General features: G+C 30.1%; 4 protein-coding genes and 1 pseudogene across 6 annotated transcripts; 1 reads left to right on the plus strand and 4 right to left on the minus strand.

Moving 5' to 3' along the window:
- Nucleotides 1-7,292: 7,292 nt before the first annotated feature.
- On the minus strand, nt 7,293-9,360 carry LOC111281611 (putative F-box/FBD/LRR-repeat protein At4g03220). Its single transcript, XM_022869307.2, has 4 exons — nt 8,273-9,360; nt 7,875-8,030; nt 7,445-7,699; nt 7,293-7,328 (listed from the first exon to the last, which is right to left on the minus strand). The coding sequence occupies exons 1-4, from the start codon at nt 9,254-9,256 to the stop codon at nt 7,293-7,295; spliced, it is 1,431 nt and encodes a 476-aa protein (XP_022725042.2). The 5' UTR covers nt 9,257-9,360.
- Nucleotides 9,361-9,816: 456 nt separating this feature from the next.
- LOC111283099 (fasciclin-like arabinogalactan protein 21) lies at nt 9,817-11,201 on the minus strand (annotated as a pseudogene).
- Nucleotides 11,202-24,657: 13,456 nt separating this feature from the next.
- On the minus strand, nt 24,658-27,405 carry LOC111283092 (xyloglucan endotransglucosylase protein 6). The gene is made up of 4 exons (XM_022871497.2): nt 27,139-27,405; nt 26,707-26,807; nt 25,983-26,176; nt 24,658-25,287 (listed from the first exon to the last, which is right to left on the minus strand). Exons 1-4 carry the CDS (start codon nt 27,305-27,307, stop codon nt 24,867-24,869), a joined length of 885 nt encoding a protein of 294 aa, XP_022727232.1. The 5' UTR covers nt 27,308-27,405; the 3' UTR covers nt 24,658-24,866.
- Nucleotides 27,406-31,748: 4,343 nt separating this feature from the next.
- On the minus strand, nt 31,749-34,490 carry LOC111282687 (geranylgeranyl transferase type-2 subunit beta-like). 3 transcript variants are annotated; one of them, XR_016342480.1, is made up of 7 exons: nt 34,294-34,490; nt 34,050-34,197; nt 33,808-33,924; nt 33,541-33,607; nt 33,285-33,433; nt 32,433-33,103; nt 31,749-32,309 (listed from the first exon to the last, which is right to left on the minus strand). XR_016342480.1 is itself a non-coding variant. In XM_089761496.1 (6 exons), exons 2-6 carry the CDS (start codon nt 34,069-34,071, stop codon nt 32,850-32,852), a joined length of 609 nt encoding a protein of 202 aa, XP_089617622.1. In that variant the 5' UTR covers nt 34,072-34,197; nt 34,294-34,490; the 3' UTR covers nt 31,749-32,849. The 3 variants fall into 3 exon arrangements, 2 of the variants coding, with proteins under 2 accessions (XP_089617622.1, XP_089617623.1); XM_089761496.1 differs by having other exon boundaries at nt 31,749-33,103; XM_089761497.1 differs by lacking the exons at nt 34,050-34,197; nt 34,294-34,490 and having other exon boundaries at nt 31,749-33,103; nt 33,552-33,607; nt 33,808-33,886.
- Nucleotides 34,491-38,540: 4,050 nt separating this feature from the next.
- Nucleotides 38,541-42,403, plus strand: LOC111281612 (isoprene synthase, chloroplastic-like). Its single transcript, XM_022869309.2, has 7 exons — nt 38,541-38,838; nt 38,952-39,207; nt 40,430-40,802; nt 40,922-41,140; nt 41,217-41,355; nt 41,511-41,759; nt 41,865-42,403. The coding sequence occupies exons 1-7, from the start codon at nt 38,611-38,613 to the stop codon at nt 42,162-42,164; spliced, it is 1,764 nt and encodes a 587-aa protein (XP_022725044.1). The 5' UTR covers nt 38,541-38,610; the 3' UTR covers nt 42,165-42,403.
- The last annotated feature ends 29,686 nt before the right edge of the window (nt 42,404-72,089 follow it).

Below are 72,089 nucleotides of genomic sequence, written 5' to 3' on the forward strand. Positions count from 1 at the left end.
GTTAGCTAAGCTTATGGGGTTAAAGTAGAAACCATTGATTCTTTCATAAAGTCTAAAGGTGAACATCTCAGCATTCATTGGGACTTTCTTCGAAACTTCATTCAGAAGCATTTAAATGATGATCAAGGTGTGGATGTATTTACTTTAGCATTGTATGGCATGGTAATCTTTTCGAAGACTTTGGGTTACATTGAGATAACTGTGGTAGACTTTTTTGAGCAAGTTAAAACCCAAGCAATTAATCTCGCTCCAGTAGTCCTAGCCGAAACCATCAGGTCATTGAATTTCTGTCGACGAAATGGAATGGATGATTCATAGGATGTGCATCTCTATTATACATATGGGTCAAAAGTCATTTCAAGTGTGGGAAGAGTGTATTTTTGAAACCATATCTTCGAAATAAGGCACCAATCGAAGAGTTTTGCAAAAGCCAATGGCTGACATTAAAGACTAAAGAAGAATGGGTCATTTTCTTGCAAAGGCTTACTAAGGATGAAATTGAATAGATGACGCCTTGGATGCCTCATGTGCCCTTATTGTATCGTGAAGGAAATGAGCCATGGATACCGTTATTAGGGCTATGGGGAGTTGTAAGTTACACTCCATTGATGGTACTTAGACAATTTGGTGCAAAGTAATTTGTTCCTGCTATTCATGGCCTGGTCTAAGTAGAATTCGTTTATGGGGAACCAAATCCATCGAGAACCTTGAGCAGTTGATCCAAGCATGGAAGAGAACACAAAGAATGAGGTTAGGGCCTCTCATCGATAAAGTCACTTCTGATTACCAAATTTGAAAAACAAGATGGCCTAAAGACATAGTACTCCCTCCTGATGACAGCTCATATCAATTGATTAATCTTTCAAAAGAAGTGCAAGTATCAGAAGTTGAGCTTCTCAAAAAAGAATTAGAAGCTGAAAAAAAAGAAATAAGAAGAAAAAATTTGAGACTTCGTGAAAAAGTAAGGCAATTGAAATATGAAGTAAAGATACAATGGAACAGATTAGAAAAAGTCATAAAAGAACGAGATCTAGCTAATAGTGATTTGAAATATCTGCACCAAAAAAATAAGAGATTACAAGTTCAATTCAAAATTAAAAAAGTCACCAAGTTTTACCTTAGTCGACAATATGAAATGGATGAGCTTCGAGAGGGAATGAACCAATAGAAGAGCAAAGCTCAAGAAAAGCAAGAGGAGACCACCAAAATTTCTCAAGAATGTTAGAATTGGAAGGGATTATACTCTACAACCTCAACAAGATTGGTGAAATATTAAAACAAAAAGGAAAGGTTGAAAGTCATGCTCACAAAAGAGAGAAAAAAGTATTTCAAAATACTGAACGAAAAAAAATCACTTCACCAGGTGATCCAAAGGTTAGAGATACAACTACAAGACCACAAGAGCCATATTTCAACAATGATAGATGAGTGGCATAGAAGAAAAAAAGATTTGATCTTCACATGTGATTTAGAAAGGGATGCTCACATGAGATGGAAGGCAAAAAGCTTAGGGAGGCAACAGTACATAGAGCACTTGACTAAACAAGTTTGTAAGGCAGTGAAGAAAGCATGAAAAATGGTTGAAAAGGTAGAAGCATTAAAAAGAGAAGTCAATCCCATAGGAGAATATGGACAGCACCTAGTAAACTTTCTAGATAAAACGAAAGACCATTATGAGCAAGTCAAACGTTTCTATGGATATAACCTTATGATGGTAAATCTTATGTAATAAAAGTTGTATGGGATCAATAAAAATTTTTAATGTTAAAATTTATCCAAAAGTAAATATCTCTCACTTGCATTCATGCATCATATACATCATTTTTTCATAAAATAAGTAAAAAATAAAATTTTCAACACATAGCATTCTAATTTTTTCTTTCTTTCTTCTTTTTTAAAATAAAAACTCTGTGGTAATAAAAGTTTAAGAATAGCTTGCCCATCAAAAATTTTGACCTAACCTACTCATCATCTATACAATACCATGACTCAAACGAAAATCATGGATCAAGAACAGGCCAGTTAATTTGAGAGAATTGAGATAGCTCAAGAAGAACTAAGAAAGGATCTTAGTACAATAATGGATATGCTCAAGAAACTTGACAAGGGAAAAGTAGTGAAAAAAAATTCTAGCTTTCAAGAGCAATCATCAGATATGGTAGATCATGTTTACCCTCTAGGATTTGAGCCACGATTGACCTAACGTTTACAAGGAACTAGAGTACCAATTTCTACTCCCGATAGATATCCCAATCCTTATCCAGGAATGCCTTTCACACTTGTTCCAAGATAATTTTAAAATTTTGTTAATTCTATTATGATGAAAAAATCACCTGAGCCAATCTTAGTTCCTGATTTGGATGATCCCAAGGAAAGAAAAAAGTTAGGGATGTAGACACCTAAAAAAGTAGAAGATACCAGTGCCCGAAAGAAGATGAAGTTATTAGAAGAAAGGCATAGGGCTGTAAAAGGAATGAATTTTTATGGCTCCACAGATGCGATTGACCTTTGTTTAGTTTCAAATATGGCCATTCCTCTTAAATTCAAGGTCCCTAAATTTGAAAAATATGATGGCACAAAATGCCCGATGACCCATATCACCATGTATTGTCGAAAGATGGTAGTACATGCTCGTGATGAGAAGTTGTTAATGTATATATTTTAAGATAGTCTTACGGGTTCTACAGCTAGATGGTATGTTCAATTAGATAAGACTCATATTCGTTCTTGGCAAGAGCTTACAAAGGTATTTTTTACATAATATTGGTATGTCACGGATCTGGTTCCAGACCGTCTATCTCTACAAAGTATGAAAAAAAAAGCAACTGCAAACTTTAAGGAGTATACACAAAGGTAGAGAGATATGGCTGCACAAGTTCAACCTCCTCTTACTGAGAAAGAAATAACTATTTTATTTGTAAACACCTTAAAAGCACTGTACTATGAGAGATTGATAGGCAATGCAACCAAGAATTTTACAGATATGGTGATATCAGGTGAGATCATTAAAAATGCTATAAAGAATTATAAGCTCGATGCAGAAAAGACAAGTAGAGCAAGAAAAGGTGGAGCTCTTAAAAAGAAAGAAAATGAAGCTCAAGTAGTGAACTATATGGGGTAACAATTCAAAAGTTTCACACTTTATCCTACACCAGTCTACCAAACTCATTACCCTTCTATAAACCATGTTACATACATCCCTCATTCATATCAACCATACCAGTCATTACCACAACCAGCTTATCCACCCCGTTTTCAGCCATCCTTTCAGACACGCACCTACAATCGTCCTGCTGCACCTATCAGACCAAAATGGTTTGAGAGCCCCGAGAAAGACCCAAAAAAAATCACTTTCAATCCCATTCTCATGACATATACAGATTTGTATCCTCGACTTGTTGAGAAACATCTGCTTGCTCTTGTTATCGTTGAACCCTTAAAACCTCCATTTCTCAAATGGTATAACCCCAATGCACATTATGATTATTACTATAGGAATCTAGGTCATTCCACTGAGAACTGTAGTGCTTTGAAACGTAAAGTGCAAGGGTTAATCAATGAAAGAGTATTAAATTTTGATACCAACTAACAAGGGACTCCAAATGTTAATGGGAACTCTCTACCAAATCATACCAGACCATCAATAAATGTCTTAATTGATGGGTAAAGAAGCCACGTGAAGGAAAAAAAAATGAAGTTAAGACTCTGATGGCTAAGGTGTTTGAAGTATTGGTTAAAGCTAACATGTTGAAGCTAATAGAACCTCAAAATTACTCTAAAGTAATTAACTCAACTGAAAGATGCAATTATCACAGAGGTGTTATAGGGCATTCTATCAAGAATTATCACCAATTTCATCAAGAGGTGCAAATATTGATGGATGAGGGACGAATAGAGTTTTATCAAGAGAGAAAAGAGTTGGTAAAAGTGTTTACCATTAATTCAAAGAATAAGATTGTGAATAGATCGGTAACCATCTATTTTGATGAGAAGCCAACATCGAAGCTAGAAAAGCTCGTCTCTTGACCAATGGTGACAATTAAAACTCCTGGCCTTTTTTTATATCAGAATGATAAAGCAGTATCTTGAAAGTACGATTATGATGTCATAGTTAACCCAAATATTACCAACATAACGGGTGTAAAAGGCATAACTCGAAGTGAGAGGTGTTATACCCCAGAGGTTTTAAAAAAAGCTAGAAAAGAGAAAGCCAAGGTAGAAAAAAAAAATGAAAGTCAGAGTGATCTTCACGCAGCCCCAAAAAAAGAATATCAGAAGTCAGTATCTGAGAGTGAAGTATGTGAATTTCTAAAGTTAATAAAACATAGCAAGTATAGCGTGGTAGAACAGCTTAACAAGTGCCAGCTAAAATTTCTTTATTGTCATTATTGTTCAGTTTAGAGTCACATCGTAATGCTTTACTGAATGTGCTAAATCAAGCATATGTGTCTCATAATGCTTCTATTGAATATGCAGAACATCTTGTTGGCAATCTAACGATTTCAAATTATATCTCTTTCAGTGATGAAGAGATTTCTCCTGAAAGTAGAGGAAGCACCAAGGCTCTTCACATTACTATGAAATGTAAAGGTCATATAATGGCTAAGATTTTGATTGACAATGGCTCATCCATCAATGTTATACCTATGACTACTCTGGCAAAACTCTCTGTTGATGGATTTTATATGAAACCTAGTCATATGATAGTGAGAGCCTTTGATAGAACCAGAAGAGAAGTGCTAGGAGATATAGAAGTGCCATTGCGATTGGCCCATGCACTTTCAATGTGAAATTCCAAGTTATGGATATTTTTCTTTCATATAGTTGCTTATTGGGTATACCATAGATCCATCTGACAGGTGCTATTGGTTGTCAAACAGCTTACCAAGATGAGATAGTGACCTGGAGCTAGACTTGAGAAAAACCTGCAAGAAATCATGAAACCATCGGCCATACATGACAAGAAAGATAAATTTGGCTTAGGGTATAAGCCAACAAGAGGAAACAAAGTGAGAATGATGAATGAAAAAAAAATAAAATGATGAATGAAAAAAAAAACAAAGTAGAGATGCTTTAAGAAATCTCTAGGTGAGAAATTTTTTGTAAAATATTACCAGCGTATTGAAATATATATAGAAAATCTTCAATATAATTAAATTTTTTTTCTTCAAAATTTTAATTTTAAATAAGAATATTAATAAAATAATTAAAAAATTTTCTAACAAAGAAAAATAAAATGTGTGCATAAACATGGTAACATTTTGCATTGCATGTATGATATTTTTTATGAAAAATAAATTTGAGCCTCCGATGATGAGATTCTAAGGTATTCCGAGAAGTGATGTCTAAGAAGTCTCTAGGTGAGAAAAAGTTCTTCTAATGTTACCAACGTACTGAAACATTTTAAGAATTATTTCAATAAAAAGGTTTTAATTTTTTTTTAGAATAAATTTTTTCTAATAAATAAAAAAATCAAAAAAATTATTTTTCGAACACCGAAAATTAGACTATTTTTATCAAAATCAAAGGATAACACGTTGTTAATTGGTACCATTTTTAACGAGCGCTATGAAGGTGCTAATCTTTCCTCACGCGTAACCGACTTCTGAACCTAAACTATTTCGCTGACTGTAAAATTATCTTTTTAATAAATTTTAATTAATTTTAAAACTTTATTAAAATGATATGTTTTAGTAGGTGGTCAATCGCACCTAGCCAAAAAAGATTAGTGGTGACTCCATTATTTTTTATTTCGTTTTCAAATTCGTCGGACGGACACAAAACTATTATGACACTATCCAAATATAAAAATAAATAGAGTCAAGGATCGAGTCAACGGATTAATTGATTTGACCTCATCTCAATCCAAGTTTAATAACCATAGAAAATGAGGCATCCTTCTAATACTTTTACCTTCTGTTTAGATACAATGAAATTATTTTAAAGGAGAAAAAAAATGTATATATACTTCACATTTGGATAGTTAAAATTAATAAAGAAATAAAATAAATTATAACCATCATTGTTTGAATAATATACTTAAAAAATAAATTTATTATAATATATTTTTTTAATTATAACTTTTTTTTTATAAAGTAACATATAATATATAAATATATCTTTATATTATCTAGCTTGTATAAACAAATCTTTCCAAACAAAATTAAGTATGTTTAATATGGTAAAATGTATTAATTAATTATTGATTTACTCTTAATTTTATGTTTAATTCAGTTTTTTAATTTATTCTGACAATAATTTACTTATTTTGTTGTTAAGACTTAAAAAATTATAAAATATTTATAAACAGTGATTTTATATTAAATACTCATAAAAAAAAATTATCTTTATAAAATGTGTTAGTTATATAATTAAATCTAATGTCATAACAAAATATGGATTTAATAGTCTTTTCATAAAAATAATTTTTTTTAATTTTTTTCCTTAGCTTTTTTCTTTAATTGAGGTATTAAAAAAGTGAAGAAATAAAAAATGATTGGATTTTCACCACTTTTTTTTCTTTAAATTAAAAATTTATTCCAACAAAAGAAAGATATTTCTATTTCTATTATTTTCTTTTATTTTTATTTCTTTTCCTTCCCTTCCCCTCAATCCAAATATAGTGTTAAACTTTCTATATTAAATAATTTCCTTCATAATGCAGCTGATCATAAACATCTCATTGTATTTATATTTATCTTAACCAAACCACATTTGATTACACACTCTTAAAAATGACCAAAGTACATTAAGCAATTGCAATTTAACACTCGTTTGGCCAATGATAACATCTCGATATGCTCAAGAAAGTCCCATAATGGAATCAGTTTTAGACTCCCATATAGTCATTTTTTCTTGGATTGATTGCAACATGCTCAAGGCTAACAACTTCAAACTAATAAGATAATACTCTCTGTTTTATTTTTTTTGTCCATCTTTTTTTTTTTTTTTGAAATGTCTCAAAATTATATTCTATTTTTTTAATATTTAAAATTTTTACTTTTTTATATTTTTAAACTATTTTTTTAATTTTTTTATATTAAAAATTATAAAACTTTAATTTTATTTAAAAATTTTAAATTTTAATATTAAATGCATTAAAGTCAAATCATTTTTTAAATTCCGAGAAAATTATGAAATGAAGGGAGTATATTCTTTCTTTAGGAAGAACGAACAGAATAGATTAATTAACAACTTCAAGACAAAAAGGAAAATCAGCACACAACTTGAAAGGGAAAAAAGAATATGTCCGAAACTCATTTAAAAAAAAAAAAAAAAAAAACCTGTTTAAGCTAATTTTCATCTGGTGGCACCGGCAAACCATGAGCCTGTTCAAGTCATATCCCCGTTGTGCTGTGCTTAGTCCATACTTGCATGCACCAATGGTCCATAATGATCAGGTGCTATATATGCGCTTGACTGACAACTTAAGAAATGGAGATACCTTGCTAATTTTCCTTGTGAAAGATTTAAATATGGAACGCCAGTTGGACGAGGCTTCTAAATTTATAGTCATATCCCGCAGGACTCTCCCATGCTCAAGCAAAAACCTTGTGATAGCAAGGACACCTTTTTCGTATCTTTGACAACCCCATGCAGTGATTTTCACTACCTCTAAGTGATCCAGAAGCCCAAAACAATGAATGTGTGAATCCCATCCTTCATCATTATACATAGGGTTGCTCCGTTGTTTCCGCGCCTGAGATTCAATTGATAAAGAGTCAAAAGAAATTAAGATGCCAAAGCAATATTTTATAATATCAAATTAACTTTTGTTAACTAATATGCTTTAGACATTAAAGGATCAAATAAAATGTGAAAAAAGGGTGTAGAGATTTTATGTGCTGCTATGCAGATAAGTTACAAATAAAAACCTCAATTATAAGGGTCTTCAGCATTGGAGAGTTTATGAGTAAGCATGCTATTACTGCAATGCTATCCCTGCTGATCAGAACATATTGGAGCTCCAGTATCCTGAGATTTATAAACGAAAATCGAAGGTCCCCAGCGGAACCTATTGTTGAAAAAATCTGCAAATGGACAATGATTGAAAACAAATAAAAAAATTTATATTCATAGTAATTACTTGCCTCACAAGTCACACATAAGTACAAATTACACAAGAATAAATTAATCACCTGCTTTATTGTAATTTGTTCATATAATCAACTGGAAAATGTAAACCGAAAGCAATATTATGCCTGAAAATGCACGTCCTAAATCAAGTCTATGATGAGCAACAGAATAAAGAAGGAAAAACAAAAAGATTAACCTCAAGAGAATTAAATGAAATCTCCAAGTGATGACTTCGAGAGATAGCAGATACGAGGTTAAAAGTGCCTATTTTCTTTCTGGCAGAAAATGGAAAATAAGAAATGTAGGATCTGCGCAAATTTGGGAAGCTCATTATGGCACAATTCTCCGTAATCTCATTCCCTTTCCAATAGAAAGTTTGAAGTGATGATGCGGAGATCCTGGTCCAACTATTATTGTCAGTATTCTGGAGAGAATGTTTCACAGACAAGACTTTTAGTCTTGTCCCAAATACATTCAAGCCACTTATCATCACATGATGCAGTTCCAGTTCTTCCAGTTCAGGGCAGCTAACGTTTAAACTTATCAATATTCCAGTACAATTATCCAGACTTAACTTCCTGAGGACAGGGAATGAAGTGGCCGAGAATAAATCGGCAACAAACGAGCCGTTCAGAAAGTGAAGGCCAGTTAGAGATAAGGAATGGAGAGAACCAAGGGACTCTGCAACAGCATCATATGAAGTTTGAAACTCGAGTATCATGTCCGAATAGTTATACGAGTTCCACCGATATTTAGCTCTCAGTCTAAGATTCCTCAAGGAATCACACGTAAATGATGGGAACGGCAAAATTGACCGATCTGTCAAACAGATATCGAGTTCAAGTTTTTTAACTCCTTGCTTCTTGACACGATCAATGCAGTCAAGAAAACGCCGGAAACCTAAACTACCCGTCATCCGAAAAAGCTTTATACAAAAAACATTTCGGCGAAGATCCAGTATCTGGGTCTTGACTTGAGGATTGACATCGGAGAAGTCGAGGTAAGGAGACGAATACCAAAGAGATCTCCACCTTTTGGAAACTAAACTGATTCGAGCTACGGATTTGGTGCTTAGAGAGGATAGGATGCGGTGCAAAACTTCGTCAGGGAGATCGCTGATCCTATCCTCCTTTTGACGTCTTCGATGAAGCTTTCTTATTCGTCCGGCGCTCTTTCTCATGGCTGAGTGATGTTTTTGTTTTGTTATTTGTCTAGTAATGCTCGAATCAGCGGAGGTGTTGTGCCCTAGGTGGAAACCAGTCCTAGAGGGAGATATAGATTAGTTGATCTTAAGTTACGCAGTTCGGGGAATATAAATAGTAGGATTGCAACTTTTAAGGTTTCAACCCATAAACCAATCCAAGCCCATTTTAGCCCGTTTCTTATTCACAAGAAAAACTTAGCCCAAGTCCAATGTAACCCGTTTTCTATAGGTAAGGTAGGCCACTTTTTAATGCCGAAGGGGACATTATGATTCCAACTCAAGATGTTTACCCTTAAATGATGAACTTATTAACGTTAGAGTTATGGCAGAAGGTTAAATTTTTAGTTTTAATAATTAAAATTTAAATTTTGTTAATTTTAAATATAAAAAAATTTATTAATCATGAAATATATCTAAAGAATTTAGGGAATGGACTTAAATTATTTTGGTCTGGGGCTCTTGTCTGCCCACCTATATCATTTTCATAATTTCATTTGCCTAACTCCTTTTGAAATTCACACTGCTTTACATAATTATTAATTATTTGTACCTAATTGTTCTCAACTAGAAAATTAGCCCATACGTAATAAGAAATAATAACTTCAACTTGTTTGTTTGAATGTCCGTATCTCCTGGCCAAAAAAAATAAATAAATAAACCTTTTTGCATCTAAAGAATCGTGTAAGACTAGAACTTCTCGAAGAAAAATTAAAGAGTAGTAAAGCACTCAGTCGGATAACAAAAATTACCCAAATGTCAAAGAGAAATATAGAAGCTACCAATGGAATATACATCTGGAGCCTTCAAAAAAAAAAAAAAGAGAGAAATCAGCTCTGCTCCTTGGCACGGACTAACAAGCCTCGATCCTCTTGGCTATTCCACTGCAGTCATCTGGAGGTGTTAGGTAGATCAGCCAATTGGAAGGCTTGAGAAATCCGTGGACCATAAACTTCATGGATACAAAGATATTTGGTGCAACTATCTTAGCTCCATGAATGATCAATTTTTGTGTAATGTTGTTGACGCCCCCAGATATCTCAAGATCATGATCTGGAATTGAATTACTCAGTGATGCATTTGCAGGCAAAGAAGCAAAGTCCATGTAGGTGAACTTTCCATCTAGTACATGAAGCCTCGCTATTTTATCAAGCCAACTGAAACAGTTGCCACAAATGAAAACTCTCGTGGAGGAAAGACTGTAACATAACAAAAGTTCATTTGATCTTCAAGAATCCCAAAAAGTACAGAATTCAGGTTAATTGCAAACGAAACGAAATCCTTCGAGCTTAGCAAATGGATAATGTGTCCATTCAACCTCGTTCTTGGGGTCAATAACCTCTGAAACCAAGCTAAGATTAAAATAACATATCGGTGCTTGAATATGATCCCAACCATGCACCATCAACATATGGAAGATACATCTTCAAGAAAGATATCCGGATGAGAAACCAACACATGATTGATCTCTAACACTCTTTCTTTCGCATCAACCTTTGTTATAGGCACATTCTTTCCATGAATCAACTACCTTGGTGCTTCTTCAAGAGATCATTCATGGAAAGCCGAAGTGGAAAGGCACGGTATTGAAAAATATGCTTCAAGAGCGAAGAAGTGTGAGAAACGTTTGCAATGGAAGTGTCTGGGATTGAAAAGATTGTTGAGTGTGGAGAGGTAATGAAGAGTTTATAGGGGTGATTTGAAGAAGGGCGGCTATGATGTTAAAACATAATCTTCTTAAATCGCCAGAAGCATCCAAAACGAGTGGAACTGTAGTCGATTTGGTCGGCAGTGGTTCATCTTTGGGTAGTGAACGTAGCGCTGTGGAGATTGCTACGAAGGCCAACAAAACCGAGACGGTGAAGTTGACCGGCGCACGCCACCAATTTGAAGAAAACGCCATCTTTCTGCTGTGAAAGTTGGTTGCCTAGAGGGACACAAAGAATTGCTGAAGACAGAAATAAATCGCACTGTCTGACATAACCACACCATAAATTTTTGTTGGGCGGGCTCGAATTTCACTCCGGACAAACCAAAAGGCCCAGATTCAAGCTTCACTGCTTGGGCCTTGAGCAATTTAGGACCTAAGTTGCCTCCAAAATTTTCATATTATCCTTCTTCTTTTTTTAAGAGAAATTCAAGAATAAATAGCTCTTTAGTCTCTCATGTAAGAGATTTGTAGTAGGTTGTGCATTCGAAATAATTTTAATAAATAATTATTGATAAAATTTAAATTTAAAATTTTTTCATCGAAAAAGACGAACTTTGAACTAATTACTTGTTTGTATTATCTTGTTGGTATTATCCTTAGCTTAACAACTAGCTCTTATTAAATTTCAGATACTGTCAGGCTGCATTTGGATGCTAATGTAGGTGAAGGAGCGTGTCGGATGAAAACTTGTGTCAAGAGAAATGAGATCCAAATGTTAGATGTCGTTGTGATTTATCCTAGGATTTTTCTCCAATAAGCAATTGGGTTTTTTTTTTAATTTTTAATTTTTATTTTTGCCCTCCAAGTTAAGTTGTAGAAACATTTTTTCATTATGAAATTTTAATTTTTTATTTAAAAATAAATAAATTATAAATAAATTATATTATTATATGATAAATTAATAAATAAATCATTTTAATTGTTTATTAACATAATTATTATTTAACATAAAAAAATTTATTAATTATTAATAATTTATTAATTTTATAAATATTAAATAATTTAAATTTTTTGTTATATATAATTTTTAATCTAATATATTTAATTATCATTTTTTATTCTAGTTATAATTTATATCATTATCACTATTAATTTTACATCCAAATCATATTTTATTATTATTTTAATTTTAATATTATAATTATCATTCTCACCTTCATCATTATTTTCAATTATACTAAAAATAATTTCACCACTCATCTAAATAAATTCTTTAAATGTTAAATTAACTCGTACCCAACTAGTTTTGCCCACTACATTTCGATATGAGTGCATTTTTTATTTGAAAGTCAGAATTGAGCAAGCGGCGTCGGGTCAAGGTTGATAATAAAAAATCAAAGTCAAATTCAAGTAGAATATAGAGTGTCTAGCATATAGTTTTGCCTTGAGGAATTTATAGTAACAACATATTATTTTTTATTTAATTTTATATTTATAATATATATTATATTAAATTTATTATTTAATATTAATTAGAAAGATTAACTTTATAATATACATATATTTAAAAATGATTAAAGAGTAATTTACATTAAAAACTAAAAGACTGCCTGATAATTACACTAAAATAATATAATAAAATCCTTTTTCCAGGTCAAGACAAATCTGATGCGGGTTTTGCATAGTTTTGTCGGGTTTGGCTCAGGTATTAAAAGTATTGAACCGGTTACTAGAGGTGAGGCAGGCCCGTTCGGGTTACTGAATGATAAAGTTGGGTCAGGTAAGGTGGCGGGCAAAAGCACATGGTGTATTCCGGGGATAGAGCACTGTTTCTCTAAACAATAAAAGCGAAATGTCAAAGATTTCACAATTTTCCTTTATAAAATTGTTTACTTTGAGAATGTTTACTCATCAATTGACCAGGCGACCAGTTTGCTGTTTGACAATGAACTTAACTTCGACATCTGTTGCCAACCTGTGGTGGAAGATCTGAATTTCGGTCAGCGTGGAATATCTACCACCAAAATCCAATTTTTGTTAATAGAGAGGACGAAGAACAATAAATGAAAAGTTAAGATATGATAGTGACATCTTGAAGAATTTGATTAATCAGCACATGATCCAGTAAACCTTCAAAGGAAGACTCGGTGGTCCTGCAAGGCTGCAGCCAAATGGTTTAGGCTTCGCTGTTCCGAAAATCCCGAAGCTTCCCTATTTTTTTAGCAACGCCATAGAAACAACTAGAGACAACTTATAAGCTATTATTATCGCACCTCGTTGTGGCGTGGCATGATACGGTAGGGCAAAATTGCGTGTTCTGTATCACCATGGAATACTTTTGAAAGGCACATAAGAGTTATGAGATTCCTGCCACAAAAAACTTAGATCGGACCATGGAGCATCAAATGTATTTACTATACCATGTCAAAGATTCTCCATTTCTCATGAAACGATGAATGATTTGCATTTTTTTTGTTACTTTTTTAAAGTTTGGGATCAACTAAGGATGATAATGAGATTGATTTTTTTTTTATTTTGAATTTAAATTTTATAATATTTAAATTTGATTAGATTATTTTTATATTTTATATTTAATTTTATATTATTTAAAATTAATAAAATATTATTTTTAAAATATAAAATATTAATTTTTAATGAAATATAAAAATTAAATAAATATATAAATATATATAATTAAATAAATAATTTAAAATTAATTTTTTTAATATATATTTAATTGAATTAAAATGAATTTATTTAATATTTTATTTTATTTTTATTTTTTTATTAGTCAATTTGATTTATTTAAAATTTAATTTTTTTAAAAAATTATTGATCTTATACAATCGAATCGAATTAAAATCGTAAGATACGGATTGGACTGTCAGACCAACTCCAAAAATACAACTCTCGAAATCAAGTCCTTCCTGGATTATGCATAATTTTACAATCAGGCTACAAAACGTGATCCCAGGAAAATTAAAACTGAAAAAAAAAAACAAAAACAAAAAAACAAAAGAAAAAAAAAGGTCACACAGTTCTTATATTAGTTCTCGCAGAGATAGAGAAGTAAGGAAAAGCAAGAATTTCACAATACAAAGATGCAATTTCAATCTGATATTCACATAATATAATAAAGAAAATAATAACAATGCCTCTTCCAGTGAAATGCTTTTGTATGAAGATCACTCCTTTACTCCTACCTAAATCTTTATAAAACAAAGGAGGAAAAAAAATGTGAACACCAAAAAGTGAAAAACAGAGAAACCCCCAGGTCCAAAAATACCCAAAACTTAGTGTTTAACACCATCCCTTTTTCTTGTAACTCGAATGTAGGCAAAAACAGCTGCGAAAATAACGGTGACAAGTCCACCAATGATGACACCACCACCAGCCACAGACATATCTGATGAATGATGCTTTCCCAGCCGTCTGATCTGTGGTGCTTCGGCCTCTCTGATCTGTTGAGATGACTTGGAAGAACTTGCGGTTGGCTCATCTGCTTCTCTAGGCACCACCCAACCTGGCTCATCCTCATTATGAACCTTAATCTCAGATGGTTTCACCTCAGATTTATGAGCCATTGCATGGACCAGCAAAACCTCGACAAAAAACAAGGAAATCAAAACAAGCTTACCCACACCCATCTTTTAGGAAATAAAGAAAAGTTAATGTGAGCTGTTCACTAGTGTTTTGGACAGTTTTTGATAGCCCGAACTGTTTTCTGCAAACAAAGCAAGGGATTTAGCTATGTTATGTTTTGAAGGTTGCTGAGACTATATATAAAGAGGGAATGGATGGTTCAGAAATTGTTGAGGTTTTGATTTAGAAATAGTAACAAAGAAAGTTCCATTTCCAGATTTTTGGGTGTGGGTCCAGCTGCTGTAATAAAGTTGGGATTTAATGGATGGGAGGTGGGGTTTAGTTTTTGGGAGGAGAGAATAAAATGTTTGGTCTGGCTGTTTGGTTGGGTTACTACTTCATTTCACTTCAATCTAGGCAAGCGAAAGCGTGTGATAAAGACACTTGTCAGCAATGTGTTAAGATTTTAGATTTCTACAAGGAACTCCAACTGGATTCTCTAAACTTGTTTGCTGTGAAGATGAGAGATATTCGCCTTTTTCTTTTTTCTTTTTTTCTCACTACAACTGGATTTCCTCTGGACCTCAAGAGTCAAGACCACCCGTAATAAATTCATCTCCAGCATTGTATTCCCACCGAAGTATTTGACTTGATTATGTGTATTCTTTTTTTAATGGGGTTCTTATGGTATTCGTTTATCTTTAGATTTGTCATTGTTATCATCGAACTGTTAGGTTTGAGGTTGTTGTCTCTGCGTCCCAGCAGGGATTCATCAGAGAGCGATGGCCATGCAGGACCGGTGAGTGTCATTTCGTGGCCCAGATTAAGCATATTTCGCCAACCTTCTCTCTTGGCCTTTAATTTTTTATCAAGCGGGCGTAGGTTTGTTTAAGTTTATAATGCATAAATTTTAAAACGATCTTGACTCTGTTCCCAAAAAAATTAATAATATATTTTTTGATCTTCAATTTTATTTTTTATTAAAAAGTCAAACTAAAAACTCATGAAAAGGTATCCATCAATTGTTAAATCAAATTATTTAAAAAAAAAAATTTTTTTTCCTTTTGTTTTAATATCCACCGACTGTAAAAAGGGGATCCATTACTGCGTACGCATGGTTGGTAATGTAGTTGGGAAAGTAACAAATATTAAACCCATAAAATTAATTCAGTATAAAAAGTAAATTAAAAACTACATTGAACACAAATATAGTTCTTAAAGAAGGACCTTTAAAGTATTCGTTGGTATTTATTAGAAGACATACGGTTAAACGGTTAAATAGAAGAGGAAATGTCTTGGTGTAATTCAAATCTTCAAAAATTTTCAATAATACGCTCATAACTCATTAAAAAAAAGCAGGACAGTGTACAAACAAGGAGAGAGTAGGATAGATGGGATGGCTATGAATATGGCTGTTGTCGTCATTGTTATTGTATAGTACAATACAACTAAAAAATGCACAAAAGAAAATTGCTAGTCAATGCTACCACAAAACGACCAAATCCAAATCTACGACTGAATCAAAATATTCAAAGATATATAAAAAAAAAAAAAAAAAACAAATCCATTGACCAAAGTAATTACATTTACTCCAAAACAGCTCCTCCTCCCTTTGTCTTTTAAATGCTGCTACTACTACTATTACTATACTGCCACCAATTTGACTGGGCAAGACGCGGCATTTTATTTATTTATTTATTTTTACATTTCGAATTTAAGTTTACATTGAAACATGTAAGCTAAAAAATAAGTATAAATCCATTTTCTCACGTTGGGGTTTTTTATTAAAATATTTCTATTTTTTAAAATATTTATTTTTTCTTATATCTTAATATGTATTAGTTTAAAATATTTATATCTCATTAATAACGAAATCAATAAAATTTAAAAAATAAATATGTTGAAAATAATTATTTATGATCCTCTAATTTAAACTTTAAAATGTAGTTATAAATGTAATTGACACATATTTTTATTTTATAAAAAATTTAATTTTATTATAAAATATAACAAATATTGGTATTCATAGTAGTAAAAGATATATTCATGTTCATGTTATCGAGCAAATTTTGACTCAGTTGTTCATAATAAATATCATGTATAATTTATATTATATTTTATTTACATTTATTTAAATGCTTATATATGTTATCCTTAAATTGATCATGAAAAAAATTTTAAATACATATTTCAAATTAAATTTGTTTAACATTTTTGTGTATTTCTCAAATCAAATATTTACTTTAAATATTATTTATTTAAACCTAAATGCAAGTGAAGCCCAATTTCTATTTTAAAGAAAAATTATTTTTCTTGGATTCTATATAATTGTGATATTATTGATTTTGAAAATTGAGTATATTTCTATGTGTTTAACCTTAAAATGCAAATCCAAATTTATATTTAAAGAAATATAATTTTTTTTAGACTTAATACAATTTTAGCATTATTGATTTCTAAAAGAAGATTTTCAATAGCTTTACTTGACTAGAGCCTTTGTTCTTGAAAATAAAATTGTTCATGAGCTCTAACATTTTCTTCAGGAAATCAATTTTAGAAAAATTGAAAGTGAAGAAATATTTTTATCATTAAACTAAAAAGCAAGTCCAAATAATTTTAAAAAATATATATTTCTTTTGGAAATATATAATATTCTTGATTAATGTTTAATTTAAAATGAAAAAAATTTTTAAGCAGCCAGATATATGCCTTAATTTTTACCTCAAACATTTGTTTTGAATCAAGCCCCAAGTGACTAGTTTTAAACTTGAAAAATAATTTGTTCAAATTAAATTTTAATCTGGATATTATTATTCTTAAATTAATTTAAATTATCCTTTTTGCTTTTTTTAAGAGTTTCATTTTTTTTCCAAACCGGGTCTCATTGGTTAAGAACATCCAAAAAAATCTAGCCAGTAGTATAATTTTTGCTTTGGATTAACTATTTTTTTATTATAAATTCATAAATTAATACTAGTATATAACATCCCAAAAAAGATTCAACTGAATTTTAATAACTTTGCCAAAAAAAGGTTTGGAGTTTTTAGCAAATGATCGATTTGCAATGTAAAAGACGATTACTTCATCATTGTGTCTAGAATATATATGATAATTTAAACCTAAAAAATTAGTAAAACTTTTAGAGATATCAACGATAAATGAGATAAAATCTAAATTTGTCACTGTAATTAAATGATGTGTCAAATTTATCATTATTATTATTATAATGAGTGATCCATTTATACCAAAATAAGTGATATATCATTTTTTTTACCCTTAAATTATTGTTATTATTATTATTATTATCATCATCATCATCATCATCATCATTATCATCATCTTCATCATCATCTTTGAATGATTGTAATTGTTTTCCTATTTTTTCTAATTTAAGAAAATTTTTTGAATCAAATTTAAAAAAAAAAAATTTACTCATTCAAAGATGAGAAAAAAATTAATCTATCATCCACAATATAATGATAAATTTAAATTTTATAAATTGAATTTTTAGAATTTTCTTTTCTTTCTTTCTTTAGCTGATGTAGTTCCAGGTTATATTTATATTAAAAAATAGTGTGATTTTGAATTTCAATTCTATTGTAGTGCATATAATGCTAAATCTTGATTTTGAGTTTACATCTAAAAAGGCTTTAGATTAATTTATTTGTTTGTTCTGCACTCCAGTATGGTGCTCCACATACTTAAGGATGGCAATGGTGCTGGGAACAAGGACCATCCTCAACCATATCTCACGAGCAACAGAACATGAATTTTTGTTACCAGTTAGATCCAAGAGGCCCATTAGAAGTCAGAAGGTTGAGGGTCCGAATCTGTTGGCCCCTTCTCCATAGTGTCTTTATGCTGGTGGGTGATTGCATAAGGATATCGTTTTGGGGGTACATAAACTGAATTTCTGACTGCAATTGTGCTGAAGCATTCACTGGTTTGTGGCGTCTCATACCATGTTGCAAGCGTCCATTTGTTGTTCTTCTGCAAATTGTCATGTCCTTGCTAGGATTCCCGAAAACTAGCTTTTTCCTGATAATAATATATATTGAGGAGCAAACCATGGCCCTCATCTTTGCTGGGTTCGTTTTTGATTTGATAATTTTGTCTGCATTTCTAAATAATTGGCCTTGGGTTTATCTAAAAACCATCCCAAAAAATATAATTACTGCATTATAGCCTTCATAAGCAAAGATGTTTTGTGATCTTGCAATAGTAGAAGCCTCTAGGAACATACTCAACCCCCCCCCCCCCCCCCCTCCAAGAAGACAGAAGCAGCATCTGTCAAGTGTATAAAATGTGGATAAATAACCAAAAAAAGAGAATAAAATCACTAGTTGTTTTACTCTAAATCCCCAATGAACAAACCAAAACGTGAAGAAGCCATGGGCTTCCGGGGCTTGTTTCGGAGTTCATATAAAATGGTCCAGAAAATCTTAGCAGTTCTCAAATATGCACCATCTTAGTTCAGGACTTGACTTGAAGGAAAATACTCAACTTTCAGCCACGTACTTCTTGAGATTAAGAATAATGCCCTATAAACTTTTATCATGTTGAAATTAGAAAAGGGTAAGGAAAAGGCCAAAAATGAAGTAAAAAACAGGATAAAGCTCCAATTATTTATTGCTGATAATGATGCTGCGAGCAAGCCTTAGCCAAAAATTTGCAATCAACATAGAAACGAAGACAAAGAATCAATGGCTGCTGCCGGTTAGTTCTAAGAGCACAATCAAAGGGAACCCCTTCTGTCTTGCTGCTGATGGTACATTATCAACAAACATGTTGACTACTGCATTATTTTAAGGCAAATAATTTGAACAATTTGTGTGGCATATACGGGGTGAGGCTATGATATTTGGGAGTGCCTAAATTCATCTTGACCACATTGCACTAATTATTTTCATATTCAATAAAATTTATGAAACTCACCTCTATCAATTTATCAAAATAACTTCCTATTAATAGGATTGTTTTCTTAAATTTAGAGATCAAAGCAAATGAAGATTTACACCCAAATAACAGATAAGTCTAAATTATTTACATTAATTTTACCAATCTAACTTTTCACTTATTAACATTTTTCTTTAAATTCAAAATATATATATATATATTATCAACAAAGATTATTTTTTATGTATAGAATTACTGATATGATCAAATAATAATTATATTATATTATATTTGATTTATATGTAAAGAAAGAAATAGGGATTGCAAGAAAGATTAATATTCTCTTGTCATAGGATTATTCAATCCTCCTCAAGTGGAGAGGATTATTTTTAATTCATGAGTTTAAATTTACATGTCCAATTATATTTTTAAAAATTATATCAATAATTTAACTTATATAAATTTAAAAAAAAAAATAATTTTGATAAATAAATAAATTATCTTATCCTAATCTTTATATACATCAAACATAAAATAAAATGATATTATTTAATCTAATTTTATTTATAATATTATTTTATCTTATCTTATCGTATCTTTTATATCAAATATGAGCTTATGTTTTATGTATTTTATTTATTAAGAATAAATTACTTACACAACAATCACAATAATAATATTAATAATAATAATTCATGGAATCATGGTTACTGGTTAGAAACCAATAAAACGATACTTTTTCACCTGATGCTCAATTAATTAGTTTTGCAGTCGGTTTCATATGATATTTGATAATCGGATCGGATGCTTTTTACACTTGATATTAGCCCTTTTTTTTCAGATAAAAGGCAACAGTATTGGGACGTTGAAATCTTATCAAAAGTCGAAACAATAGATAATTAATGGGTCAAAAACCCAAACAAAATAAGGCCAATGTTTTTCTGGAGTTTGGGTTCTGAACTCTAGAACGAACTCGAATGGACTATAGCCCTTGATACCTAAAAACGCCCAACACCTGAGTCAAAACTGCCTGGCCACTATGATGTTATGGAGAAGAAGTTTCACTTATCAAATCAAATCCCCGACCAGGGGTAACCCCCTCTCCAAAACAATTTTTTTAGTATAATTTTTTCTAGCATAATTTTTTTAGTATAAAATTGAAGCTTTTGTTTTTTTTTTTTTTCTTAATATCCATAAAGTTGCGTTCAGCAACCATGCTTTGTTCTTGGCATTGAGAAGTTTTTTCTTTTTTTTTTTTGGAAAGTTCTTGGCATTGAGAAGTTAAATGGAACCATCGTGCTCTCTTTACAACAGAATATGCTGGTGACTGGTGAGACTAGAATAGATGTAAGAAAAGATTTTAACCTTTTTTTTATATAATGGAAAATTGTTAATGGGCAGTTGATTACTGCTTCATTTAGATGGACATCGAAGGAATTTTCACCATACCCAAACTGTCTTTTTTCCGTTGAATCCATTCGTGAAATGAGAATGGAACACGATTAGGTACCGTTCTATGTCACATAAATATAGGCGATGATGGGAGTTTGGAGATAATTTTTTGCACGATGAGATCAGCGTAATTTGATTCACCACAAATATTCCAATCTATCTCATTCTTTCGTTTTTCAATGTCTGATGTAGCTTTGCAGTTGAGTTCCTTTAGCACGCATCCTAGTAGCTGCTGCTGGTTTACCTGATCATCCAGGATAACCGAGTTTTTATTGGTTGGTTTGACCCCTAATGACTGTAATTTGATTGTTAATAGGAAAACTGTTTTTTTTTAGCGAATTCTACTTCTTAACTCTACAAGCAGATGTGTCGCAAACTAGGTTTCAGGTTTTGATTGGCATTTCCGATTTTAGTTAGCAATAGTCGTATACTCAGAAACGCTCAATAGTATTAAACTTGGTATTAAAATTGGCTAGATGGTAATGGATTAATTTGATGATAGGCTTGTAGATAAACCATCTGCCTTGATACAGGGCAGTTTGGAAATTGGAATTCCTTTTCAGGGGAGTTTCTCCTAAATCCTGATGAGTTCATTGGCTATGCCAGAAGCCTGGAAAGTCATTATCTGTACTGACTGTTCTACGTACATCTAATAAATGTAACCTGAATAATTGGTTTCTTTTAAATTTGTGAGGTCAATTGTTAATTTCAATATATATGCAATTACATTTTAAAGTCCCCAAATGCATTTTAATTATTTATATTTGCCCAAGGTGTTTATGCAGTTCAATATTCAATTTCGCTTGGATTAATGGCAATATGATACTCTCATCCACACCAACACCACACCCTTTGTTATGGAATATTGCTACTGTTACCTGATACCCATCTCTTGCAACGACTTTTTTTTGACATAGAAAGATTGCCTAGATCTCCTTAAGTTGATCCCAAAGTAGGTTTATCCCCCACCTTAGCCTGTCCCTTCAAGCTAATCTCTTCTGCCCATCGCTCCATACCAAATTAAACTTCTATTACCATTAATTTATGGCTTTTCTGGATGTTGATGCTTCACTTGTTTTTGGACTTTATTTCTAGAGCTCTTCCTGTCACTAGGAACTAGTGGCCCTACCCATCTACTCTATCGGGTATTACGCCTTGAACCATGACCACCTTCTAGTTGCAGCAGACCTCATGCCATCTCAGGTATCGCTAAATTGGCAACTCAAATGATGTTTTTGTTATTGTATATGGTGGTTATTTCTTTAACACGGATTTGACCATTAAGAACTCCTCCCAGACAATTGATTTTGGAATGAAAACTATAGATTCTTTAAATAAAAATAGACCCATTTTTTTTCAAATACAATTTTGAAATTCTGTAGATGTGATAAAATTTTCGTTGTCATATCTTCAATTTCTTGATTTAATAATTAAAAATATCTTAAGAAAACATCAAAGTTGGAGTTTGACTCGAACCTCACCCTCTCCCCCTGGTTGTAAGACGCTTGCCCCTCTTAAAAAACCAAAAAAAAAGGAAATTTCGTTGTCATTGATGTGTATCAGTGGGATTGAGTGCAACCCTCATGACATTGATAGTACAATGATTCTTGCTGCGTTCAATATTTTTTCCCCTTGCTTTGGTTGGTGTATAACATTTAGTGCCTAGTATCAGCTGTAAGCTAACTTTTTTGTACCATACAAAGAGATAATTTCTGTGGGCATCTAGTTCCAATGGTTAAAAATTATGAATGGTTTGTCTTACAAACCCCAACAAGCTTTCCATGAGCTTGTTGTTTGCAGTCAAGACTCAAGAGGGTCCCCTAATGAATCATTTGATTCTTCAAATCGACCCACATCAACTTTTTCTCCCGTCCATCATTTAAGAATAGCCCAGATGCATCCCTTTTGAGTAGATAGCCATCACCTAACTCCTTCCCATCCTGCCCATACCCTCCTACCTTTTATTTTTTCTTCTACGGAATCAGTGCTTTGAATTATTGAGATTAAAAAGCATAATATAAAGGTGATTAATGGTCCAAGCAGACAGGGATAAAGTCACTGACCCTAAAATTAAACCTCTGTTGTCCATTAAAATTAAGACCCACCATAGCAAATTTTGTTTTGAACAGGTCGATTATGCCAACTTATCGACAACAATTATCATTTTTAGCATGGTTTCCACATTTTGCACATGTGGGGAAGGAAAACCACAGCAATTTTTGCGAGACACGTCTTGTTTGTTACACATTATCGAAGTAGGACTTCTCAATTCTATATTTCATAACAGGAAAAAGATAGGTACCAGAGGATATATCTTACTTGCAAGTTTAGCAATAATTCATGTATTTGTATTATTTTTTTATTATGTTAAATATGTATAAAATATAAAAAATTATCATATTAAATTAATATTAAAACGTCAAATACAAATATATTTTTATTTTTTTATTAAATTTATATATAATTTTTACTAAAATTTTAAATCATAATACTTTCACTTTCATATTATTTTGTGCTGTATTTAAACTTAAAAAAGAAAGTCACCCAACCCATTTATAAATAACAAGTTGGCCTGCAAATATTAGGCAATCTGAATTACCCTTGAGAATAACAATTGTGGGCAGTGTGACTGGAGATGTTTATGCTCATGTCTTGGATATACTTTGCACCCAGTTTAGTTCTTTCTATGTCCATTTGAAGTTCCCAATGACGACAGTTTTCTAGATTAATTTTATCAAAGATTTATGAAATAAGTTTACATTACCTTCTAGAACAATATATATTCGTCAAGATAGAGTTTTAACTTTTGAGGATTGGTAAAATGAATCTGTTCATCTTTACATATTATTGGACAAATGAACATCATGGAGATGATTAATAATTGTAATCTTTTGACCTACTTCATGTTATAAAGAATCATAAAAATTAGATTTTTTTTTAATGAGCTGGCACACGAAGTAAAATTATTGGGGTTTACACATTTATGCTGATGGTAGAATGGTGGGTGAAGAGTCAATAAGGTGGGTGAAGAGTCAATAAGGAACAACAGATGATTTATGACTCTGTGAAATGATTCCAAATACATCTGTTACCATCGGTAAACTACTTCATGTCTTTTCTTTTCTTTTCTCCTATCAATCGGTCCTCCAACAGATTCAACACCAGCTTTAGCACTTTTTGGTCTGTAATTTTTGAGTGATAGTCAAAGACTACTAAAAACTCATTTGTTTGGGACGTTTGGAGTTACCTTATCACCCACAATGCCACATACAACCTTTTCCAAATCTTCTTGCACCATAAAGCTAGGTTCGATAGCCTAGTATGACATTAAAGTTCCATCCTAATCCATGATCCTGAAAGTTACAATTATCATTGGTATAAAGCACAACTTGAAAACTTTCAATATTTGGATACGTTTACAATTAAGTTAAATTATGGTGTATTCATTCGGATACATAGATACATTTGAAATGAAATCTCCCAAACCATTTAAAACTTTGCAAGTAACAAAGTATCAAGTTGATTGAGAATCCTGAAAGGGGCAGGCAGGGGAGCAGGGCGCTCGGATAAACCTCAAATTTAACTATGCTTTGGGGTCCATACTGCCTGACTTTTATCTGGGATCCATCTACCCCATCGATCGTGATTGATTCTTGGTCCCCGCATGACAGCCTGTGAGTAAACTGTACCTGTTCTCAGAACATAGCCACAGGACAGGACCAGTGAAATAATATATAAACTCAGAATCATGCTCCATAAGAGCAGCAACAGGTCTGGACAAAGTTTATGCAACAGAAACTAAAAAATATTTATACCATTAATCTATGAGAGATTATCATACAATGTGGGAACTAAACGAACCAAAATATGAAACATGGAGTACATGTTTTTAGGACTATTGACTCATCCCCTACCCATACAACAAACTTTTACAATACTTTTACAATGCACCCAGACGAAACCACCCCCCCCCCCCCCGCCCCTTCAATAACCATGAACTTGTTCAAACTAGTGGCGATGGTGCTCACACTCTACAGGCATGACAGGGAACCTAGCAGTATCAATACAATAGTCATAGACCAAGTGTCTGGCCCTGACCCAAACGAGTTGGTGGCTCTGGTGCAAACTTAACTCGGACATTGTAGGCTCATCCCACCAGAACTTCTTCTGACCACTGCTGCTACATTTCTTGGCATTCTCATCGGCAGCCACCGACGCTGGGCACTCGCATGCATCTATTTCGAAGCCCTTATAAGAAGCAATGAATGGTGCATGGCTCCAATCAGTCTTGACTAGGCCACCCTGTGTGGCCCAGTCATCAGCATTCCAAATTGAGCTATATACACCCATGGCTTGGTCTTTAGGAAAAGGAATTCCTTTGTGTTCCATGTTGGTGTGCACTCTTATTGGGGTCTCATCCACCAGAAATCTGGATGCAGATACACAAAGATATTACGTCAAGATAATTTGAAGCACTACGAATATATAATACATAGCAAACGATAGAGCAATGCCAAAATCCTAAAGGCACAGAAATCTACACCTTTAATATTTTAATTACACCACCCTGTTCATATTTTAAATATAAAATAATCATCAATGCCTTTTTTCCAAAAAGAATGTTATAAACCTTTAATACTAAATACAGACCTTTAGCAAATCCTATACGTTATATTTTTTTAACATAACCTCCAAAGTTAATCTATAACAATCATCAATATCAAAGATAGAAAAATTCCAAGACGAATCTGACTATTTCGCTGCTACCCACCCCCACAAACAGAGAAAACAGTGGGGATTCACTTAGGTCCCTAAACAGTTAATCCATGGTCCAAGGCTATGACAAGAAACCAAGAATTGGAACAGAGTGCACATCTGTTTGTATCAGTGTCAATCAAGAATGGTCCCTTTTTTCTTGGGTTTGGTTTTTGTTTGTGCAGTTGTCACCCATTTGGCACAAGTGACACATGGCATATTTTAGCTCACTCGCCAGTCAGAAAAAAGAAATTTTACCCTTTCATTGCAGCTTTTCAGGACAATCAAAACGTATAAAAGTATAAAATACTGGTATATACGTATATCGTGTGTATATTATGCTACAAGTTACTGAGAAACAATACTCACACAACTTGACGCTGGTTCCAGAGGATGGAGTAAGAGTGGAAGTCTTTGGTGGGGTCAAACCAAAGGTTCATTCTTTGCTCTCTGTTGCCTACACCATTCACGTACACATTGGTCTGAATAAGGTACGGTTCACCAGTGGTATTGCCCAGGAACTCGAAATCAAACTCATTGTGATTTGGACCGTCCGATGACATCTGTATCAAACAAACATCAAAATTAATGTCAATAACACATCAATACGAGCACCTAGAATTGTGTAAAGCAAATTAATCATGCGTTCATAATTGTCCGACTGTGACATGTGAGTCACCATTACTAACACATGCGTTTAAAGATATTGTTTACTGCAGATCATTGGTTTCATGGACAATGGTGGGGACAAGGCCAACTAAATGTAAAATAAATTGACTTTAAAGTGATTCACGAGAGTGCAAAGAGTGGGTAGCTGCTAGTAGTACTAGCCGAGACAAGAGAAAAGAAAAGGCCAGTTTTTTTTATTGTCTGCAACGGGAAAAAATTGTTCATTACAAAGTTAAAATTAGGGGAATTATTATTGAGTGGGGACCCATGCCATGATTCGGGAAGTACCCAGCTGAGCTGTTATCCACCTTATGTGTGCGTCTACAGCTGTTTAAAAGTCTGAATGCAGAACAGGGTCGTACAAAGATAAGACAAAACACATTTTTCTTTGGCTGGTAAGACGTATAAAATTTTATATACTCACATAGTAAGCAGTGACAGTCCCAGCAGAGTCACCCTCCACGAGCTTAATCTGCATGGTTACTTTTCCAAATAAATACTTGCTTTTTGATGCAAACCCAGCACCTGATATCAACACAACCCACTATTTCATTAATCTATATATAAGTTGATACCTTTCCAAGAAACAAAATTTTCAAGCATCGTGCAGAACAGATGCTGATTTCTTAGAAGGACAACATAACAATAGCTGAATGGACAGCATAACGCAGGAAACAATGGAGTCTGCAAACGATAGATTATAATGAAAAAAGGTGAATGTTGATTTTGGGAAAAGAGGGTAAATGGTATTTTTTCAGAAAATGAACAATCTTTGAGCTTGGTGAAGCTTGTAACGGCAGATAAGATAATTAATGTGAAAACTAGATATTTTCACAGATAAAACGGTGATATTTACCAGAATAGTTATCAAGTTTGAGCTTAAGGAGCTCTCCTTCATAGATAAAATGATCCATAGCCCAACCAGGCTGGAAAAGCTCGTCAAACTTAGCTGAGCTTGCCAAACCAAGCATCATAAGACCCACAAAGAAACCCAAAGCCACAGAGATTTTAAACAAGACAGCCATCGAAGTGAAAGCACTGGGTGCAAATAGAGAGAATGGGCAGATAGAGAAAGAGAGAGAGAGCTGAGTGAAGCTTCTACTCTGAAAATACTCTGTAGAGACTCACTACACAAAAGCAAGAGTGGGTCATTTTTATAGCCAAAAATTCCATTGGCTTGTTTCACAAGGACCAGATGGTGGGGCAACAACGTAGTGTCCCCACTGAGATGACTAATTCCACTAGCCAGATCAAAACCCACGTCACGTGACTTTATTTTAGCCACGTGATATGCATTCAAAATAACAGCAAGAAAAATGACATGTACCCCAAAAAAGTTTTTAAAAAAATGTAGCCGCTACTGTACCATTGCCATTGCTAATGCCATCCCTTAGCTGGACCAAAGCTGGGCACTGTGTGGGGGATTTGGTACGACATGTCTCTGTTCGAAAAGGGCTCGTTTGCAGATTTTACGCAATGGAATAAAGCCACGTGGCTAACTACAGCTGTTTTTCTTAGCTGTCCAGTTGTCACTGGCAGTATGAGTTAAAAGCTTCCCTCTTCTGCTCGCAAACCATTTGATTTTGGAGGGTCCATCTTTTAAGATACCTACTCCTATGCTCACCGGAATTGAATTCACTCGCTCGCTTTTTATTGACACGTGCTGCTGATGAGAGGGAGAATGTGCGGAGTTGTGGCAGGCAATGGTGAATGAATCTGTATCACTGTATCTTTGTTTAACATTGCTGATGCCAGTGCCAGCTGCACATGAAAGAGCAACGTACCATTTTTTTTATTTTAAATTTAGATGGAAAAACTTGTATAATAACTATTTTATATTAAATATGTATAAAATATAAAAATTAATATATAATAATTTATATCAAAATATTAAATAAAAAATATATTTTTGTCAAAAAATCATTTTTATTTTTATCAAATTAATATATAATTTTTAAATCATATTAATTTTTATATCATTTTGTATAATATTTCTATATTCTGTTTAAAACTGTTGGCTCTCTTTGCAATTAAAGGGTAGGAATTTATTTTTAAGGAACTGATGTGTTTTTTTTAAGCCTTGAGATGCATGCCATTTTTTTCTTTTCATGTAAAGAATTTGTTCACTAATACCATCGGACATTAGTTTAGTCATTAATTAAATAAAACAATATACTATAAAGCAATGATAGATTTGGTTATGTATAGAAAAATTGGAATGGGCATGTCATAAAGTGGTGGTCCAAGATTTCCAAATTTGTAGTAGAAAAGTGATATTCATAAATGACTATATTTCAATTTGACTTTGTCTTTATCATTTGACAAGTGTTGTTAACCCTTTTGAGGGGACAAGTGCTTAACTTTAAGAATCATAATTGTAACATTGTGTGTATGTCATTATGGTCTTTTTTTTTTTTTTTTTGAGTTAGGTGTAATTTCTACAATACAAGCACTTGAATAAAATTTAACTGGAAAAGTTAATTTCGTTGACAAAAAAAGAAGTTTTTTTCTTGTTAATTATGGTTTGATCTTTTTAAAAAATATTTTAAAAATAAAATTTTGATTGGACCAAAATTAATTTGTGAGAATATATTTTTAAAATTGTTTAGAAAAAATAAATTTTGATAAAATTTAAAAATATCTTTAATTATATTATAAAAAATAAAAAATAGCATGAGATGTATTATATACCATGGAGTCAATTTCTATCAACTTAATATCGGGGCTTGCATCCTAAAACATTAATTATATATTATTTTCTTAATTGGTAAAGAGAAAAATGCTTAATAGTGGTAGTACTATTATATTTTTGATAGGTGAGAGAAAATCAGGCAGGCTGCTTAGCTGATGCCCATAGTAATTTTTATACTTTTTCTTATGGGCCCTGGAATGATGCCTGTGGAGAGAAGGAAGGAGATAAGATCATTACAAATTAAGATGATTTTAACTTTATTGGATTAAAAGAGAAAAAACGAAAGGCAAGGAATGGTCTTTTCCCTTTTTTTTTATTGGTCTTTTCTCCCCAAAGTGAGTAAACTGCCAATGTCTTCTTGACGAACTCTGTGCTGTATAAACAGTAACCAAATGGAGATGACAAGGATGGTTTCTTGTTTCAACGCTTTGGCTTGCCATGATGGTACGCCAAACAAATTTGTCTCCACTTTTACCAAGCAACCAGCTCCGAAAAGAACCGTTGCCCACTCTGCTATATGAGAAAGAAAGAGAGAGAGGGAGAGAGGGAGAGAGGGAAAGAGCTTCTGAGGATGCAATTATGAAGTCCAAGTGGGAATAGATATTTTGCTGAAGTGGCGTCTTACACTATTTTACCGTTGGAAGAAGCTTGGCAAATAGCTGGCGGTGCTGGTGAAGAAGAGAAAACATTTTTAAAGGGGAGCATTTATGGCTCCAATCGGGCAATCGGTGTCAAATTATGATTTGATGCTAACCCCGAATGATGGCTGCTTGCTTGCTTACAGATAAGGGTCTTTCCGAATCTTAAATGTTAGGAGATGAGGCTGAAAATGATATGATGGCCTGAGCCAACGTGCTACTATTACAGTGTTAGTAACATCTTTTTCATGTATATGCAGTACAAGGGGTAGCAGAGATATTTATAGCTGTAGTTATGGTAGCTTTTAACTTTTTTGAACTTGGATAATTTTAATTCAAATATAATGTCATTTTTAATGGTAATAATTTTTTAATTTTTTTTACTTTTTTATTATTATGTATAACAGTAAATTTTTTTATTAGGAGATTACTCACCTTTCTCTTTATCCTTTTTGCAATCTTAGAATAAATAGCCTAATGAATTCATTATTGACAAGCACCTACAGCGATGTTGAAATTTAGTACCAAAATAACTCCATGAAACCACAAAGACTGACGCTTTTTCTTATGAATATGTGAATAAAGTAATCTTAATTAAATCGAGTTTAATATTAAAGATTAAATTTTATAATTTGTTTTTTATTTTATATTTATTATATGTATAATATGAAAATTGTTATTTTTAATTTATATTAATAAGTTAAATATAAAATATTTTTTTTTTAATTTTTATCAAATTTATATAAATTTTATATTAAAAATATTAATTATATTATCTTTTTTATATATTTTTAATATTATTTTATATTATCACATATTTAGAATCACTGAATCTAATAAAGATGCACATAAAATTTTATAATGCTATATATATTATGCTGTAGTCGAGTTATGATTATGACAATGAAAATTTAAAACCAGCTAATCGAAATTATCCCAAAATGGTGTATAAAGGTTGAACGTCATGCTCAATGGCAAAAATTGGGAGTGTTGGAGTAAAGTTAAAGGTAATTATTGTGAGACGTAGTGAGGGCAGATACATCGAAATGTCGGATGATTAATGAAAAAAAAAAAGGAAAAAAGGGAAAAAAAATTATTAACCGTGCATCCATACGCAATAACAGGGGATAGAGTGACGCATGTTGACGTGAATATGTCTTGATGACCTTTTAATCTCATTCTCAAATCTTGTGTGCATTATGACCAAATTTTTGTATTAAAAAAATTAAAAAAGTAGCATTCAATACGTACAAAACTAAGGCTCAATCGAAAATCCCAAAAACATTTGGAGCTTTCGGAGACATGTAAGGAGATGATTGGCTTGATAGTCGGCTTGATGCTGAACGGAGGGAGGGACGGAGGAGTAAGTAGGCATTAAGGGAGACGAAGATTCGATTTGAATCGAGATTTGGTTTTTTTTAATTATTATATAATATTATAAATATTTAAATTTAAATTTAAATTTGAATCAATTCTTTATTTATATAAATTAAATTAAATTAAATTTTATCGATTTGATTAAATTTATTTATTTTTATTTTTTATATATTATTTTAATATAAAATTATTATTTTTACTTTATAAAAATTAAAAATATATATAAAAATTAAAAAAAATTACATAATTCAATTTGATCTAATTTATTTTATTTTTTATTTCTCGATTTAAAAGTTAATCTAAACATAATATATACATTTAATATTTAAATTTGATTAATCAAATAAAAAAATTATTTGAATTGAACTGAAAATTATAATTTTTGAATCTGTTTTTGAATTAGATGCCTACTTATCCAACAGACAAAAACAATTTTCTATTATTGCTGTTTTGAATGTTTTGCTAAACACTGCAGAAATAATTGAATAGCCTTGGGTGTATATGCCTATGCCGTTTTCTGGGCTTCTATTTTGATGCTTTGGATGTTTCACCTTTTTTATCACATAAATAAATGATATACAAATCCATATTGGTACTTGGTAGTCAGATGTCTCTGTATGAGAATTTTGGGCCTAGCGAGTGGTGAACCAAAATTTTCATAGTTTATAAGCCGCTTGCAACTTTATATGCCCAAATCCAGTAAAGTATGAAAGTAATTCACTACAACATGCAGATAATTTTATTCCCAGTGACAGAAGCTTATGAAGACGAAGTTTTCAAAGATCAATCTATCCTTGATACACATGAAACTGTAAATTAAGGCCTTCTTACGGAGACTGGAAAACATTACAATCATAGGTATTATCTCAATTCCTAGAAACCAGCTTGATGGCCTCCACTGCTGAAAAGATGCTTCCTCATGAAGAAGTCTCAAACAAAGAAATTACAGATTCCATAATACTTGGGTGTTGAAAACCTTGTTGAATTGCTCTAGGCGAATCCACACAAGATAACTCATTCCTAAGCTGCTTGTGATTAAGAGATCAAGTATTGTAGATTCAAATTTGACAGTGCAGGGCAATCGGAACATTTTATGTAATCAGAGATGAAAATGTGTGGGCAATCTCATGTACTCTGATAGTATAATGTTTATGGTTTTGCCTTCCATTAAAAGTGAAACGACAAAAACATGGAATTGCTAACAATGAAGCAAAGGGACACCCAATTATCTGCAGAAGAATATTCTATTTATGACATTGAAAGGTAAGGCATAAGCTGGATCAATGGCTTGCAACCCTGAATACTCGAGAAGTGACTGTCCTACAATAATAACAAGCATGAACAGAGTTATGCACGCGGAATTCATAAAAAGAATTAAAACCAGAATGGCAACAGATAAAAAATAAATAAATAAAAAATAAAAAAACTCAGGAAGATGAAAACCATAGTTCAAAGGATCATCCTAGCCCAAGGAGTGGGGATAGGGGGTTTCAAACCGTTGAACATGGTTATGTAGGACAGGTGCAAGCCTAGATGACCTCTCCACCCACCATAACATAGAAAAAAAATTCCAACAAAAACTGATAGCAAAACATGCTGGCTTTTTGATGGAATGAGTTTCAAGTCTAAAATAGATTCCTGTATGATCCATAAATTAAGGGAAGAATTGCAAAATCCTTTAGGTTAAAAACAGTAAAAAGAAGCTGTTAGATGCCAGCAACTCCAAAATATGTATGGAAGACGTCAACAGCATCATCTGGTCTATCGGAAATTCCACCATTTTCCACGTCCTGACAGTCTAAGATGAACTTAACAAGCTTTTCCTTGTCAATCCAGTGAACTCTGTCAATCATGATCAAGCTAGAAAGAACCCACCATGAGTAGCAAATCAAAAAAGGATTCAACATCACGGTTAGAGAAGGCTAGAAGAATATTACAACAGCACACAAGGTTCTGTTTCAAATTTAAAGAAATACCCATGTCAGGGTGTTTCTCGGGGCAACCATTAAGACCTCCAGATATGACTTGCCGTTCACGTAACCACCACCCGAGAAGGTCCTTATCAACATGATGCAGAGATCCCATTATAGCAAGAGCACCCACACAACAGAAAACTGCAGTCAGCATGAGCAGAGTAAAATGATACTCACTTTTCAACATAGATTGTTATTCTTATTAGTAGTGCTTTAATTTAAGCCCATGAATAAATGAACCTAAAACCAAGAAATTAGCAATCATCAATATAAATATGTAAGTAAGAATCTAAACATTCATATGGGCCATGGTTTAACATACTTTGCCCTGCATGAAACTCGCCACCAGGTGTGCATCCAAAGCCACCACCCAGGTTTTTGCAACTCAGAATGCAATTAACAGTTTTCTCAACATTGATTTTATCAAGACAATACAATATTGAAAGGCAACAGATGGTAATATACGAGAACCTAAACCAAGAAAATCAACTTGTTAAAAGAGGATTTACATTTAAAAATACTAAATCAGAAAATGAAATAGACACAGATATAACATAAAATCCAGGAAGAACATATACAGTGTATCCACCTCACCCCACATGTCCCCTGAAAAGGATTCATCTTCATTTTCCAGCCCAGTAATATCTAACATAGAAATTTAAGTAAAACAAGAAGTACCGGAAGGCACTTTACATTTAAACAGCCAACCGTAACAAGTCAACTAAATTAGGAACAACCGTAACACGTGATGCAAATTGATTTAAAACAACTCCAGAAAAGGGATAATGATAACAAAATAATAAAAACTTTCCAGTGAAGAGGAAATAATTTATATGGAAGGATACAAGTTGCAACCTTATCAATGTCAAGAACATCTAGCTTGTTGAAAAGGTCCAGGCACTTGCAAAGCACTGAGTGTATACAGTATATGTGGGTTAAGCCCAGTATTACCGGCAAAACCTCTGGTAAGAGCAAGTATCAGCAAACTTTAATATCGTGACCGAATTAACTTAAATCGACTCATTTGTTTTACTTACACTAATAATACTAACAATTAAACAAAAAAAGACTAAGCTTTAAGATATACCAGATTCATGTTGGCATTTCATGATCCATGAAATGACTTCATCTGCATTAACAGTATCAAGCTTCCCTAGATCCAAGGCTGTTAATCCCTAATATGCCCCATTCATTCTTGGATGGTCCATCCCCACCGATTCAAAACTATCCTTTCTCTAGCCATAAGCAATACCAAAATAATCAACTTGAGGTAAAAATGAAGTTTGAAAAATGTAAAACAAAAACTGAAAATCAATCAGTTTGAAACTTACCTTTTCAGCAGACAAAATGTACTGAATATGTTTGTCAATAGCCAGCTCTCCCATGATCTGCCATCCATTTTCCACATCAATTTCCAAATATTTAAGGGTTTACAAAACAGAGATTAAAAAAATTAACAATCAAAACCCAATGAAGACGCAATTAAAAGTTAACAAGCTTGTAAACAAAAGACCCAAAGAGTAAAAAGGTCATGTAAACACCTCCTTTTGTCAAGGTCCTTTTATCCACGATGAATAATTAATCAACCCTACTCTTTTTTCAGTAAATTTGCATGATTTTGTACTTTTACTAAGGCTATAAATGAACCGAATATGAACGAACAAATATATGTTTATGATTTGTTCGATTATTTTTAGAAGTGTATGAGCGCAATTTTTGTTCAGTAAAAAAAATGCTCTATTTGTTTGAGTTTGATTCATTTAAGTAGTAAGACGTTCGCATTTAATTCATGTTCAGTTCAATTAAATTAAATGAGCTTGTTCATAAATATTAAATGAACATATTCACAAATAAACAAACCATAACTAAATAAATTTAAATAAATAAACACTAAACAAACATAAATGAACCCAAGCGAATATAAATGAACTTTAAAATATAATTACGATAAAAGATAAAAATGTAATTTTGTTAGTATTATTATAAATGACCAACAAGCGAACAATAAACGAACAACAAATGAGCAAAAAATGAATAAGTTTTAAACAAACTTTAAACGAGCTTGTTTACAAACATTATGTATGTAAATGAACCGAACATAAACAGACAAATGTTTATTTATGGTTTGTTCATTTATTTTTAGAGATATTTGAGCTTGATTCGTGTTCGATAAAAAAATTGCTCTGTTCATTTGAGTTCAATTCATTTAAATGATAAAATATTTACGTTCGATTTGTGTTCGGTTCAATTAAGTTAAATGAGCTCGTTTGTAAACATTAAACGAATATGTTCACAAATATATATAAATAAACATGTTCATAAATAACAAATAAATCATATGTAAATAATTTAAACAAACAAACCTTAAAATAGAATTAGGATAAATGATAAAAATATAATTTTATTAATATTATTATAAAAGAACAACAAACAAACAAAAAACAATTAAGTTTTAAACAAATTTTACACTAATTTGTTCACGAACATATACGAACCAAATTTCGTGTTCGATTCATTTAATAAACAAACATAAAATGTTATTCAATATCATTTATTAAACTTAATAAACGAATATAAACAAACAAAAATCAAATATATTCTCAAATAATTCATCAAAAGCTCTAGTCATTTACACCTCTAATAAACATAAATGAATCAAACAAATCTCTTTTTGTGTTCAGCTCATTCAATAATCGAACATAAAAATGATGTTTATATCATTTATTAAATTTAACAAATAAACAAAAATCGAAAATGTTCCTAACAGTTCATCAAAAACTCTGTTTGTTTACCACACTGATTTTTACTTTGTTCATTTTGAAACTTGGGCTTAGGCCTCTGGTACTCGATGGACCATTTGAGCTCATGTAAATATTGAATAATATAAAAATGGAAAAAAGTGCACCAAAACCAAATTGGAGGCTGGCATTTGAGCTCATGTAAATAGCTTTCCAAAGTTTCTATCACGTCCGAACTCGATCCGATTTTATGCTTTAGTATATTCGAACTTAATCATATTCGATTTTTTTATACTCGAATCCGACCCGATCCCGACATTATGTAAATTGTACTCGACCCGAAATTAATAAAATATTATTTTTAAAAATATAAAATATTATTTTTTAAATATAAATATTTAAAAATATCATTATATAAATATATAAATAAATAATTAATTAATTAATTAAATAAAAAATAATTTTTTATATAATATCGAGTCGGATTTTAAATATACCCGAACCCGATCCAATCCCGATTATTCCATAACTATACCCGACTCGAAAACCGAAATTAAAAAAAAAAACTCAACCTCATAAGATCAGATCGAGTCGAATTGAAACCCGTCGGGAACGGGGTTGATTGCCGTCCCTAGACTGGACGTAGAGTGTACAGAACTAATGTAACGGAGACAATTAAGCATTACTGCAAGCATATTAGCAGAATTTAATGAATGCTTAAGTAAACGATGGTTTATATTGCAGTATAATAATTGAATTATATTTGTAAGTTAGAACAACCCATGTTTCAATCGCCAAATCTCGTGTCCTATATCATGTTGAGTGATTAACAAGATGCAAAGCGAAAATTTTTTTATAGATTTTTGCTATGTACATAAATCGTAAACCAATTGTGAATTAGTTTTTCTTTATTTTTTTTGGTTGTTAATTACAACATGGTAAATTCTGGATTGGTCTAATTTTTACCTCAGTTTGTGTTTGATGTCTATGGATTGGGACTGTCACGGCATTCACAATCACAAGTTCATAGCAGCAAGGCAGAGATGCTCGTCAACAAAAGAGAAAAGGCCAGCATGATGTTTACTTCCTTTAATGCTTGGTTATTTCGTATGTTTTTTTGTTATCCTGATGTCGACATTGTGAGAGAATCTTCAATAGAAATTAGCTGGCAACCAGACACTTAGCCTTCGGGATCTTCCCTTATCGCCACGCTCAGATTCGTGAGACCTGTTTGGTACTGGTGTGATGGTGTCTCCCCATATTATACGATCACACCTGTTTTTGGGGTAGAGCATTCACAGTTTTTTCCTGGTTGTAATTGCATAGTACACAGGAAAGAGATTTGACTTGACGGATTTTAGAATTATACGCTTTACAAAATTCATTTTTTAAAATTTTGAAATAAAAATTAAAAAATAAATAATAGAATAAATAATGTTTAGAAGGGGATAAAGAAAGTAAATAAAGAATTTAGTTTAAAATTGATTTTTTTTATTTTTTGGTTTTAATTTTTTTTGGAGTTTCATTTTTATATTAAATAAAACAGATTTTCTTTTAAATTTTGGTTTTAATATTATTAAGAGAAAATCAAAAGGACAGATAAAGTAGATAAAATAATATTAAAATTTTAAAAATTTTAAAAAATTTAAAAAATTTAAAAAATAAACATAAAAATAAAAAAACAAATTAATTTTTTTCATACTTTAATTTCACATAATTAAAGATATATTTATTTTTTACATATGCTAAGAATTTAAGTTTTAAACATTGATCTTTGATGTATACTAAAAAGAATTTAAAAGAAAAAGCTCACACGTAATTTGTATAAATTTAGAGTGAGAATAATAGGAAGGTATTTCGGTGTGGATATTTTACAATAGGACACCATGATAAAATTAAAAAAAAAAAATGTAATTATTGATTATTTTATTATTACGCAAGTGATATTATTAAATTTTGTTATAATTGTATATGTAAATTAAATTTTAACTAAACATTATTTCATACATAATTTTCGAGCTATACCTCTTATTTTAGAAATTTAAAAGGATTAATATAATAAAATAGTTCTTAAATTATAACAAAAGGTGAAATTTAAATTTCAAAAAATTTTATTATGATATTTAAATTATAAATTTCTTAATTAATGTAATATTTATTTTTAATGTGATAATTTTAAATAATAATATGTATCTCGCAAATAATTATATAAATAATATATTAATTAATAAATTTATAATTTAAATATCAAATTAAAAATTTTTAAAATTAAAATATCATATTAAAATTTTTTTTTTTATAATTCAGATATGATTCATAATATGAACCCAAATCTAAATGAAATACTGACAACTGCTTTGCAATAGTCGGTGGAAGCTTCAAATAATCTGATGTTTGTTTGTTCGTCTTGTATATAAAGAGCATACCTTCCTACATATATGAAAGGCGCATAACCAACATTATGGATACTTTGTCCGATAGCAACATAAAAGCTGTGTTTCATAAATAAACCACGTAAGCATAAAATCAGAGATAAGTAATGAGATACACAAAAAATAAAAATGCAAAATACTACTACAACTCTTTCGTAATAATATATAGAAATCTTCATGATATATGGACATGGGTCGAAAATGAAAGATTTTTAACTGAACTAAATTAGAAAAAAAAAAAATTCAAAGAAGAAACCGTCTCAATTTATGGTGGCTCCCCCCCAAACTCAATTCTAGAATTTTACGTGTGAAAGTTGCTGTGACGTTAGCCTGCAAATATCAATGTTCTACGTCACGTTCTTCAGGTTTTCTGTCTATAAATACGGTCCAACCGATAATCTTATTTTTGTGAAAAACCAAGAGAACCTCAAGAAACTAATACATATAATTGACGTTTAGTATTTTGTAATTTGCATTAATGGCAGCTGAACTCTTGCACTTTCCCTATTCTTGCTTTTTGACCCGTACGCTTCCAAGAGATTTCACACCAAGAGCACTTCATGGAACTGCCATGAAATTGAAGATCCGTTGCTCCGTCAGCACTCAAAGTTCCCAGTTAACTCCTGAAGAAAACAGGAGATTGGCCAATTACCAACCCGACATGTGGAATTACGACTTTTTGCAGTCCTTGACCAGTGATGAGGAGGTAGCTATATATATTTCTTAAAATTTGTTTTAACCATTTATCAGTGAATGAACATTCTAGCTCGAGTAACATTAGTTTTGCTCAAGCTTTATCTCTTTGTAATGTCTTTGCAGGTTGAGGTTTGTGAAGATAGAGCAAAGCAACTGGAGGACAAGGTGAAAAGCATGATGTGCAAAGAAGCAGAGTCATTGGAGATTCTTGAACTGATTGATGATGTTCAACGACTTGGATTGGGGTATCGGTTCAAGGGTGAAATAAGGAGAGCCCTCGATAGAATTGCGTCATTGAAAGATGAAACTAATAAGAGCTTACATGCCACTGCTCTCTGCTTCAGGCTCCTTAGACAGCATGGTTATCAGGTCTCTCAAGGTACGTATCATATGATCTATATATATGGCCAAGCACTTCACTGATCTCCGTTCCATCTCCTAAACCGTTCTGATGTACTTTTTCTTTTCTTCTGGAATTGTGGATAATTTCTGAATTGCAAGCTGACAGAATTAACTTTTTATAGGTTTAAGAGATTGATTTTCAATTCTCAGAAACAGGTACTAGACAGGCAATCGGACATTAATATATGAGTCTGCAAGAGCACCCTATCCAACCTCCTAGCAAAGAGGAAGGAAAAACGAAAGGAGCATCTTCATAGATCGGAAAAATTAAAAAAGAAAAAAAGTGAGGACAGACAGTCTTAAAACTGTGTACTGAAACAAAATCAAAGGGCAATAAACAAAGGTGTGGACAGTGAAATCAAGAGTTGTGACTGATTGACTTCTAACTCAAATTTTCTAAAGTTAAAATTTACTGAAAACGATAGGAAGCATAGATTCTTAATTAACCTAAATATTGAAAATAAATAAAAAGTGATCTATAACCACAGTTAGAGCCCAATTAAAAAATAAAAAATCAATTTCAACCTTAATATTTTGATTTAGGTCTCATTTACATGAACGATGAAATTAAAAATAATAATAAAAACTATTATAATTATAATTGATTGTGATTGAAAAAAAATATATCAATGAAAATTTTATATTGAATAGATCTCACTAAAATTAATATTTTGACTCAAATAATAATGTAAAAAGCTTGATCACACCACACCAAAATTGTGATAGAATCCAAACTTAACCTTAATTTATACGATTTCTCATTATTTGGGGTTAAATTTTGATTAGAATATTAATTATTTTTATTTTTTTGGTTTATAATTCATGAAGTGAAAATCAAAATTTTCTAAATCAAGTTGAATTGTTTTTATTGCTTCTGATTTTTTTAGAATAAAATTATTTATTTATCTTTCAAAATTTATGTAAATAAATTAAAAAAGACTAAAAATGTTTAAATTTTTAAAATCAAACAATATTCATTTTATATTTTACGCGAAAATATAAAATAAACAAACACAATTATAATTTATCAGTTATGTGATATTTATGGTCACTCTTGACTTCGTTTCCTTCCAGAAAATTGCCAAGTTGAAACGTTGGTCTTGTAAAGCGTGCTTTTATGTAATCTTCCATATTCCAAGTTTAATTTACACATAACGAATAGATATTTTGATTGAATGATGCACTTTGTCTAAACACAGACGTATTTAGTGGTTTCAAAGACCAAAATGGCTCTTTCAAGGCAAACCTTAGCGAAGATGTGAAGGGAATGCTAAGCCTGTATGAAGCTTCATACTTTTCCATTGAAGGAGAAAATATCTTGGACGAAGCCAAGGAGTTCACAACAATGTATCTCAAGGATCCCAAAGTAAACATACACAAAAGCCTAGCTGAACAAGTAGGTCATGCTTTGGAGCTTCCTTTGAACCGCAGAATGCAAAGGCTGGAAGCACGTTGGACCATCGAATCGTACAGTAGAAGACAAGATGTAAACCAGGTGGTTCTTGAACTGGCTAAATTGGATTTTAACAGGCTACAATTCGAGCACCAGAGCGAACTGCGAGAATTGTCAAGGTCAGATTCTTCAAAAGCAAAAATATATAAGTGTATACTTTAATTTGGAGCTTCAAAACAAATAACCACGGGCTTATTGGATAGATAGAAATTAATTTGGCTTCTCTTGTGTGATTTAGATGGTGGAGAGCTATGGGACTCTCAAAGAAGCTGAGCTTCGCTAGAGACAGACTAATGGAATGCTTCTTCTGGACTCTGGGGATGGTGTCTGAACCTCAATTTAGTTACTGCAGAAAATCTCTGACAAAAGTTTTTAAACTGATAACCATCCTGGATGATGTTTATGATATTTACGGAACTGTGGATGAATTGGAGCAGTTTACAGATGCCGTTGAAAGGTTAGTATCGTTAAAGAATTCTCTCATCCACCTATAATTTAGTTAATAGTTACTGATTCTTAATGTTATTTTGCAGATGGGATGTCAATATTGTGCAAGACCTTCCAGATTACATGAAGTTATGCTTCTTAGCTCTTTACAATACCGTCAATGAGATGACTTACGACATTTTGAGGGAGGGAGGGGAAGTTGCTCTACCATACTTGACAAAATCGGTATACTATATATTCTATAGACTCAATTTTATTTAAATTTCACACACACACACACACACACACACACACACACACACATATATATATATATATGTGTGTGTGTTTTATTCAAATGTCTTTTGCTATAAGCATTGACGTCTTACTTTTTCTTACAGTGGGTTGATTTATTGAAGGCGTTCTTACAAGAGGCAAAATGGTGTTACAACAAGCAAATACCAGGAGTTGAGGAATATTTTGAAAATGGATGGAGGTCAGTCTCGGGGACTGTATTGTTGGCTCATGCCTACATTTTACTGGGTCACAACAGAACAAGGGAGGAGCTTGAGGGCATCGAAAAGTACCATAATCTCTTGCGTTGGTCATCCTTTATCTTTCGACTGTGCAATGACTTAGTTAGTTCAAAGGTGCATACATCTAATATACATTTTGGTTTTGACTGTTTCAAATACAACCTTTTCCTCTGATTTTGTTGGCCCTTTTGATTCCTTTTATTTTTCGTTCTGATGCAGGCTGAAATAGAGAGAGGTGACATTTCAGGTATCCTATGTTACATGCATGAAACTGGTATGTCAGAGGAATCGGCTGGAAAATACATCAGCAATTTGATAGACGAAGCTTGGAAAAAGTTGAACAAAGATGGAATTGGATGCTCTCCTTTTGACGAGGTTTTCGTAGCAACGGCATTTAACCTTGCTCGCCAGGCCCATTGCCACTATCAGCACGCAGATGGGCATGGAGCCCCAGATGAAAGATCTAGGAACCGAGTTAAGTCTTTGATAATCGAGCCCATCCCACTTGTTGGTGCATAAGCAAGTTACAAGCAATATTTTGAATAGCTTAAATTAAGAAGGGAAGAACAAAAAAAAAAGGGTAGGAAATATTGTAACTTGTAAAATTGTAAAATACTATTATAGATATATGGATACGCTAGGCAAGGATATGTATGTCAAATTAAACCATATGATACAGATCATGAATAGTTTTAAAATTAACAATTAATTAATTAATGCGATATTTGTAGAATAAAAATGAACTCATTTTTGTTTAACTTGTCGTAGAGGGTAGCCGTAGTGTTGCAAACAAGAAAAACAAAATGTGTTGGGATTGGGCTACTTTCAATCTCTAAAGCATCCTAAAAATGTAATAGCCCGAAAACCTAGTCACAGGTTACTTGATTATTTCCACTGCCTTTCGTTTCCAGTTACTTTCAACACACATCTCGGCTGCTTTTTCTGGAGCACTTTTACTACTGTATGCGATAGGCAATAGTAGAATCCCGTCTGCAAAGGAGCTACTTTAATAATTAATGAAGTAATATATTAATAATCAATTATTTTGAATATTTAAGTTTTTAAGTTCATACATAGTTTTATTTATCCTATTTTTTTCATACGAATGTTTTTTAAAGAAACTTATTGAATTATTATAACACTGACGCTTAAACATTAAAAGCTCTTCCCCAAGATGAAAAACGCATGAGTTGTTACTGGAGAATAAAATTTCTTGCCGGGAAGATAGAGAATATTTTGACTAGTTTGCAATGTTTTACTTTTTTTTTTTTTTTTTTTATGGCGATAACAAAATAGAACAGAGAGATTGTGGGTACGAAAATGACATTTGTGGCGTAGGAGTGGATCAGGATAAACCCATTTCATGTGGTGAAGACAAGTTCAGGGTACTTTGTCCTTTTTCATTCGGCCCAATTCTCGAGGCTACGAATCAAATGAGATCCAGGTCCTATTTCCTTTGTTTTTTTATTCTTATTTTTTTTTGGATATGAATGGCTGATTTTATCAACAAGATTGATTAGCATCAAATATTTTATTTATAAAGTTTAAATTTGATTTTTATTGTCAATAATTTTTTTTTAATGGACAACTTGTGGATTTAATATAAAACACCTGCGATATGCTCTGACTTTAAAATGAAATGAGTTCTTTTCATAAGCAGATCGGTGATTTTACAAAAAGACTGAAGCTTGTCTGTAGACAAAGAAAGAACCAATAATTGTTTACAGATTGTCAATTAATTTTTGTTCCAAAAGACGATTTTCACTTGCGAGTATTTAAATTTTTAGTGTTAAATTTTTTTAATTTATCACACAATATCTTAGACTTTATTCATAAATTACTCCTAAGATTTTTTCATCTTATTTAAGAGGAAAGTAATTAAATTCACTTGATTAAATGCTCAATTTAAAATTTAATTTTAATTTTTTTCAATTAAGTATATTATTTTTAATTTAATTTAATTTAAAATTAAATATTTTTTAATTGATTCAAAATAGGACTAGGTTAGCGTAATGTGACACACATGCATTCAATTAGAGTAAAGTTTTTTTTTTTTTTTCTACTATAAAAGCTAAAAGAAAATTGCTTCATTTGTTTCTCTCTCTACCAAAAACAAAAAGAGAGAGAGAGAGCATCTCTTTCTAAAAGTGAAACCACCGAAAATCAAGCTACCTAGATTCTATCGTCACCGTCATGTCAGTTGCCATCAAGTCACTGTCGATCGCCGTTGGTTGATCAGCTTTTGATCCTAAAATTTCATCAAATACTTTTATCGACCTTCTTGTCTTAGATCCATGCTTGCTTTTGCCCGAAGTAGTTTCGAACCGTCCAGATCTGGATCCAAAGTCGCAACTTAAAACTTTAAAATACTGTCGGATTTACACCAAATTTCACCCACTCCTTCCTTTCAACCTTCTCTTTCATATTCTCATGTTAGATTTTCTTTAAAATTGAGCGTACTTCTTAGATCTAGCCTTGAACCTGTTGCTTCAAGGGCAGAATTGCATAATATCATTCAAAAGGTGAGTTTGAGAACACGATTTAAAACTTGCAACATTTGATACAAAAGCATAAATTTTCGAGCAAGAAGCTTGCCAAGAGAAAGAATGGAAGATTATAGTAGAAGGTCATAAATAGTTTACTATATGCAATTATAAGAAATTATAATTAACTTGTAACCCCTGAAATTCTAAAGTTTTCAAATATAATAAAAAATTTTAAATACCTATTGATTTTATAAAATCTTTTGTTTGAAAAACAAAAAATGAATTCCATTTGAAAATTGTAAAGCCATATTAAGAATCTTAATTGACCCATAATATCTTATCCGTCAAAATCAAGTTAAACATATCAGAAACTATGATAACAAAATGCTTAGATTCCTATTTGATATTAAGTCATTAGAAAAAGGAATTTAAATCTCTTAACAATCTCCATGATAAAAAGCATACTAAACCATGATTTTTGTTGCGATCTAAATTTAGTAATATTTTTAATACATCATTATATAACTATACTAAATCATAAACTCTTATTTAACTCTTTATTAAAAGTTTATTTAATAATAAATCATAAAATATTAAATCATAAAATATTTAACTCTTTATTAAATCATAAAATCTTATTTTAAAAATTATGTTTGATGAAATTCAAAATTATAATATTTCATTTTTATTCATTTCTTTTTTATTTTTAATATAGTCAAATAAACGGTATTAATAAGTTTTTCTTTCCTATTTTACATTAAAAATGTCTAGTAGTGGATCATAAAGACAATTTTTTTAAAAATAAAATAAAATATTAATAATTTTAATGGATGAAAATGAAACATTAATAAAAAAATGATAAATCAATAAATTTAACTCTAAATAATTATTTTGACATATATAATCACATGCAACACATTTACATAATAAATTAATATCATTTATATATAAAGTGTGAATTTCAAAAGTTCTAATAGTGATCGATTTAAACATCTTTATAAAATTTTAAATTAATAAATTTATTCTTAAATGTATAACTTTTATTAATTTATTTAAGTTTAGTTTAAATAAACTAAAACTAAAATAGAGTTTATGTGAAATTAAACTATTTAAGATTTTAAAATTTTAATTTTAAAAGTGTTAAAAATGAATGGCTAAAATATCCTTAATAAATGCTTTTATAAATTTTAATTTAAATTAATTTGTTTATTATCAATTTTTTTCTTTTACAATTAATCTAAAAAAGTAAGAAAAATGACTAAAATACTATTAAAAAATTTTAATTCCAAAAATATTGAAAGTGATCGATTAAGATATTATTAGTAATATTTTATAAATTAAATTTTAATTTAAATGACTTTTTTATTGTTATACTCTTTTTTATAAGTAGAATGATGATTTTTCACATTAAATGAAAATACAAATTTTATTAATCTATTTAAATTCAATTTAAATTAATTAAAATTAAAAATTGAATTTTTGTGAAATTAGACTATTTAGAATTTTTAAATTTTAATTCCAAAAGTGTTAAAAATGATTTGCTAACTTATCCTTGGTAAATGTTTTTATAAATTTTAATTTAAATGAAATTTTTATTATTACTCTTTTTTTATAATTAAACTAAAAAAAGATTAAAAGTGATTGACTAAAATATGTTTAATAAAATTTTAATTTAAAAAATATTAAAAATGATTTATTAAAATGTCATTAGTAATTTTTTTTATAAATTTTAATTTAAATAATTTTTTATTATTAGACTCTTTTTATAAGTAAAATAATTTTTCAAATCAAATGAAAATATAAATAGAATGGGATCAAAACTTGGTGTGCATAGAAATAAAACAATTATATAGAGATTGTTTCTTTAGTTGTTATAAAAACAATTATATGTGTAGCTTATATTAATAAATAAATTCGGTAAAGACAATCATAATTAAGTCATCGAAACATTTTTTTTTCTATATTTTGCCTTCAATTTTTTGTTTTAATATATTAGCTATATATGTATGTTAATGATTTTATTATTTATATGTTTTATTAGTTGATTCATTTGATTGTTGATAACATAATTAAAATTTTTTAATCCCTTGAAATAATTCTTTAATATATCATTTTTATAAGTTTAGTTTAACCTTTATAATTAATTTTTCTTTTGTATTTTTTTATAGGATTTTATAATTGTTATTCCTATGAATAAAAACTAATATAAAATCAAATGCAAACAATTATACCCTTTTCCACTAACAATATGCATTATATGATTTATTGAGCACTTTAATTAGACTTTTTACCTATAGGAGGTAGTAGAGCTATCAGTAGCTCAAGATTGAGTCTCGTTAAATTATCATAAAAATTATTCATCTTAATTAAAATAATAATTAATTTAATTTTCTCATAACTTTTTTCTTAATATGTATATATATGATTAATTTATATCTCAAGATTATTTAATCTTTCTCAATTTTATCAAATTGCTCACTTTTTTTTTATCATTCAGGTGGTTGAATGACTTAACATGAATTATTTTAAATAAAAAATAATCAAGTATAGTAAAATTAATTGTTTTTATTTAATTCTTTAAAGATATGATAAAATTCATTGGAACTATTTTTTGAATGTATTTATGCCAAAATTACATTCATTTATAAAAATTTATGTTGTTAATGCTGAAAATGAAATCATTATAAATTATATAGATATTACAGAACAAGTTTGTTATTCTTAGAATTAGAATTTTCTTAAGAAAACATGGCAAGTACCAAGGTTAGCATTTTATTTTATTTTTTAAAATTATGTATTTTTAGTGTTTTTTAATAAAATTTATGTTAATATTTTTTTAAATAAAAGAAAAATTAAGCTTTCAATTGATATAACATACAATTCCATTCAATTGATGGAAGCATTAATGGAAGATTATTCTAAGTAGAAAAATGAGACGAAAGATTAATTAGTTATACATAACTCTATCTTCTCCATAAATAAAGAAGGTTAATACTATATGATATTTCAATGAAAAATATACAAATATATTGATCTCAAATTTCTTTAGGATTAATATGAAACTCTTTTATTTAGAGAAAAAATTGTATACTCCTTCATTTTCTCTTTTTATATAAGTTGAAGAATGTTCTCTATTATATCAAAATTTTTAAAATTACGATATTAGGTAATATTTGTTTAAAAGAATTTAAATTTATCAAATTAATTATCACTATTACATTTAATATAAAATATATTATTATAAATTATAATTTAACTAAATTTAATAATGATTTAAGAGCATTCATTAGCAAATTTAATTGATAAATCTTTATTTAATTGTGCATTTAGTATTTTAATTATTTGAATTTTGACTTTTCATAAGTTCGAGTTAGGTTTTAGACTTAGGATTAACAACTAATTAGATTACGTCAATTTTTTTATCTACTTCTATTCATATTGTACTCAATTATTCATTTGTGCACCTAAACAAAATTTGACTTAATAATTGGTGCATACTTCTCTTTGTTTAAAAAACTAGATTCAATTTTCCTAAATTAAAATAAAAAAAGTACATCAATTACTATAATTGTAATTTCAGTTAAAAATACTCTTAAAAGTAATTAATTAATTCAACCACAAAAACAATAAAAATAAGGCATTGAAGACGAAGGAGAAAAAAACTTAAATAAGGAACTTTTAAATTATTACAAAAGATGAATAAGAAATATTGAATTTTGATTGGATTACCATTTCAATTCAAATTTTGGTTATGTTTAATCATTTCAGGTTTTAAGTAACTATTAAATTATTGACTTTTTAAAATCAATTGAATTATAGTCAACTTAATTCATTTTTATCATTATGTGTATTATATTATTTTTAATTAAATTAAAATTTAAAATAAGTAAAAAATTTATTTATACTCAATTTGAGTATTGAATTATTTCAAGTTTGAGTTGATTAATTTATATTATTTTAACTATACTTTTATGATACAGTAGTAAATTTCAAAATAAAATGAGAATAAAATACCTTGAAAATTTAAGTATAAAAGTGATGGAAAAACTAATGATAATTTTAGAAGAAAATCCTTATGCCCAAGTCTTGCATAGAATAAAGGATATATCTTTTTTTGAGCAATTTGAAATTTGTATTATAAAAATGTTAATTTAGATTAACAACTTTATAATCGTTCATTTGTTGATCAAGTTGTTGTTATATGGGTTGAAGAAAATAATTCAAATATTTTATTTGAAAAAGATATCATAGTTTATACTTATTCAAAAAAATAACATAGAGTTAAACATTATTTAAGCTATTATGACCTTTAAAGTATATTTTAATCTTTCTAAATAGCAAAGTTGATTGGCATAAATATATATATATATATATAAATCATTTTGAATGATGGTAATAAGAATGAAGTAGCAATTAAAAATATCCTATCTTTTTGTTTAGTAGAAATTTTTACGAAGAATGCGAAGCAATTATTGTAAATTTAATATTTTTTTTAAATTGTTATCCGTTTAATTTTTAAAAAATTTATTTATTAAATTTATTCTCATTGCTTTTATCATACGTATAATAATTTTTTTATTTAAGATTATATACTTAAAGATAGAAACATAAAACAAAGCTTATTCCATTTATTGGTGATAGAAACATAAAGCAAACTTCAAGAGGTAGAAGATGAAAGATGTGGATGCAAGTAATAAGAAATAATATGAAGGTTATGAAAGTAGATGAAAATTTTATTTTTTATAAAAATAAGTGGCGTAAGAAAATTTAAAAGTTTGACCTAACATGATTCTTTTTTTGTCCTTTCATACAGCCGATTTTAGAGTTATGAGATATAAGACTTAGTTTGTTGTTATTGTTGTATTGGTGATAGAATATTTCAAAATTTTTAATCTTTTTATATATAACTATACTTCGCTAACATCTATGAAAATACATACACTAATAGTTCAATCAAATCAACAATAAAGTTTATCTTAATATGTACTATTTACCATAAATTAAAAATTTTGAAGAATATCTTAGATGTATTTACTTAATATATATTATATATTTATTTAATTTAATTTTAATACTTGTATTAATATAAAAAGTTATGATTTTAACTCATTATTGCATGTTAAACTACAGATAATAAATTAAGAGTATTTACTCATACTTTTCAAGTTATTTACACTTGAACTTTTTCTTCTTTTGTTCTCTACCTTACAAATTATATCATCTAGCATATATCATGGTTACTTTCTTTTTAGATATACATAAATCAATAATAATATAGTAGTAGGTAATTAATAATTTAATAATTAATATTTGAAAACTTAAATATAATTAGTATAACTTAAAAGAAAACTATAGATAACTTAATATTAAATGACTGATAATTTAGTAGTCAATAATTGATAACTTTTTAATAAATCAATAATAATATAATAATAAATGCATAATACTTTGGTGGTAAATCAATCATAATAAAGTTGTAAATGCATAACAATATAGTACTAAATCAAATGTAATTAACAAAAAATAAGTGATAACTTAGTAGTTAATTATTGATAACTTTATAATAAATCAATGATAACTTAATAGTAAATTAGTGATAATTTAATAATAAATTAGCTTTAATTTAATGATAATTTAGTAGTAAAGTAATGATAAGTTAGTAGTAAATAATTGATAGTTTAGTATTTAATCATTAAACACTTGTAAGTAAGTATAACTTAGTAGTAAGTTATCGATAACATAATCATTAATTTAATATAAATTAGTAATAATTTTATAATAAATAATAAAAAATTAAGTAGTAAATAAATAATAACATAATAGTAAATATATAAAAATATAATTGTAAATCATTGATAATTTAGTAGAAATTACTAATAACATAATAGTAAATTACTAATAATATAGTTGTAAATCAATGATATTTAGTAGTAAATTAGTTAATCATTGATAACTTTTTAGTAAATCATCGGTAAATTAATAATAAATCAGTTATAACTTTACAATAAATTATCAATAACATAGTGATAAATCTCTAATAATTTAATAAAAATTAGTAATAACTTAACAGTAAATGATTCATAACTTAATGACAAATCATTCATAAATTAGTAGTAAATAATTGATAATTTACTAATAAAACATTGATAGCATAGTAGTAAATTATTGATAACTTAATTATCAATCATTTATAACTTTTTTTATACTTGAAGTTACCAGTGATTGAATTCTTATACTTGAAGTTACCAGTGATTGAATTCTGGTTATTAATAGAAACGAAGTCAAAACTTTCATGTTGGGGCTAAGATAAACCTACCGTTAACTTATTAAATAAAAATTAGTGAAGAAATTTTAAATTTGAATAAAAATAATATTTAATATCAAAAGAAAATTATCTGATATATTATTAGTGAACTTTTTAAATTTCATGTTTTATAGTTGTAGCTACGTAACAAAATATTAGCAAATAAATGATAGGTTAATAAAAACAAATTATTACTAAATAGTTAATCACTGATAACTTAATAATAAATAAATGATAACTTAATAGTAAATTAATATTAAATTAAAAATAAATCAGTTTCAGTTTAGTAATAATTAATTGATAAATTTAGTTATAAATCATAAATATTTTAGTAATAAATCAATGATAATTTAGTAGTTAATTATTGAAAACTTAAAAGTAAATCAATAAAACTTAGCTGTAGTTAATTACCAATGACTTAATAGTTAATCAATGATAATATAATAGTAAAACATGGATAATTTAATATATATATATATAAGGAAAAACTTGATAATGAATTATGGTTAATTTAGTAATAAATCTGTGATAATTTTGTAATAAATAATTGAAAACTAAATAGTAAATCAATGATAACATAGTACTAAATACATAATAATATAATAGTAAATCATTGATAATTTAGATATAAATTATTGATAATTTAATAATAAATCATTAATAACTTAGTTGTAAATCAATAATAATTTTTACTAAATTAATTAATCATTAATAACTTTGTAGTAAATTATCGATAAATTAATAGTAAATTAGTTATAACAAATAATTAGTAATTTAATAGTAAATTAATGATAATTTGGTAGTAAATTATTGAAAATTTAGCAGTATATTATTAATAGTTTAGTAGTAAGCTGTTGATAAAATAATACAAAATCAATAATAACTTAATTGTCAATCATTGATAATTTTTTTCATATTTGATGTTGTGAGGAATTGAACATTAATTACTAACAGAAACAAAATTAGAAATTTCATCTTGGGAAGGTAGAATAAACCTACCATGAACATATTTAACAAAAAAAATTAATAAAAAAGTTCTAAATTTGAATGAAACAATAATGTTATTATATAAAAAATAATTTTATATTAGAATTGAACCCGCATTTTTTTACAAAAATTTATTGTTAAATATGAGACATAAATTTTTTCAATAATTACTAAAAATATATCTTACATTACCTGAAGGTTATTAAAATTACATCATTATCAAAATTTTATAAAAAATTATCAAAATTATATCAATGATTACAAAAATTATATCACAAATTATCAAATTAATATCAAAAGTTACCCAAATTATATTTAAGATTACTAAAATTTCATCAAAAGTTATCAAAATTATATACAAAATTATCAAAATTTACTTATATTATATATATAAAAAAAAAGTAAAAGTGTTTACCAACTGTAGCCTATCAGTTTTATCATTTTGAAATCTTGATTTTATCTTTTATTTTTAAAAATGAGTTTTTTCCCTTAAAAATCACTTAAATAATCATATATAATTAGTGGAAATTAATTATATATTAAGTCTTACAAATTCCTTTTACCTATAATATTATCTAAAATTTAATAGTCATATATATTACTAATAATTTATTGTTATTTTAATTGTTCTATAGTTACAATTATGTTGCATAAATCTTCTCAAAGTGTTGGATTACACCATAATTGATCATCTTCTCATATTTCTTAAACATCACTATTCTAATCCTTAAAATTAAAACTTAATTAATACCAATGAATTGAAAGCTTTAAACTCTAACCATTGGATTATCTTTAAATCAATTTAGGGTTGCTAATGTGATAATCTTAATAATTTCTTATAGGAATTTACTAACAAGTGCTCCAATAACTCTCTTTAAAGTTAGTTAAGTTATTATTAATAATAATATTTTTGTATTAAATGCAATAATTAACAATTAATTTAATGAAGTCCAAAGCATTAGGAAAATATATTAATCAATTATAAACGCAATAATTAACAATTAATTTAATGAAATCCACAGCCTTAGGAAAATATATTAATCAATTATGGTAACCTTAAATAGTATCTTAGAACTCTCTTTAACAAAATCATTTCTTATAATGGTAGAACATAACTTGAAATTTTATAACTTTATTAAAAACAAATTCAATTCCAAAATTGTGAGTGATCCAAGTAGATATAATATTTCATGTATTTATATCGTGTAAAGTACCAACAATTCATACGATTTTTACATGAAATTGTTTGTCCTGCAATTTGCATCAATACAAAAAATACGAAAATATATTTTTATTTTTGTTAAATTTATATGTAATTTTTATTAAAATTTTAATCTGTGTCATCATCTTATTTTTTTATCACTTTTATGTTATTTTATCATATCATATTTTAAATTATCATATCTAAATCAAATAATAAGTAGGTTTTATGTGTAAACAAAATTTTAAATCTTTTAAAGAATCATTTCTTCAAAGCATAGTAACAATCAAAGTTTAGGGTTAATATTGATATATTTGGAATTTTAAACGAAGAGCAATATGGATATAATTATATTTTGAATAATTTTAGTATACTAATAATTATCACCTTTATTGCAGGCAATTTAGAGTTAAAGATGGAATTTAGAGTAAACCTTTTTCTTTTGTCACCAGATTTTTTTTTAGATATTTTGCTTTGTTCACCCAATAAAGAAAGTAACGTTTTGATCATTTTTTACTTAGATGCGTGACATGTACGGCTATACAATATGTGCTGATATGAGATGTCAAGTAATAGTTTCGGTATCTTTAACAACAGAAGGACCAAAACAATAATATTGATAAACGTTGGTCAAACGTGATTTTTCAAAATTAAATAATTAAAATGAAAACTCTGAAAAAAATGTGGTCAAATAAGTAATTTTCTTTTACCTGTTAGTCTCGCTATATCACATTTGTCTTCTTCGAAATGGTCCTACAGAGTGACTGCAACGTGTCCTATATCAATAAGAAAGAAACGTGTCCCGTATCAATGAGAAAGAAACGTGATCTATATCGATGAGAAAGAAACTGAAAAAAAAAAAACAAACCAAGATACCTTCAGCCTCGGTAAGGGCATCATGACTCACACGTCTTGGCATTTATTGACAAAAACACGTTGAAAAGGTACAATTAGGGACAGAGAAAATTGCTATTATAAAAAATATGATAAAAAATAGGCTAAATCGTTGTCAATTTAGATGTAAATTATTAATAATTTAATTATAAATTAATAATAATTTTTAAATTAGTTAATTATTAATAATTTTATAATAAATTATTAATAAATTATTAATAAATCAGTTATAATAAATCAAAAATAATTTAAAATTAAATTAATTATAATTTAATAATAAATTATTGATAATTTAATTATATATTATTGATAATTTAATAATAATTTATTCATAAAATAATATTAAATTAATAATAATTTAATTATCAATCATTAATAAATTTTTTTATATTTAAAATTATCAAAAATTGAATATTGGTTAATAGTAGAAACGAAATTAAAAATTTCATATTGGCAAGATAGAATAAACCTACCATGAATATATTTAATAAAAAAATTTAATGAAAAAAATTTTAAATTTGAATGAAACAATAATAATATTATTATAAAAAATTATCATATATTAAAATTGAACTTGAACTTTTTTACAAAAATCTATTATTAAAAATGTGGACATTAATTTGTTTAGAAATACAAAATACGTAATATAAATATAAAATACAAAAAATAATAAAAAATATAAAAAAATAATAAAAAAAACAAAACAGAACAAAAAAATCGAGGATGGCAGTGGTGCCGTCCCCGGGACCACTAGACCCTACATCCCTCCCTTTTGATCACTATACCCTACCCTTCACCCCTATAATTACTCATATCGTTGACAAACTATCAAATAAGACAGAAATAAATAAAAGAGGCATGGGGCTCGTGCTTACACCTCATGCCGAGCCCCATGCCCTTTTCCCTAAATACGCACGGTCGGAGTTCTATAAATAGAGCTCTTAGTCAAACCAAAAAATAGAAGAAAAAATGAGGAGAGACGCTGCAAAAACGAAAGGAAAAAAACACAAAAAATATATACACAGTCTTCCTTGTAGGGAGGAACCCAGCGCCGAGCTTCTTGCACGAAGAAGAAAAAAAAAGGGGTTAGTAAGAAAAAAAAGGGTCAAAATACAAAAAAAAATCTCACCGAAACTTCATCAGCAGATCTAAGGAAGTGGAGATTTTTTTTGGTGAAAAGGACCTCAGATCTGAACTCAGAAAGCCGAGAAAAACATTTTGGTGTTTTCTGAGAAATTTTCAACCACCGCCAACGGCTGCTATTGACCGACGAAAGGCGATAACGACGGTGGAGGAACGGTCGACAGGCCATCTGTATTTGGCTGAAGAAAAAAAAAAGAGAGAAGAAAAGCTTTTTTTTTTGTCTAAAAAATGAAGGAAATGAGTAAAATTTTTTTTTAAAAATTTTATATAAGTTGTCAATAGCCAAAACGATGTCGTTTCAATAAACATCCAAGACGACGTCGTTTTAAGCACCGAGGATTCGCGCGTGGACCCGTGACCCGACCTGGGATCCGCGCATCCGATTCACGACCCTCTTCTTTCATCAGCCTCTGATCGGTCTGACTGAACCGAAACCAAACTGCCCAGACTGAACTGAACCAGTACTGAACCGCTGAGCCACTCAGATCGTGCCCAAATCGAGCTGAACCGTCGGACCGAACCGTCGAACCGAACCGCACATTGATCGGATCGTTGATTGATCCGATTTAGGTAAAATTTTTTTTTAAAATTTATCTTATTTTTTATATATTATTTTATTAATATTTATGCATATTAAAATATTTATATTTGTTAGATTAAATGATGAAATATGTAGTTAAATTTGTTTATAATTTTGTTAATTTTTAAAATAAACTTTCAAAATAATATAAAAATAAATTTAATAATAATACTAAAGTAATAAAAAATGAGAGAAAAGGAAATTTTTATCCGACGATAAGATTCAAAGGTATTCCGAGTAGTGATGCCTAAGAATCTCTAGGTGAGAAGATTTTTTTTTAAATATTACCAATGTATTAGAGTATTTATAAAAAAATTTTCAATAAAAATAAAAATTTTCCTTTTTTTTGGTTATAAAATAATATTAAATAAAAATTGATTAATATATTAAAAATATAAGTAATAAAAATGAAAAGAAAAGAAATTTTATCCGATATGGGATTTTAAAAGTATTTCGAGTAGAGATGCTTTAAGAAATCCCTAAATGAGAAGATTTTTGTAAAATATTACCAGTATATTGAAATATTTATAGAAAATCTTCAATATAATGAAAATTTCATTTTTCTTCAAAATTTTAAATAAAAATATTAATAAAATAATTAATGAAATTTCTAACAAAGGAGAATAAAATGTATGCATTAACATGGTAACATTTTGCATTACATTCATGACATTTTTTACAAAAAATAAATTCGAGCCTCCGAGGATGAGATTTTTTAGGTATTCCGAGAAGCGATGCTTAAGAAATCTCTGGTGAGAAAAAGTTTTTCTAATGTTACCAACGTACTGGAACATTTTAAGAATTATTTCAATAAAAATGTTTTAATTTATTTTTCTCGAGAATAATTTTCTTTTCTAATAAATAAAAAATCAAGGAAATTATTTTTCAAACATCGAAAATTGGACTATTTTTATCAAAATCAAAGGATAACACGTTGTTAATTGGTATCATTTTTTAACGGGCGTTGTGGGGGTGCTAATCCTTCCACACGTATAACCGACTCTCGAACCCAGACTGTTTCGTAGATCGTAAAATTATCTTTTTAATAAATTTTAATTAATTTTAAAACTTTATTAAATGGATATGATTTAGTAGGTGGCCAATCGCACCTAGCCAAAAAAGATTGGTGGCGACTCCGTTATTTTTTTTATTTCGTTTCCAAATTCGTCGGGCAGACACAAAACTGTTATGACAGTTTGGCGACTCCACTGGGGAAGCCTTTTGTTTTCGAGAGTCAGGCCAAAATTAACTACTTGTTATCTTCAAATTTTGATTTAAATAGTCTTAATCAATTTTTTAAATTTTTATTCTTCATTTTTAGTAAAAAGGTCAAAAAAAATAAAACAAATCAAAAATAAAAAATTCACATGCATTTATTTTACTATGCCTCTTATGTTTTATTTTTTTTTGTATATGTTACTCTCAATAAATTAGGATATATTTGCACATAATGGCATACAATGCATCTCATGCATGAGCTCTATACTCTCGTGAGGTGATAACCTCCACAATGACAAGCGAAATACTTCCACTTAAATTAAACCCTTTTCGTTCATAGCTTGTAATAGGTGAGGATTGGGGTACCTTACTAGTCTAACATGGATGATAGTGAGGAACAATTTGAGAACCTTTAGACCTTGTCAATCCAAACCCAGCATATAATAAGCCTAGAAAATCAACCTTATGTAGAGCTTTGTCCATCTTCTTATAGGAAATACCTAAGAATAAAAGTTGTGTATAATACGAAACAAACAAAACAAACAAAAAAAATCTCAAAACACTAAAAACAAAAATTTTTTTTTCTTAAACCACATCCTCACACTAACTCAATTTTGTTTCATTTTTTTTTCTTTTTGCAGTAATCATAGCATACAGTTTTGCATCAAGATATTTACTTTACGACATATTTCTCTCAAGAAATTTTCATGGATCTCATAGAACTATAGATTTGATCATCTTCAGTTAGTGTACTATGTGAATCGTATAATAAAGTACATGTTTGATCGAAAGAAGTTCAACAAAAGAATGGAGATTATTTACCTACTGGTTATGTGTCTGAATTACCTGAAAAAGTGTACTTAGATCTCACACAGAATGATTTAAAAAGAGTTAGCTGCTGTCTGGGGTCAGTTAAATGAAGAAAAAAAAGAAATCTTTTACAAAAAGTATGGGCAGATTGTATCTCTCATTTCAGTAGTGATCGATGAACAGCTGGTTAAAGCAGCTATATAGTTTTGGGATCCATCCTATTGATGCTTCACTTTTAATCAGAAAGATTTGGTGCCAACTATCGAGGAGTATTTGATTTTGCTTAGGATAGAACTACAATGTCTAGATAAAGTATTTACCCGAAAGCCAAAATCAGGTTATTGTAAAAAGTTAGCCAAGCTTATGAGGGTTAAAGTAGAAACCATTGATTCCATCACAAAGTCTAAAGGTGAACATCTCGGCATTCGTTGAGACTTTCTTCGAAACTTCATTCAGGAGCATTTAGATGATGATCAAGGTATGGATGTGTTTGCTCTAGCATTGTATGGCATGGTAATCTTTTCGAAGACTTTGGGTTACATTGAGATAACTATGGTAGACTTTTTCGAGCAAATTAAAACCCAAGCAATTAATCCCACTCTAGCAGTCCTAGCCGAAATCATCAGGTCATCGAATTTTTGTCGACAAAATAGAAAATGACGATTCATAGGATGTGCATCTCTATTATACATATGGGTTAGAAGTCATTTCAAATGTGGGAAGAGTGCATTTTTGAAACCATATCTTCGAAATAAGGCACCAATCAAAGAGTTTTGTAAAAGCTAATGGTCGACATTAAAGACTAAGAAAGAATGGGTCCTTTTCTTACGAAGGTTTACTGAGGATGAAATCAAATGGATGGCACCTTGGATGCCTCGTGTGCCCTTGTTGTATCGTGAATGAAATGAGCCATGGATACCGTTATTAGGGCTATGGGGCGTTGTAAGTTACGCTTCATTGAGAGTACTTAGGTAATTTGATGCAAAGTAGTTTATTTCTGCTACTCATGGCCTGGTCCAAGTAGAATTCATTTATGAGGAACCGAATCCATCAAGAACCTCGAAACAGTTAATTCAAGCATGAAAGAGAACACGAAGAATGAAGTTGGGGCCTCTCATCGACAAAGTCACTTCTAATTACCAGATTTAGAGAGCAAGACTGCCAAGAGACATAGTACTCCCTCCTGATGATAGCTCATATCAATTGATTAATCTTTCGAAAGAGGTGCAATTATCAGAAGTTGAGCTTGTCAAGAAAGAATTAGAAGCTAAAAAAAATAATAAAAAGAGAAAATTTGAGACTTCACGAGAAAGTAGGATAATTGAAATATGAAGCAGAGATATAAAGGAGCAGATTAGAAAAAGTCATAAAATAACGGGATATGGCCAATAGTGATTTAAAAGATCTACACTAGAAAAATAAGAGGTTAAGAGTTCAATTCAAAACTGAAAAAGTCACAAAGTCTTACTTTAGTCGATAATGTGAAATGGATGAGCTCCGAAAGGGGATAAACCAATGGAAGAGCAAAGCTCAAAAAGAGCAAGAGGAGACCACTAGAATTTTTCAAGAATGTCAGAATTGGAAGGGATTATACTCTACAATCTCAGCAAGATTGGTGGAATGCCAAAACGAAAAGGAAAGGTTGATAGTTACGTTCACAAAAGAGAGAAAAAAGTACTTTGAAGTACTGAATGAAAAAGAATCCCTTAACCGGGTGATCCAAGGGTTAGAGATACAACTACAAAATCATAAGAGCCATATTTTAGTAATAATAGATGAGTGGCATAGAAGGGAAAAAATTGGATCTTCACATGTGATTCAGAAAGGGATGCTCACATGAGATGGAAGGCAGAAAGCTTAGGAAGGCAATAGTACATAGAGCACTTGACTAATCAAGTTTGCAAGGCAGTGAAAAAAACATGAGAGATAGTTAAAAAGGTAGAAGCATTAAGAAGAGAAGTCAATCCTATAGGAGAATATAGACAGCGCCTAATGAACTTTCTAGATGAAGTGAAAGACCATTATGAGCAAGTCAAGCGCTTCTATGGATATAACTCTAGAATGGTAAATCTTATGTAATAAAAGTTGTATGGGATCAATAAAAAATTCTAATGTTGAAATTCGTCCAAAAAAAAAATCTCTCACTTGCATTCATGCATCATGTATATCATTTTTCATAAAATAAGTAAAAAATAAAATTTTTAACACATAGCATTCTAATTTTTTTTTCTTTTTTCAAAACAAAAACTTTATGGTAATAAAGGTTTAAGAATAGCTCGCCCATAAAAAATTTTGATCCAACCCACTCATCATCCATACAATACCGTGACTTAAACAAGAATTGTAGATCAAAAACAGGTCAGTCGATTTAAGAGAATTGAAAAAGCTAAAAAAGAACTAAGAGGGGATCTCAGTACAATAATGGATATGCTCAAGAAACTTGACAAGAGAAAAGCAGTGAAAGAAAATCCTAGCTTTCAAGAGCAATCACCAAATATGATAGATCCTGTCTACCCTCCAAAGTTTGAGCCATGACTGACCCAACATTCATAAGGAACTAGAGTATCAATTCTTACTCCCGGTGGATATCCCAATCCTTATCCAGGAATGACATCCACACTAGCTCCAGGATAATTTCAAAATTTTGTTAATCCTGTTATGATGGAAAAACCACCTAAGCCAATCTTAGTTCCTAATTTGGATGATCACAAGGAAAGAGAAAAGTTAGAGATGTAGACACCTGAAAAAGTGAAAGATACTAGTACCCGAGAGAAGATAAAGTTATTAGAAGAAAGGCTTAGGGTTGTAGAGGGAATGAATTTTTATGGCTCCACAGATGCGGCTGACCTTTGTTTAGTTTCAGATGTGGTCATTTCGCCTAAATTCAAGGTTCCTGAATTTAAAAAATATGATGGCACAAAATGCCCGATGACCCATATCACCATATATTATCGAAAGATGGCAACACATGCTCATGATGAGAAGTTGTTAATACACATATTTCAAGATAATCTTACGAGTTTTACAGCTAGATGGTATGTTCAATTAGATAAGACTCGTATTCATTCTTAGCAAGAGCTTACGAAGGTATTCTTTACACAATATCGATATGTCACAGATCTGGTTCCAGACCATCTATATCTACAAAGTATGAAAAAGAAAGCAACTGAAACTTCAAATAATATGCATAAAGATAGAGAGATGTGGCTGCACAAGTTCAACCTCATCTTATTGAGAAAAAAATAATTGTTTTATTTATAAACACCCTAAAAAGCACCGTACTATGAGAGATTGATAGGTAATGCAGTCAAGAACTTTACAGATATGGTGATATCAGGTGAGATCATTGAAAACATCATAAAAAATGGTAAGCTCAATGCAGGAGAGACAAGTAGAGCAAAAAAATATAGAGCTCCTAAAAAAAAAGAGAATGAAGCTCAAGCAGTGAACTATATGGGGTAACAATTCAAAAGGTTTCACACCTTATCCTACACCGGTCTACCAAACCCATTACCCTTCTGTAAACCATGTTACATTTATCCCTCATTCATATCAACCATACTAGTCATTACCACAACCAGCTTATCCATCTCATTTTCAGTCATCCTTTCAGACACTCACCTACAATCATCCTGTTGCTCCTATCAGACCAGAATGGAGATCCAGTCTTAATAGTAGTTTGAGAACCCCAAAAAATACCCAAGAAAAAATCACTTTTGATTCCATTCCCATGACATACACAAATTTGTATCCTTGACTTGTTGAGAAATATCTGTTTGCTCTTGTTATCGTTGAACCCTTAAAACCTCTGTTTCTCAAATGGTATGACCCCAATGCACATTATGATTATCATTATGGGAATCTAGGTCATTCCACTGAAAATTATACTGCTTTGAAGCGTAAAGTGCAAGGGTTAATCAATGAAAGAGTATTAAATTTTGATACCAACCAACAAGGGACTCCAAATGATGGGAACCCTCTACCAAATCATACCAGACCATCAATAAATGCCTTAATTGATGGGTAAAGAAGCCATGTGAGAGAAAAAATAAATGAAGTTAAGACTCCGATGGTTAAGGTGTTCGAAGTATTGGTCAAAGCTGACATATTGAAGCCAATAGAACCTCAAAATTGCTCTGAAGTAATTAACTCAACTGAAAGCTACAATTATCATAGAGGTGTTCAAGGATATTTTATAAAAAATTATCACCAATTTCATTAAGAGGTGTAAAAATTGATGGATGAAGGTCGAATAGAGTTTTACCAAGAGAGAATAGTTGGTGAAAGCTGAAGTGTCTACCATTAATTCAAAGAATAAGTTTATGCGTAGATCGATAACTATCTATTATGATAAGAAGTCAACATCGAAGCTAGAAAAGCTCGTCTCTCGACAATGGTGACAATTAGAGTTTTTGGTCCTTTTTCATATCAGAATGATAAAGCAGTACCTTAAAAGTATGATTATGATATCGTAGTCAACCCAGATACTGCCAACATAACGGGTGTAAGAGGCATAACTCGAAGTGGTAGGTGTTATACCTTAGAGGCTCTAGAAAAAGCTAAAAAAGAGAAAGTCAAGGTAGGAGAAAAAAATGAAACTCAAAGTGGTCTTAATGTAGCACAAGAAAAAGAATGTCAGAAGTCAGTATCTGAGAGTGAAGCATATGAATTTTTAAAGTTAATAAAACATAGCGAGTATAACGTGGTAGAACAACTTAACAAGATGCCAGCTAGAATTTTGTTATTGTCATTATTGTTTAGTTTAGAGTCACACCATAATGCTTTACTGAAGGTTCTAAATTAAGCATATGTGTCTCACAATGCTTTTATTGAATATGTGGAACAACTTGTTGGCAATCTGACGATTTTAAACTATATCTCTTTCAGTGATGAAAAGATTTCTCTTGAAGGTAGAGAAAGTACCAAGGCTCTTCATATTACTGTGAAATGTAAAGGTCATATAATGGCAAAGGTTTTGATTGATAATGGCTCATCTATTAATGTTATACCTGTGATAACTCTGACAAAACTCCCTGTTGATGGATCTTATATGAAACTTAGTCATATGATAGTGAGAGCCTTTGATAAAACCAAAAGAGAGGTGCTGAGAGATATAGAAGTACCATTACAGATTGGCCCATACACTTTCAACATAAAATTTCAAGTTATGAACATATTTTCTTCATACAATTATTTATTGGGTAGGTCGTTGATCCATATGACAGGTGCTGTCCCATTCTCATTACATCAGAAAGTCAAATTTATTGTTGAAGGAAAGTTAACATGTATGGCAGGAGAAGAAGATTTATTGGTAACTCAACTGATAAATACTCTTTATATGGAATCAACAGATGAAGCTCTGAAATGCTTTTATAGATCTTTCAAGATTGCCAATGTAACATATATAACTGAAGGATTTAAATTGTATTCGCCACACTTGTCTACGATAACTAAAATGGTAGTCAAACAACTTACCAAGATGGAATGACGACCTGAAGTTAGACTTGAGAAGAACTTACAAGGAATCACGAAGCCATCAGGCATATATGAAAAGAGAGACAGATTTGGCTTGGGATATAAGCCAACAAGAGGAGACAGAATAAGAATGGTGAATGAGAAAAGAGATAAGAGGATAGCTAATCTTAGGGGATATGAGCCAGAGTCAGAGCCTATGGTTATTTCATACCTCTATGATTCTTTTCACTTAAGAGGATATATTTATCCAGATTTATCAGAAGCCCTAAGTGCAGGATTCATGAAAAAATTTTCAGAGCTAGCCATTCAAATGATGGATGATGAAGAAAAGAAGAGTTGAAGTGAAGAGCTGTTCATGTACCATTGTCTTCCAGATTTTGAGCTGGATAATTGGAAAGCTACAGAGCTACCTGTTGTCTTTAAAACTTCGAAAAAGTAATGTACTGTGAAACTTTAAATCTTTAATTAATTTTTACGAGTATTAGGAGATCTTTTATGGTGTGTTTATGTTTGTCATTTTAATAAAAGGCTTAAAAGATGCATCTACATTTTTTTTTATTATTTTTATCTTTATTTTACTTTTCATTCTTTTTTTCCATCATTTTCTTGCCATTTTATTTTTGTGTGCCAATATTCTCTTCATCTTACCCTTTGCAGGGTCTCAAACAATGAACACGAAAATAATCATGGCAATAATCTTGGATTTGATTTTGAAAACTTAATTCATATTGATGAACTTGATAATGAGAAAGATTTAGATAACTACACATTACTTCTTGATTTGTTAAAATTAATAGAACATGAAGATAAGTCAATTGAACCCTATTAAGAAATTATCGAATTAGTGAATCTGAGAGATGGTGAAAACAGAAAAGAGGTTAAAGTTGGTATATCTTTTTTACCAGCTGAAAAGATAGAAGCTAAAAGAGCTGCTCTGAGAATATGTAGATGTGTTTGCGTGGACTTACTAGGATATGCCAGGACTCAGCACTGATATTGTAGAGCACAAGTTACCTTTAAAACCAGGATATAAGTCGATGCAGCAAAAGTTAAGGCACATGAAACCAGAGATGCTGCTGAAAATTAAAGAGAAAGTGAAGAAACAATTTAATGCTGAATTTTTAAAGTGGTAAAATATCTTGAATGGGTAGCCAACATAGTGTCAGCTCCTAAGAAGGATGAAAAGGTAAAAATGTGTGTCGATTATCAAGATTTGAATAAGGCAAGCCCTAAGGATACTTTCTTCTACCTCATATTGATACTCTAGTGGATAATACTACTAGGCATTCCATATTTTCCTTTATGGATGGTTTCTCAGGCTATAATAAGATCAAGATGACTTGAGATGATATGGAGAAAACTATATTTGTGACCATGTGGGAGACATTCTGTTACAAAGTCATACCTTTTGGGTTAAAAAATGCTGGTGCCAATTATCAAAGAGTAATGGTGACTCTCTTCCATGACATGATGCATAAAGAAATAGAGGTATATATGGATGATATGATTGTGAAATCTCATGAAGGAGAAGATCATATAGTCAATCTCAAAAAGCTATTTGACAGGTTGAGAAGATTTCAGCTAAAGTTGAATCTTGCTAAACGTACATTTGATGCAAAGTCAAAAAAACTATTGGGTTTTATGGTCAGTGAAAGAGGAATCGAAGTGGATCCGGATAAGATACAAGCTATCCAAAACTTATCTCCTCCTCTTACCCTAAAAGAAGTGCGAGGTTTCCTAGAGAGATTGAACTATATTGCTCGTTTCATCTCCCAACTCTCCTATAAGTGCGATCTTATTTTCAAGCTTCTCAAAAAATATGCTTCAGGAGAATGAAATGATAAATGCCAAGAAGCTTTTGATAAGATCAAAGAATACTTGTCAAAACCACCTGTATTGATGCAGCCAATCCTGAAAAAACCTTTGAGCTTGTACTTAATAGTGCATGAAAATTTGAAAATTTAATGGGATGTGTGCTAGGGCAAATAGATAAAACTGACAGGAAAAAATGAGCAATATACTACTTGAGTAAAAAATTCACTGATTATGAGTCCAAGTATTCACCATTAAAGAAGATATTTTGTGCATTAGCCTGGACAACTTGAAGGCTTAGACAATATATGCTTTATCACACTACTTGACTCATAGCAAAACTGGATCCTATTAAGTATATCTTTAAAAAGCCCTCATTGACAAAAAACATAACGCGGTGGCAAGTTATGCTTTCAGAATATGATATCATTTATGTAACTCAAAAAGCTATAAAAAAAAATGTCGTAGTCGAGTTTCTTGCTGATCATACTATAAAAAATTATGAACCAATGAACCTGGAGTTCCCTGATGAAGATGTGATGACCATTGAAGAAAATGAACTTGTTAAAAAGTTTTAGAAGATGTATTTTGATGGAGCTGCTAATGCTTTGGGTCATGGTATTAGGTTAATTTTAATATCTCCTGATGGGCACTATTATCCCATTACAGTCAGGTTAAATTTTAATTGCATAAATAATATGGCTGAGTATAAGGCTTGTGTTATGGGTCTGCAAGCAGCAATTGAAAAGAAAATCAAAGTATTAGATGTGTTTGGTGATTCAGCTCAGTCATCTATCAGTTACGAGAAGAATGGGAAACCAGAGATTCCAAGTTGATACAGTACCATAAGTACGTTTCTCAGTTGGTTAAACAATTCGAAGAAGTTCAATTTGAGCATTTACCTAAAGAGGAAAACCAAATTGCTGATGCACTGGCTACTCTAGCTGTAATGATTAAAATAGATGTAAATACTAAAATTTAACCCATCAAGCTGAATATGAAAGATGAACCAGCACATTATTCAGGTGTTGAAGAAGAAGTTGATGGAAAGCTATAGTATCATGACATCATGCAATACATTAAAAGCCAGCAATACCCAGGACATGTAACAAAAAATGATAAGAGAACTATTAGAAGGTTGGCTATGAGTTTTTTTCTTGATGGAGACATCCTCTATAAAAGGGGTCGAGATCAATTACTCTTAAGGTGTGTGAATGCAGTTGAAGCGAAGAGGATTATTGAAGAAATGCATGATGGAGTTTGTGGGGTACGTACAAATGGTCATATGATGGCTAGACAAATTATTAGGATTGGATACTATTGGTTGACAATAGAGAGTGACTGTATTGATTATGCCAAAAAATGTCATAAATATCAGATCTATGCTGATAAGATCCATATTCCTCCAATAGCGTTGCATGTTTTGACCTCTCCATGGCCATTCTTTATGTGGGGAATGGATGTCATCGGTCCCGTCACTCCAAAAGCTTCAAATGGACATAGATTCATTTTTATGATGATTGATTACTTTACAAAATGGGTAGAAGTTGTATCATATGTTAGTGTGACCTGATCTGTGGTATGCAAATTCATAAAAAGGGAGATAATATGCAAATATGAGCTTTCAGAGACAATTATTTTTATAATGCCAAAAATTTGAACAGCAAGATGATAAATGAAGTTTGCACTCAGTTCAAGATTTGTCACCTTAATTTGGTACCATATCGTCCAAAAATGAATTAGGCAGTAGAAGCTACAAATAAGAATATCAAAAGAATCTTAGAAAAAATAATTGATACTTATAAAGATTGACATGAAAAGTTGCCCTTTACTTTGCATGCTTATAAAACATTAGTTCGAACATCTACTGGGGCCACTCCGTTCTCTTTGGCATATGGAATGAAAGCTGTGCTACCGGTCAAAGTAAAAATTTTCTCGCTGAGAGTCTTGATGGAGGTAGAATTAGAAGAAGCAGAATGGGTTCGAAATCGCTATGAGCAGTTGAACCTCATTGAAGAGAAAAAACTCACAACACTTTGTCATGGTCAATTATATTAAAAGAGAATGATGAGAGCACATGACAAGAAAATCCATCCCCGTTGCTTTAGGGAAGGAGATTTGTACTGAAAAAGATCCTTCCAAATTAACATGATAATCGAGGAAAATGGACACCAAATTGGAAAGGCCTGTATATGGTGAAAAATGTATTTTTTGGTGGGGCATTGATTTTGGCAGAAATAGACGGAAGTGATTTACTTGCTCTGATAAATTCGGATGTTGTGAAGAAATATTTTGCTTGAAAGAAAAAAGAAAAAAAGTAAAAAATAAAAAAAAATGACTCATCTGAAGCTAAAAACCTGAAAAAAGGTGACTTGGATGCGACGAAGAAGCATCATTCCACAATATAGGGGCAAGTGTAGTTTGATGAACTCTGAAGGATCAAAAAAGTCATATAATTTAGTTTTTAAAAAAAATCTGAGAATATTTTGTTCATGATTATCTTATGATCATCATTTGGGCACCTTTGTTTCAACTCAAATACTTTACCATGCACTTGTGTCCAATATACTATCTTTTCTTTGGAAATAACACCTATCCATTCCTTTATTCTCATTTTTTTATCCTTTACATGAATAGGAGAAATGTGTGATTGCATTTTATTGGTCTTGGATTCAAAATGATGAAAAGAAAAAAAAACATGAAAGATTAAGCATTACTTTTTAAAAGTTGATAAAGGCAAATGAAAAAGGATGAGAAAAGCATGACAAGACATTGATGTTACAAACTTTTAAAGAAGAAAAATATTATTGTCAGATGTTAAGAACAGATTGGTAGTATAAGAATTCTGATAAAAGAAGCTAAAAGCGAGAGATTTCGAGACCCTTTTTACTACAATGAATAATTTTAATTGCATTACATGCATTGTATTTAGAGCACTTAGTACATGCATTTATAAGCAATAAGGATAGAGACTTTCCATTTTCTGATCAAACAAAAGATTTCAAAAGAGAAAAATTTACTTGTTAAAAGAAAAGAACTCAGTTTTGAGAAAATATGAAATTTTTAAAGTTATTGAACCTCTGCTAAGAGGAGCTTTTTCAAGATGAAATTTTAAAGTTATTGAGCCTCTACTGAGAAAAGCCCTTTTCAAGATGAATTTTAAAATTGTTGAGCCTCTGTTGAGAGGAGCTTTTTTTCAAGATGAGATTTTAAAGTTGTTGAGCCTCTGTTGAGAGGAGCTTTTCCAAAAGATGAATTTTAAAGTCGTAGAGCCTCTGCTAAGAGGAGCCTTTTCAAGATTAATTTTAAAGTCGTTGAGCCTCAGCTGAGAGGAGCCCTTTTTCAAATGAGATTTTAAAGTTGTTGAGCCTCTACTGAGAGGAGCTTTTTAAGATGAAAATTTTCAAGTCGTTGAGCCTCTGCTGAAAGAAACCCTTTTTCAAATGAGATTTTAAAGTTGTTGAGTCTCTACTAAGAGGAGCTTTTTAAGATAAGATTTTTAAAGTTGTTGAACATCTGTTGAGAGGAGCTTTTTAAGATGAAAATTTTGAAGTTGTTAAGCCTCTGCTGAAAGGAGTCTTTTTCAGATTTTAAATTTCCAAAAGTTGTCAAGCCTCAAGTGAAATGAGCATTTTCGAAAAAAAAAATCATTTGGATTCCAGACAAAATTATTGTCTTTGTCTTTGCTCTATTACTGATTACCAGCAATGTGCAAAGAAGGACAGCCGTGGATATCAATTTGTTTAGAAATACAAAATACGTAATATAAATACAAAATACGAAATACAAAAAAAAATATACCAAAAATAATACAAAAAAATAAAACATAACAGAAAAATCAAGGATGGCAGTGGTGCCATCCTTGGCACTACTACCACCAGACCCTACACCTTACCTTTCTAATCATTATACCTTACCCTCCACCCCTCTAATTACTCCTCCCGTTGATAAACTATCAAATAAGACAGAAATGAATAAATGAGGCATGGGGCTCGTGCTTACACCCTATGCCCTTCGTCCCAAATACGCATGATCGGAGCTCTATAAATAGAACTCTTAGCCAAACCAAAAAACAAAAGGAAAAAAGAAGAGAGATGCTGCAAAAATAAAAGGAAAAAAACATAAAAAAAAATATACACAGTCTTCCCCGTAGGAGGAACCCAGCATCGAGCTTCTTGCATGAAGAAGAAAAAAAAAGGGGTCAATAAAAAAAAGGGTTATAATACAAAAAAAATAGTCTCATTGAAACTTCATCAGCAGATCTAGGGAAGTGGGGATTTTTTTTGGATAAAAGGACCTCGGATTTGAACTCATGAGGTTGATGGAAACATTTTGGTATTTTTTGAAAATTTTTCGACCACCGCTAACGGTGACCGGTGATCGGTGATCGACGAAAGGGGATGATGACGGCGAAGGAACGATCGGTCGGCCATCTGCATTTGGTCGAAGAAAAGAAAAGAGAAGAGAAGAAAAGTTTTTTTTTTTGTTTGAAAAATGAAGGAAATGAGTAAAAATTTCTTTTTTTAAACTTTTATATGAGCTGTCAATAGCTAAAATGACGTCGTTTCAATAAACACCTAAAATGACGTCGTTTTAAGCACCCAGGATCCACGCGTCGACCCGTGACCCGACCTGGGGTCCGGGCACTTGACCCATGATCTGCTTCTTTCATCAGCCTCTGATCAGTTTGACTGAATCGAAATTGAACCATCCAAATCGAATCGAATCGATATTGAATCGCTGAGCCATCTAAATCGTGCCCAGACCAAGCCGAACTGTCAGATCGAACGTCGAACCGAGCCACGCGTTGACTGGACCGTTGACCTGTCCGGTTAAGGTAAAAAAAATTTTTTTTTTTGAATTTTTCTTATTTTTTATATATTATTTTATTAATATTTATGCATATTAAAATATTTATATTTGTTAGATTAAATGATGAATTATGTGGTTAAATTTGTTTATAATTTTGTTAATTTTTAAAATAAACTTTAAAAACAAAATAATATAAAAATAAATTTAATAATAATACTAAAGTAATAAAAAATGAGAGAAAAGGAAATTTTTATATTACGATGAGATTCAAAGGTATTCTGAGTAGTGATGCCTAAGAAATCTCTAGGTGAGAAGATTTTTTTAAAAATATTACCAGTGTATTGGAGTATTTATAAAAAATTTTTCAATAAAAATAAAAATTTTCCTTTTTTTTTGTTATAAAATAATAATAAATAAAAATTGATTAATATATTTAAAATATAAGTAATAAAAATGATAATAAAAGAAATTTTATTCGATGATGAGATTCTAAAAGTATTTCGAGTAGAGATGCTTTAAGAAATCCCCAGGTGAGAAGATTTTTTGTAAAATATTATCAGTGTATTGAAATATTTATAGAAAATCTTCAATATAATGAAAATTTTATTTTTCTTCAAAAATTTAAATAAAAATATTAATAAAATAATTAGTGAAATTTCTAACAAAGGAGAATAAAATGTGTGCATTAACATGGTAACATTTTGCATTGCATGCATAACATTTTTTACGAAAAATAAATTCGAGCCTTCGAGAATGAAATTCTTAGGTATTTCAAGAAGTGATGTCTAAAAAATCTCTAGGTGAGAAAAAGTTCTTCTAATGTTACCAATGTACTGGAACATTTTAAGAATTATTTCAATAAAAATGTTTTAATTTATTTTTCTCAAGAATAAATTTTTTTTCTAATAAATAAAAAATCAAGAAAATTATTTTTTGAACACAAAAAATTAGACTATTTTTATCAAAATCAAAGGATAACACGTTGTTAATTGGTACCGTTTTTTAACGGGTCCTGTGAGGGTGTTAATCCTTCCCCACGCGTAATCGACTCTCAAACCGAAACTATTTCGCAGATTGTAAAATTATCTGTGGCCAATCGCATCTAGTCAAAAAAGATTGGTAGTGACTCCGTTATTTTTTTATTTCGTTTTCAAATTCGTCGGACGAACACAAAATCGTTACGACAAAAAATATGAGATAATAATTTTTTTAATGATTACTAAAAATATATTATAAATTACTTGAAAGTTAAAATTACATTAAGAGGTTATTAAAATTTTATAAAAATTTACCAAAATTATATCGATGATTATAAAAATTATATAATAAGTTATCAAACTAATATCAAAGGTAACCAAATTATATAAAAAATTATTAAAATTTTATAAAAAATTATCAAATTTTACTTATATTAAAATCAAAATTAAATTATGATTATTATTATTATATAAAATTAATTATTAAAATAAATTTTTAAAAATAAAATTTATACATACATTATGTACGTGTCGAAATTTAAAACGATTAAATTTTAAACAGAATTATTAAATTTCTCCAACTTTGATAAAATTATGCCCCCATAATGAGCAGAACCAGGATTTCCTTTCAATCCTCTTTGTATTTGTCATCGTAAATCCATTTAACTCAATTACTGTTTAATTGCTTGTACAACATTCTTACCTTCTTCTTCACATGTTACACGCAAATCAAGTTCATTCACTCATGCCTGTATATATCCAAATCAATCAATTTTATTCACATTATGACTGAAAGCCCAGCTGGACCATTACGTGTCATTTTCTGTCTCTTTAAAGTTTGTTCGATTATATTATACAATGTGAAAATTGTTTTAGTCAACATTCATGGTTGCGAGTGATGGATAGTTCAGTAGATACGAATTTATACCAACGACGACAACAATCAATAGTACTATATTTGTTATTTTTATTGGTATTTTAGTAATTTAAAAAAAAAGTAAAGAAAAAAAATACAAAAGGTTAAAGCTCAAAATTAATGAGCAAAGCTGACTTGTTAGAAAACGGAAAATAAATACTCTAGGCGTTAATTAAAAAAAAAAAAATTCTAGGCCTTTTTTGAAATAAATAAAATAATGACCATACGATTTATTAGCTAAGCATTTGATTGTTAATTTCAATAATGAGGCTTAGTCCAAGGCTACTTCAAATATATAAAAAAAAATATAAAATGAAAATTTGGATATAAAAAATTTAAGAAAAGACTTTTATTCATGGTTAATTAATATTGTAAAAAATATCTAATATACATATATTTTTATCTTTTATTGTTTATCTTTGTGACACATGGATACTCTCATGTCATATTTATTTTTGTCACACTTGGATTTTTTTAATTGTCATATCAAAGTTTATTTAACTCAATTAATTATAGATAAATGTATTTCATATTTTATGTGTCATTTCAAATTTTAAATATATATTCATATTTATTATTAATTAATTATAAATCAAATCTAAAATAAACAAATCTAATTATTCACGAATTTAACCTTTCATTAATTTATAATATTAATTAATTCAGTTAATTGTGAATAAATGTACTAATTCTTTAATATGATTAAAGTGCAATATATTTTTTAAATAATATAAATACAAATAAATTAAATTATGCTGATAATAATTTATCTGATTCAATAATACAAGTTAAATTATTTCCAGATTATTCACTAAAGAATCTCCAAAAA

This window comes from Durio zibethinus, chromosome 5, assembly GCF_047325235.1.
Source record: "Durio zibethinus cultivar Kanyao isolate XHJ-2024 chromosome 5, ASM4732523v1, whole genome shotgun sequence".
Taxonomy (NCBI): Eukaryota; Viridiplantae; Streptophyta; class Magnoliopsida; order Malvales; family Malvaceae; genus Durio; species Durio zibethinus.

Coding starts and splice junctions, on each gene's coding strand:
- LOC111282687 (XM_089761496.1), bottom strand. CDS start 34,071: ATGAAATGCCAACATGAATCTG. Junction 33,608..33,807: donor CATTGATAAGGTTGCAACTT/GTATCCTTCCAT, acceptor TTTCTATGTTAG/ATATTACTGGGCTGGAAAAT. Junction 33,104..33,284: donor CGAGTTTCATGCAGGGCAAA/GTATGTTAAACC, acceptor TGCTGACTGCAG/TTTTCTGTTGTGTGGGTGCT.
- LOC111281612 (XM_022869309.2), top strand. CDS start 38,611: ATGGCAGCTGAACTCTTGCACTTTCCCTATTCTTGCTTTTTGACCCGT. Junction 41,141..41,216: donor TTTACAGATGCCGTTGAAAG/GTTAGTATCGTT, acceptor GTTATTTTGCAG/ATGGGATGTCAATATTGTGC. Junction 41,760..41,864: donor ATGACTTAGTTAGTTCAAAG/GTGCATACATCT, acceptor GTTCTGATGCAG/GCTGAAATAGAGAGAGGTGA.
- LOC111281611 (XM_022869307.2), bottom strand. CDS start 9,256: ATGAGAAAGAGCGCCGGACGAATAAGAAAGCTTCATCGAAGACGTCAA. Junction 8,031..8,272: donor TTTCATTTAATTCTCTTGAG/GTTAATCTTTTT, acceptor GTCCATTTGCAG/ATTTTTTCAACAATAGGTTC. Junction 7,329..7,444: donor TCACAAGGAAAATTAGCAAG/GTATCTCCATTT, acceptor TGACTTGAACAG/GCTCATGGTTTGCCGGTGCC.
- LOC111283092 (XM_022871497.2), bottom strand. CDS start 27,307: ATGGCTGTCTTGTTTAAAATCTCTGTGGCTTTGGGTTTCTTTGTGGGT. Junction 26,808..27,138: donor CAAACTTGATAACTATTCTG/GTAAATATCACC, acceptor TGTTGATATCAG/GTGCTGGGTTTGCATCAAAA. Junction 26,177..26,706: donor GGACTGTCACTGCTTACTAT/GTGAGTATATAA, acceptor TGTTTGATACAG/ATGTCATCGGACGGTCCAAA.